General features: G+C 47.0%; 2 protein-coding genes across 2 annotated transcripts; one reads left to right on the top strand and one right to left on the bottom strand.

The window, feature by feature from the left end:
- Positions 1–28,215: 28,215 nt before the first annotated feature.
- Positions 28,216–51,388, bottom strand: GDAP2 (ganglioside induced differentiation associated protein 2). The gene is made up of 14 exons (XM_063394279.1): positions 51,246–51,388; positions 49,481–49,727; positions 47,813–47,952; positions 43,764–43,917; positions 42,183–42,271; positions 40,234–40,310; positions 39,069–39,228; positions 37,407–37,557; positions 36,431–36,507; positions 35,688–35,764; positions 34,988–35,127; positions 34,322–34,376; positions 29,412–29,555; positions 28,216–28,500 (listed from the first exon to the last, which is right to left on the bottom strand). Exons 2-14 carry the CDS (start codon positions 49,654–49,656, stop codon positions 28,453–28,455), a joined length of 1,488 nt encoding a protein of 495 aa, XP_063250349.1. The 5' UTR covers positions 49,657–49,727; positions 51,246–51,388; the 3' UTR covers positions 28,216–28,452.
- On the top strand, positions 51,361–70,176 carry WDR3 (WD repeat domain 3). Its single transcript, XM_063394278.1, has 26 exons — positions 51,361–51,649; positions 53,004–53,213; positions 53,629–53,747; positions 54,688–54,766; positions 55,079–55,174; positions 55,623–55,733; positions 56,676–56,777; positions 56,897–56,994; positions 57,897–57,992; positions 58,288–58,518; positions 59,290–59,383; positions 59,732–59,833; positions 60,511–60,596; positions 60,995–61,130; positions 61,839–61,895; positions 62,533–62,633; positions 62,769–62,880; positions 62,988–63,122; positions 64,400–64,450; positions 64,671–64,736; positions 65,537–65,629; positions 66,180–66,227; positions 67,640–67,683; positions 68,151–68,279; positions 68,762–68,855; positions 69,473–70,176. Exons 1-26 carry the CDS (start codon positions 51,479–51,481, stop codon positions 69,626–69,628), a joined length of 2,817 nt encoding a protein of 938 aa, XP_063250348.1. The 5' UTR covers positions 51,361–51,478; the 3' UTR covers positions 69,629–70,176.
- The last annotated feature ends 286 nt before the right edge of the window (positions 70,177–70,462 follow it).

Raw genomic sequence — 70,462 nt, 5'->3', positions numbered from 1 at the left:
CTAGGGAATTGATCATGTACATTACTGGTTTGCAGACAGCTGAACATTTATTCCATTGGCTTCCAGGCTCAAGCTATTCTAACCACTTAGCAAAATTTTATAGAAGCAGTGAAAATTTTTCATAAAAGCTTCCAGTTATATTATAGAGGGGGATATGGGCAACTGAACAGCAAACCCATATGATTTCACCAGAAGCCACTTACTGTTTACATTACAATGCAGGTTATAGATTCCAAAATCTACAGCCCACGTGGGCACACACTCCTGGTTGGCCAAGTCCCTGGTTCAAGAGGCAGGCACATCTCCTTCAGGACATCCAATTGGTCAAATGTCCATCACCACGTTGTGTCTGCTGTATCTAGGGTTTACATTCCTTGAGGACAGTTTCCCAGCTCTCTGTTCCTATCTTAATCCTGTTGTTTTCCCAGTAACCTTGATGAATCCCTGAGAACCCTGAAAACAAGACTGCAGGTGGCTTGATAAGATTTCTCACCAACAGTTTGGCTGGTGCATCAGAATGGCCTGTTACACAGATGCACTGCTACGATTGCCCTTTCTTTCTTTTGCACCAGACAAACTCTCTTTACTGCCCTTTTCACCAAGAGAGTCACCAACTCCACAATGCATGGAATAACACAAAGCAGCAAAACAATGACTACCAGTAACAACAAAACTCCCTTTGTTATATCCTTCAACCATCCAGGGATTCCCCATCCCTTAAACCATTCATCCAATCCCCAGTCATTTTCTCCATATTCTCCTGTAGTTGTCTGATTTTTCCTGTGGATGGATGCAGAATGGTCAGAGAGGTCCACACAGCACATTCCTTCAAAGTCCTCACACATGTGTCCATGTGATAGTAGCAAAACTCTCTAACAGCTGTGTTTTACCGTGTTGTGGGAAATATGGTTATTTAATTCATGTTTTATAAATAATTATAGATTGGGAACTGTGATATATATTGTATGAATTTCTGTAAAGCACTTCCCTGATCTTCCGGGTTCCAAAAATGGAAGGTGAGAACGACTTGCCCCTGCCTACGTGCAGCTCAACTCATTGGGACTCGCAACAGGTCAAACGCTACGTGCCAGCAAAGACGTGCCAGCGAGGACTTACACCGGTCATCACACACCTCTACGACAGTTACTCAAAGCAAGGACTAACTCTGGACATTAGCATTTGAATGTGCCCGGGGACCCTTTCGGGAATTAATGTAAATAAAGTTAATGGTCGATGATTAGAGAAACAATGGGAGGAAAGTTGCCGAGGGGGAAACTAAGTGTATTTAAGTTGGGTCTTTAGGTGGGCAAGTTTGTGAACCCAGCTAGAGACAAGGCTGCCAGGTCCTGTGTCTCTGGGGTCACCCTTGGCTCTACTTTTCCCGGGAGAACTTCGGTCAAGTAAGTTTGCTGTTCGTGGGGTTCGTATTGTTTTGTTTTTATTGTTTGAAATTGTTATAATTTGATTCTAAATTTTGTGATTTGGATGTTAATAAACCAAACTATTGAATTTGGCAATAAATTTGTCCTGGCGTTTATAACAATTTTGACGCCCAACAGCGGGGCCAGTTTTGAATATTCTACGGATCCCTGCTTCTGACCGGGGGGCGCCCCGCCGTAAAAAGCGGCCTGGCAGAGCGGGTAAGTCCGGAAGAACGAACTGGCTTTACGAACCCAGAACCCACAACAGCAAAGGGATTAGGCATTAGGACAAGCTAGCTTGGGGGGGCTCGGGAACTCAGCAGGGGTTTTCCCCTGGAACCGCGGTATTGTTTCACTCGTAAAAATCTAAGTGCACGAAGAATCCACGCAGGAAAAGGACCGTAAGTATAGCGTGGTTGAGTGGGGGTGACCAAGTGCTTGAGAACGTGTATGTGTGTGTGAGTGTGTGTGTGAATGAGACGTGATTTATCACGAAGCGAGAGCGGACCTTAAGGTCGCGTTTCCGCTGCTCCCGCGAGGGACACGGCCGACCGACGGGGAAGCGATTGGAACGTGTGATATTTCGCTTCGTGTGTGAGTGCTACCCGACGGGGTGGGGGAGGTCACCAGGGGTCCTGAAGGAAAGAGGACGTCCCTTTTTGAGTTCGGGGACGAGTAAGCCTTCTTGACCGCGACCAGGGGGGTCGCTTAATTTTTTCGGTGGCGGTTACAGAGCCCCGCCGTTAACCGAACATCCACGGAACGGTCATCCGCTGGATCATTAAGTTAACGGCATCGAGTTCGGAAACTCGGGATTTAATTTTTGGTATCCCATAACTTCTGTGCCACGGGGAGTATGGGATCAGATCTCAGCAGAGATCGGGAGGATTCTTTAAGGGAAACCTCAGCGAGGGCTGATCTTGAAATTCCTCGGAAAAGTCCATTAGGAAAGTTGTTGCAAGGTTGGCAAGAATGCCCAATTAGGAGAGGAGCATCTAAAGATCGGATGATTTATTTGTGTATGAATGTTTGGGGAGGAAAGGAGATAGGACCTAATATTATATGGCCTGTGTTTGGTACTTTTGACGAATGGGCGTGGGAAGCTCTGTGGGAACATGTAGCGAAGAAGAAAAGGAGAGAATTTGAGGAATTGGCATATGTTCTGTTATGGTATGAGGTACGAGTAAAGCTGTGTTCTGAGGAAAGGGAAACACGGAATGAACTGGACTACGGGATAAACTTCTCTCACGGCTCGGTGGCCCCCGTCCTGCCAGCCCCTACCCCTACCACTTCCTCCTCCCCGGCCTTCTCAGGGGCAGAGTTAACACTGCCATCCGAGACCCATGCGGAGCCCCGAGCTCAGCGGCCACTCCAGAAACCTCCCTCCCGTTCAAGGAGATTCCCGAGAGGGAATCCTGCCCCCGTTTCTGGTCCTGACCCCGCACCTCGGCCACCGACGCTAAAATATGGAGAAAAAGAGAAGAAGGGTAAGGAAAACGAAGGGTGGAAGAATAAACCAGACAGGTATATACCAGTTAGAGCCCTGGCTAAAACCAGGACCCCCGAAGGAGATCTTGAAGAGCCCGGGAGGGATTCGGGGTGGGACAGTTGGTGTGAGAGCAAGAATGGCCCGGGAGGAAAAATGGGGGAAAAGAAGCATTCCCGTAAGAAATTTGACAGTAGAGCAAAACAGAAATTACCAAAGGTGAATTGGAATGCATTAGAGAATAACTAGTGGTGTTGGGAAGCGTGCAAATTAGAAATGCGAAAATTCACGTGAGTCTGCAAAAGGAGAAAAAGATAGAAAAGGGATTAAAAGGAATCTTGCCTACTCTTTTCCTTGGTGGTGGTAGATCTTTTACTTCAGGCTGAATACATTTTGGAGACTCCCTAGAGTTGTGTATTTTGCTTTAAGAGTTTTTTTTTCTCCTGGACGAGATCGGCGGAGTTGTTTTTTTTTCTTTTTCTTTTCACTAACGTGGGAATGGAACGAAACCCGCCCCTTCCCGCAAGCGGCAGGGCGAGTCAGTCCATGGTTGCCGGGAGACGAAGGAAAGCGGCAGTTTTAAAGTGATTAGACGAGGCTGCCCGGGGCAGAAAACCGCCCTGTAAGGCGAAATAAGAAGCAAAAATAGATAAAAGTATTGAGAGAAGAGACCAAGAATGGGAGCTATACTTATGCGTAGGAAATACCTAGGTGTTTGTTCTTGAAAAGCTGAAAATATATCTTCCTTTTAGTTGTCTGTCTACTGTATGTGAGGATTTTGTGCAAATCAAAAGGTTGATAGTATGGTGGATGTAGCTCGTCTATGTTTGAAACAATTGCTACATTTTGAATTCGGATTGTCAGCTTGAGCAGGAATATGGCATTTGTGTTGGCAGACAGTGGACTGCAAGGGTTTTGTGTGTTTCAGTTTTTCTTTCAAAAGGTTGAAGCATGTGGCTGGTGAAGTCCAAATTAAAGCGGCTGTTGAGAGGCAGGAAACTAAATCTTTCTGTGTTGGAATGGTAATTGGAGTCAGGATTCTAGTATTAAGTTGGGAAAGTGGTATAATTCTCTGTGTTGGTAGTTACAGGATTTTTCTTTATTCTTTACAGTTCCTATTCTGTATGTATTTTATCTAGTTGGGAACCGGGATTCTTAATTTTAATTATTGACTCCTTAGAAGGAGATGGTTTGTGTTGTCCCTTTGATATTATGTCTTCTTACTTGCTCCTCAATTTGGAGGATGTGAACCTTGAGGTTGCCCTGGTGCCAGTGTTTTCAGGGGTGGAGAGTAAGTGAGGTATGAGAGGCAGCATTTTGTCACCGGTGTTAAGTTTGGTCGGTGTTTGCTTGTGTATCTAAGTTTAATAATACGCAAGAATGGATAGCAAATACAGGAGCTTTACTTTGGGAATTAGGCACAAGTTATCTCGAGTTTGTTTGTTAAGAAAGGCTAAGTTTGTGAAGTTTTTTGGACTGAAGTAAAAAGCAGTAGTGTTAATGTTCTGATAATTGTACTAGATAAAGCTGTCTGATTACCGGGGCCTGATGTTTACAGTGACTCCTGGCTTTGGAAAACTTCTGGGTTTTAAGTTCCGAATTTAAGTAATGTATGGTTTATTACAGAGTAAGTTCTGCTCTTTGTAATAGTTTCTTCTATTTGGTGTGCTTTGTTTTTTTCTGTCTTGTTAAAATACTCCCCCAGGATTATGGGTGAGGTCTTAAGTTTTTCTCTTAATTTGTACAAATTTTGCTTAAAGTTATCCTTTATTAAGTTGTACTACTCACTGACTGTTTGAATTGGCTCTCTGATGAAGGGAAGAAGTCACTTCAGCTACTGCTGCAGGATTGTATCTTGCCACGCTGAAATAGGGGTCTGCAGCTGATCCTGTCTGTGAGAAATGGTTTGTAGACGGATCTGCACGAGTAGTTGATGGGAACTGCCCCGGTATATTAACCGGGAGTTCCAGCTTTTCGTGGATGTTAGCAATCACACGGCGTATGGAGTTCTTACACAGGAGTGGGCGGGAGCCAGGAAACCGGTGGGGTATGTTTTAAATGGCTTACTGAATCCCGGCTATTGAAATATGAGGCAATTCTGGTAAATTCCCCGGAGTTAGAACTCCGTACTGCTGCTGCTTGAAACCCCGCCCAGTTTCGGTCCTGGGGAGGATCTGAGGAGTGTAGTCACAATTGCTACGAGGCAGTGGAATTACAAACCAAAATAAGAAGTGTCGCCATCAAGCTAACAGCAGAGCTGAAAGGTCCGATAGTGCTTCTGGAATTGTGTTAATTTTGCTGATCATTAGGGGTGGCTGAAGCAAGGGTGAGGAGCAGTTGTGAAGGCAGATGCTTCTTGGAGGCTGAGTGAGAATGGCCATGGCAGGGTGTACATCGAAAATAGGGACAAGGTGGTCCCATTGTCTCACTCAAGTTGCGTTCTTCTTTTGGCTGTGTGTATCTGAGAATGTGCTGAGTAGGGGCCTGGAATATAAATTTGTAGTTCAGTTAATTAGCAGCAGTGCAGACTCATTACACTGAGGCTGTAGAAACTGAGTGAGGATGTGTGTAACCTTAACAGCTGATTGTCCTGGAAACTGCTGTTGTCACCGAGCATTGTAGGATACTGGGTTTTATGAATGTTTGTTTGTATGCCAAATCACTCTGAATGTGCTGAGTTTGATTCTTGAAATAAGCCCAAATTGTTTGTGCTCATCTATGATTTTTTAAACTGAATTTTTCTTTAAAAAGCTAAAACCTGTGTTAATACTATGGGATTTGGAGTAGTCTTAGTGTTTATTGTTTGCTCGCTATATATCCAGTGGACACTGTCAGAAGTATTGGTAGGATGTAAAAAGAATTGTTTGTATGTTTAATAAGAAGTAAAATTTTCTTTCTGATTTTTCCTGTAACAGTACAAAAAAGGGGAAAAATTCTGGATGGTATGGTACATTGGGTGGATAGTGAGGTGAGAATCATAGTGATCCAGGGACAAAATTGTTTTTATGGTAAAGGTGTGAATGTACTATTAGATAACTTGTTCTACATGACAGGGATTCTCTTTATACAATATTCTTGTAGTATTGGGCTGGTTTGGAATTTTGTATTAGGTAAATTCAATCTGAGGAAGTTGCAGGATTTCGATGTATATTCATGAGATACAACCAGGAGGTAAAGTACTGATCAGAGCTTGGAAAGCGGTGTCATTAACCCCTCATTAGGAGGGACCCTTTCTTGTCCTTTTAACTACAGATACAACCATCCGAACAGCTGAAAGAGGCTGGACACACGCCTCCAGGGTTAAGAAACTAACAGCCCCGAGGGAAAACCCCGAATGGAAGGTCATCTCTTCCCCCGGAGATCTGAGGGTCCGGCTGCACCGAGGATGCCAACACCCTGGAAACATTAAGCTGCAGCCTAGAGGAGCCTCAAAGGAAACTTAATAACCACCCGACAAGAAGGACTGAGAGAGGGAAGGGTAACCAGAAAGAAGGTGTTAGAACATCAGGAAGGGTGAATCCGGAGCTCCAGAAATTTAAAGAGAAAGAACTCCAACCCCAGGATATCAGAAACAAATGGCAGAAGAAATATCCATGCGCTGCTCTGAACCTGGATGCCCCCCTGCAATCCATATATCCATTTCAAATACAATTATTGTCTTGAAATTTGGGTGGTGCACTGCAAGTGGGGGTGGGGGGGCCGCTGGGGTTATGCCCCAGGTGTTCTGAGGAAAAACAGACTCTGACTATGCGATTCTTAAACTGTGCCACACGTTTGGGATTGATAGAACCAAAGTATCCCGGGTGGTATTCAATATACGAAAAGGGGTTAAAGGGAAAATTGGATCTAAAGGCCCAAGTGTTAGCCACGGAGTGCCGTCGAACTAATGTAGTGCCGTGGGTGGCAGAGCAAGTAAAGTAATCTCGGTGGGGAATTTTTAAAAAAGGAGGTGTGCCGTCCGAACCACCCCGAGGGTCCGAGCAGAAAGCCCCTGCTGTCGCGAAGAAACTTCCCCGTTGTTCGGTTGCAACCCGACAGACGCTGGGCCAGACAGAGGGAAGCCTCTGCGGATCACTCTAGGGAGTGTGACATAAGGCTCCTCCAAAAAGTTACCCCTGTTAAGACACAAGTAACTAGCTGGCACTCAAAGGCAGTCAGGGACATGGGAATTGGAAAGATAGAAGAAAAGCAGAAAAGGCAAACATGGTTCAGGAATCGCTGGTCAGGTGTTTCTCCAAGGAACGGGAAACTCGAGAGAGGAAAACAATTAAGTTAAATACAAAACATGAATTAAAATTATTGACAAAAGAAAAGAAATGGGGGAGTTGTGGGAAATATGGTTATTTAATTCATGTTTTATAAATAATTATAGATTGGGAACTGTGATATATATTGTATGAATTTCTGTAAAGCACTTCCCTGATCTTCCGGGTTCCAAAAATGGAAGGTGAGAACGACTTGCCCCTGCCTACGTGCAGCTCAACTCATTGGGACTCGCAACAGGTCAAACGCTACGTGCCAGCAAAGACGTGCCAGCGAGGACTTACACCGGTCATCACACACCTCTACGACAGTTACTCAAAGCAAGGACTAACTCTGGACATTAGCATTTGAATGTGCCCGGGGACCCTTTCGGGAATTAATGTAAATAAAGTTAATGGTCGATGATTAGAGAAACAATGGGAGGAAAGTTGCCGAGGGGGAAACTAAGTGTATTTAAGTTGGGTCTTTAGGTGGGCAAGTTTGTGAACCCAGCTAGAGACAAGGCTGCCAGGTCCTGTGTCTCTGGGGTCACCCTTGGCTCTACTTTTCCCGGGAGAACTTCGGTCAAGTAAGTTTGCTGTTCGTGGGGTTCGTATTGTTTTGTTTTTATTGTTTGAAATTGTTATAATTTGATTCTAAATTTTGTGATTTGGATGTTAATAAACCAAACTATTGAATTTGGCAATAAATTTGTCCTGGCGTTTATAACAGTGTGTTGTATCTAATATTATCTACAGCAGCGAGCATCTGATTTGAAATAGAGAAAGCTATATTGAACTACCTTGTATCAAGACCTTTTCAAGGCACACAGACACAATAGGTAAAGCCTCATCAAACGGAGGCAGTCAGAACCCACTCCGTGCCGCGGCGGGGGAGGCTCTGCTGCCCGCAGGAAAAAAAGACAAGGGGGGGGAGGGAGCGGGGGGAAGAGAGAAAAAAAGGACAAACTCCGGCCGCGCGATCTTTCAGGCGCTGCGGGGAAAGGAAAAACAAAGGAACGCCGCCGTGCTGTGCTCGCATCCGCAGGGATCGAACGCTGAGCTCCGGGATGCCCGAGCAGCGGTGGCGCTGGCAGCCGTGCGGAGCCAGCGGGACCCGCGCCAGCCCCGGGGCTGCTGCATCCCCGCGCCCTCCGCAAACAGCCGAGAGAAAGGGGAGGGGAAAACAACACAAGGAAAACCTGTAAAGGCCGCGGGGAGCAGAAAGGGAAAAACACCCAAACCAAATACGGAAAAGGTTAAAAAGGCACAAAGCGCTCGTGTCCCCCACCTCCCGCCCCGCAGCCCGCGGAGCTCCGCGGAGAGGGGCCGCCGATCCGGGAGCCGCCCCGGCAGAGCCGCGGAGCAGGGGAAAAGCCCGCGCAGAGCCCGGGAGGGAACGGCACTGGAGCCTGGAGCTCCGGGAAGGAACTGTGAGCAGGGAATGGGCTCCGCTCCTGCCGTCTGCAGAGCTCGCACGTTCCGCACGGAGCTGCGAACTGACCCGTGCCCGCGGCTCGGGGGGTTCTGGAGGATAAAACTCAGCCGCTCGGAGCTGCCTTTTTCTAACAGAGGAAAACCTCTGTACTTTGAACTTTAGACAAGCATCCTTTCACAGAACTCAGAACAATCGGTTGTAGGAGAATTCTTCGAAGGGCGCCGCCGTTTCGCTGCAAGGTCGGCTGTGCTGCACATGCGCAGTGCTGCTCAAGGATACGGCCCGGTTCCCGCCGTGTTCAAACGCCGCTCGCTCGGCGGGGCTGCCCCGGGCCGGGGGCGCTGCCCGTACGGCCGAGGGAGACATCCGCAAGGCCGGGACAGGCCGGGCCCGCTGCCTTCTTCCCCGCAGAGCCGCTCGCCCCGAGCAGAGCCGCGCAGAGCGCGGAGCGGACGGAAACGGCGCGGGGCACACGAGCGGCGCCACTTACGCAGTTGCCGTAAATTTGGTATTCACGAACGTTACGCAATCTACGGAGCGTTCGTGAATAGCGCGGGTTACGCAATTTGCGTACGCGGCGGGAACTCCGCCCATTGCGTTCCGTGGGGATGGAGCTGCTGGGGAGAAGGCAACGGGTTCTTTCTTAAGATTAAAAGCAAGAAGATATAGGTGAAAGTAATGATAAAAAATACAAAGCTAAATGGAGCTTGCAGAGAGAGACCAAAACCATGAAAACCTGCAAATATGCTTGGTGTTACAAGTTGCATAGTTAAGATTTTCAAGCAGAGACAAGGAAGGACAAAAAGTATTCTGAGGACTCTGAGAAAAACCTTCCCTAGCATCTACAGATAGTGGAAGGCTGAAAATCTCAAGATGGCTTTATCATTCCTCTTTTCAAGGGCTTAACAATGATCATTTTCTTTGACACCACCTCATACAAGCTTAGTAATAAGAGAATAGTAGGTATAAGAGATTCAAATTGTTAACTAAAATTTGAGTTTATAAATGGAATGACAGAATCTATTTAACTGGCACAGGGAGAGGGGCCAGTGGATGGCAGTGGTTCTTTGCTTCCCTGGTAGCATCCCCTGTGTTTCACGCTGCCTGCCGTGGCACTGGCAGCCTCAGTGTCACAGATGGACCCACAGAGGAGGTTTGGGTGTTGGTTGCTTGTCAAGAGATGAAGAGTGGAAATGCTGAACTGCAGAACTTGAAATGATGGTTTGTGTAAACTGGTATAAATTGGTGCTGTTTTCAACAGCTGACAATTTGGAACATGACTAAGTGAGTTTTATTTTGATCCTGAAAGCAGACTTGGTGAAGCTGCTGAGCTCGGCTGGTTGGCCTGGGGTAGAGTTCCTTTTTTCCCAGTAGCTGGTCCTGGCATTCTTCTGGATTTGAGCTGAGACGGTGTTGCTAACACAGGGATGTTTTCACTGGTGCTGAGCAGTGTTCACACAGCATCCAGGGCTTTTGTGCATCTCAGCCCACTCACCAGGGAGTGCGCTGGGTGAGCACAAGGAGCTGGGAGGGAACACTGCTTCCCCCAAGTGAGCCAAGGAATATCCCAGGCCATGTGGCCTCATGTTCAGCACACAAAGCTGGAGGAAGAAGGAAGTGGGGGATGTCAGGAGTGGAGGTAAAGTCACCATTGCATGTGATGGAGCCCTGCTTTCCTGTAGATGGCTGAACATCTGCCTGCAGGGGGCAGTGGGCAATAGATTCTTTCTTTTGCTGTGTTTGTGTGCATTGTTTTTCCTTGACCTATTAAACTGTGTTTATCTAAACCTGTGAGTTTGATCCTTCTCCCGATTCCCTCCCCCATGCCACTGTGGGGAGTGAGCAGGCAGCTGTGTGGGGCTGAGTTGGCAGCTGGGGTTAAACCGTGCCCGTCCTTTTTGGTGCCTGCCATGGAGCCTGAAGGCTTTGAGGTAAGAGCAGCTTTGGCTGGAATGTGCTGGGTTGGACTGAGAGCTGTTGGTGCTGGTTTGAGCCGGTCGGAATCGGTTTGAACCGGTCGGAACCGGTTTGAACCGGTTTGAACAAGTCGGAACCGGTTTGAACTGGTCGGAACCAGTTTGAGCCAGTCGGAACCGGTTTGAGCCGGTCGGAACCGGTTTGAGCCAATCGGAACCGGTCGGAACCAATCGGAACCGGTTGGAACCGGTTTGAGCCGGTCTGAACCGGTCGGACCGATTTGAACCGGTCGGAACCGGTCGGAACCGGTTTGAACTGGTCGGAACAGGTTTGAACCGGTCGGAACCGGTTGGAACCGGTTCGAGCCGGTCAGAACCGATTCGAGCCTGTCAGAACCGGTTCGAGCCGGTCGGAACCTGTTTGAACTGGTCGGAACCAGTCGGAACAGGTTTGAGCCGGTCGGAAACGGTTAGAGCCGGTGGGAACCGGTTTGAACCGGTCGGAACCGGTCAGAAACAGTTTGAACCGATTGGAACCGGTTTGAACCAGTAGGAACCGGTTGGAACCGGTCGGAACCGGTCGGAACAGGTTTGAACAGGTTGGAACCTGTCGGAACCGGTTTGAACCGGTCGGAACCCGTTTGAACCGGTTGGAACCGGTTGGAAGAGGTTTGAACCGGTCAGAACCTGTTGAAACCGGTTTGAACCGGTTGGAACTGCTCGGAACCGGTCGGAACTGCTCGGAACCGGTTTGAACCGGTCGGAACCGGTTTTAACCGGTCGGAACCGGTCGGAACCAGTTGGAACCGGTCGGCGCCGTTTTGAACCTGTTTGAGCTGGTCGGAAACGGTCAGAACCGGTTGGAAGTGGTCAGAACCGGTTGGAAGCAGTCGGAACCGGTTTGAACCGGTCGGAACCGGTTTGAGCCGGTGAGAATCGGTTGGAGCCGGTGGGAACCGGTTTGAGCCGGTCGGAACCAGTCGGAACGGGTCGGAACCGGTTTGAGCCAGTCGGAACCGGTTTGAAACTGTTTGAGCAGGTGGGAACCGGTTGGAGCCGGTGGGAACCGGTTTGAGCCGGTCGGAACCGGTTTGAGCTGGTCGGAACCGGTTTGAACTGTTCGGAACCGGTTTGAGCCGGTCGGAACCGGTCAGAACCAGTTTGAACCGGTCGTAACCGGTTCAAACCGGTCTGAACTGGTTTGAACCGGTTGGAACCGGTTTGAGCCGGTCGGAAACGGTCGGAACTGGTTTAAACCAGTTTGACCTGGTCGGAACCGGTTTGAACCGGTTTGAACCGTTCGGAACCGGTTTGAGCCGTTCGGAACCGGTTGAAACCGGTTTGAACCGGTCGGAACCGGTTTGAGCCGGTCGGTACCGGTTTGAGCCGGTCGGAACAGGTTTGAACCTGTCGGAGCCGGTCAGAACCGGTTTGTGTCGGTCGGAACCGGTCGGAACCAGTTTGAGCCGGTCGGAACAGGTTTGAACCTGTCGGAACCGGTTGGAGCCGGTCGGAACCGGTTGGAGCCGGTCGGAACCGGTTGGAGCCGGTCGGAACCGGTTTTAACCGGTTGGAAACGGTTTGAGCCAGTCGGAACCGGTTTGAACCGGTCGGAACCGGTTTGAGCCGGTCGGAACAGATTTGAACCGGTCGGAACCGGTCAGAACCCGGAACGTACCCGGAACGTACCCGGAACGTGCCTAGAACCGAACCCGGAACGTACCCGGAACGTACCTAGAACCTGCCTAGAACCAAACCCGGAACGTACCCGGAACGTACCTAGAACCTGCCTAGAACCGAACCTGGAACGTACTCGGAACGTGCCTAGAACCGAACCCGGAACGTACCCGGAACGTGCCTAGAACCTGCCTAGAACCAAACCTGGAACCTACCCAGAACGTACCTGGAACAGGTTTGATCCGATCAGAACCGGTCGGAACTGGTTTGAGCCAGTCGGAACCGGTTTGAGCCAGTCGCAAACAGTCGGAACCAGTCGGAACCGGTTTGAGCCAGTCGCAAACGGTTTGAACCAGTCGGAACCGGTCGGAACCGGTTTGAACCGGTCAGAACCGGTTTGAACCTGTCGGAACCGGTTTGAGTCGGTTTGAGCCGGTTTGAACCGGTCGGAACCGGTTGAAACCGGGTCGAACTGGTCGGAACCGGTCGGTACCGGTTCGAACCGGTCGGTACCGGTTTGAACCGGTCGGAACCGCTAGGAGCTGTTTGGAACTGGTCGGAACTGGTTTGAACCGTTCGGAACCGGTTTGAGCCGGTCAGAACGGGTTTGAGCCGGTCGGAACCGGTCTGAACTGGTCTCAACCGGTCGGAACCAGTTTGAACGGGTCGGAACCGGTCGGAACCGGTCGGAACCGGTTTGAACAGGTCAAAACCGGTTTGAACCGGTCAAAACCGGTTTGAACCGGTTGGAACCTGTCAGAACCGGTCGGAACCGGTTGGAACCGGTTGGAACCGGTCGGAACCGGTCGGAACCGGTCAGAACCCGGAACGTACCCGGAACGTACCTAGAACCTGCCTAGAACCGAACCCGGAACGTACCCGGAACGTACCTAGAACCTGCCTAGAACCGAACCTGGAACGTACCCGGAACGTGCCTAGAACCGAACCCGGAACGTACCCGGAACGTGCCTAGAACCTGCCTAGAACCAAACCTGGAACCTACCCAGAACGTACCTGGAACAGGTTTGATCCGGTCAGAAGCGGTCGGAACTGGTTTGAGCCAGTCGGAACCGGTTTGAGCCAGTCGCAAACAGTCGGAACCAGTCGGAACCGGTTTGAGCCAGTCGCAAACGGTTTGAACCAGTCGGAACCGGTCGGAACCGGTTTGAACCGGTCGGTACCGGTTTGAACTGGTCGGAACCGGTTTGAACCGGTCTGAACTGGTCGGAACCGGTTTGAACCGGTCGGAACCGGTTTGAACCGGTTTGAACCGGTCGGAACCAGTCGGAATCGGTTTGAACCGGTCGGAACCGGTCTGAACTGGTCTCAACCGGTCGAAACCAGTTTGAACCGGTCGGAACCAATTTGAACCGGTCGGAACCGGTCAAAACTGATTTGAACCGGTCAAAACCGCTCGGAACCAGTCGGAACCTGTTTGAACGGGTCGGAACCGGTTTGAACCGGTCGGAACCGGTCGGAACCGGTCGGAACCGGTCGGAACCGGTTTGAACCGGTCGGAACAGGTTTGAACCTGTCGGAACCGGTTGGAGCCGGTCGGAACCGGTTGGAGCCGTTCGGAATCGGTTTGAGCCGGTCGGAACCGGTTTTAACCGGTTGGAACCGGTTGGAGCCGGTCGGAACCGGTTGGAGCCGGTCGGAACCGGTTTGAGCCGGTCGGAACCGGTTTTAACCGGTTGGAACCGGTTTGAGCCGGTCGGAACAGATTTGAACCGGTCGGAACCGGTCAGAACCCGGAACGTACCCGGAACGTACCCGGAACGTGCCTAGAACCGAACCCGGAACGTACCCGGAACGTACCTAGAACCTGCCTAGAACCGAACCCGGAACGTACCCGGAACGTACCTAGAACCTGCCTAGAACCGAACCTGGAACGTACCCGGAACGTGCCTAGAACCGAACCCGGAACGTACCCGGAACGTGCCTAGAACCTGCCTAGAACCAAACCTGGAACCTACCCAGAACGTACCTGGAACAGGTTTGATCCGGTCAGAAGCGGTCGGAACTGGTTTGAGCCAGTCGGAACCGGTTTGAGCCAGTCGCAAACAGTCGGAACCAGTCGGAACCGGTTTGAGCCAGTCGCAAACGGTTTGAACCAGTCGGAACCGGTCGGAACCGGTTTGAACCGGTCGGTACCGGTTTGAACTGGTCGGAACCGGTTTGAACCGGTCTGAACTGGTCGGAACCGGTTTGAACCGGTCGGAACCGGTTTGAACCGGTTTGAACCGGTCGGAACCAGTCGGAATCGGTTTGAACCGGTCGGAACCGGTCTGAACTGGTCTCAACCGGTCGAAACCAGTTTGAACCGGTCGGAACCGGTTTGAACCGGTCGGAACCGGTCAAAACTGATTTCAACCGGTCAAAACCGCTCGGAACCAGTCGGAACCTGTTTGAACGGGTCGGAACCGGTTTGAACCGGTCGGAACCGGTCGGAACCGGTCGGAACCGGTCGGAACCGGTTTGAACCGGTCAAAACCGGTTTGAACCGGTCAGAAACGGTCAGAACCGGTCGGAACCGGTCAGAACCGGTCGGAACTGTTTTGAACCGGTCAGAACCGGTTTGAACCGGTCGGAACCGGTCGGAACCGGTCGGAACCGGTCGGAACCGGTTTGAGCCGGTCGCTACCGGTTTGAGCCGGTCGGAACAGGTTTGAACCTGTCGGAGCCGGTCAGAACCGGTTTGTGTCGGTCGGAACCGGTTTGAACCTGTCGGAACCGGTTGGAGCCGGTCGGAACCGGTTGGAGCCGTTCGGAATCGGTTTGAGCCGGTCGGAACCGGTTTTAACCGGTTGGAACCGGTTGGAGCCGGTCGGAACCGGTTGGAGCCGGTCGGAATCGGTTTGAGCCGGTCGGAACCGGTTTTAACCGGTTGGAACCGGTTGGAGCCGGTCGGAACCGGTTTGAACCGGTGGGAACCTGTTTGAGCCGGTCGGAACAGATTTGAACCGGTCGGAACCGGTCAGAACCCGGAACGTACCCGGAACGTACCCGGAACGTGCCTAGAACCGAACCCGGAACGTACCCGGAACGTACCTAGAACCTGCCTAGAACCGAACCCGGAACGTACCCGGAACGTACCTAGAACCTGCCTAGAACCGAACCTGGAACGTACCCGGAACGTGCCTAGAACCGAACCCGGAACGTACCCGGAACGTGCCTAGAACCTGCCTAGAACCAAACCTGGAACCTACCCAGAACGTACCTGGAACAGGTTTGATCCGGTCAGAAGCGGTCGGAACTGGTTTGAGCCAGTCGGAACCGGTTTGAGCCAGTCGCAAACGGTTTGAACCAGTCGGAACCGGTCGGAACCGGTTTGAACCGGTCAGAACCGGTTTGAACCTGTCGGAACCGGTTTGAGTCGGTTTGAGCCGGTTTGAACCGGTCGGAACCGGTTGAAACCGGGTCGAACTGGTCGGAACCGGTCGGTACCGGTTCGAACCGGTCGGTACCGGTTTGAACCGGTCGGAACCGCTAGGAGCTGTTTGGAACTGGTCGGAACTGGTTTGAACCGTTCGGAACCGGTTTGAGCCGGTCAGAACTGGTTTGAGCCGGTCGGAACCGGTCTGAACTGGTCTCAACCGGTCGGAACCGGTCGGAACCGGTTTGAACCGGTCAAAACTGGTTTGAACCGGTCAGAAACGGTCAGAACCGGTCGGAACCGGTCAGAACCGGTCGGAACCGTTTTGAACCGGTCAGAACCGGTTTGAACCGGTCGGATCCGGTTTGAACCGGTCGGAACCAGTCGGAACCGGTCGGAACCGGTCGGAACCGGTCGGAACCGGTTTGAACCGGTCGGTACCGGTTTGAACAGGTAAAAACCGGTTTGAACTGGTCAAAACCGGTTTGAACCGGTCGGAACCTGTCGGAACCGGTCGGAACCGGTTGGAACCGGTTGGAACCGGTTTGAACCGGTCGGAACCGGTCAGAACCCGGAACGTACCTAGAACCTGCCTAGAACTGAACCCGGAACGTACCCGGAACGTACCCAGAACCTGCCTAGAACCGAACCTGGAACGTACCCGGAACGTGCCTAGAACCGAACCCGGAACGTACCCGGAACGTGCCTAGAACCTGCCTAGAACCAAACCTGGAACCTACCCAGAACGTACCTGGAACAGGTTTGATCCGGTCAGAAGCGGTCGGAACTGGTTTGAGCCAGTCGGAACCGGTTTGAGCCAGTCGCAAACAGTCGGAACCAGTCGGAACCGGTTTGAGCCAGTCGCAAACGGTTTGAACCAGTCGGAACCGGTCGGAACCGGTTTGAACCGGTCGGATCCGGTTTGAACTGGTCGGAACCGGTTTGAACCGGTCTGAACTGGTCGGAACCGGTTTGAACCGGTCGGAACCGGTTTGAACCGGTTTGAACCGGTCGGAACCAGTCAGAATCGGTTTGAACCGGTCGGAACCGGTCTGAACTGGTCTCAACCGGTCGGAACCAGTTTGAACCGGTCGGAACCGGTTTGAACCGGTCGGAACCGGTCAAAACTGATTTGAACCGGTCAAAACCGCTCGGAACCAGTCGGAACCTGTTTGAACCGGTCGGAACCGGTTTGAACTGGTCGGAACCGGTCGGAACCGGTCGGAACCGGTCGGAACCGGTTTGAACCGGTCAAAACCGGTTTGAACCGGTCAGAAAGGGTCAGAACCGGTCGGAACCGGTCAGAACCGGTCGGAACTGTTTTGAACCGGTCAGAACCGGTTTGAACCGGTCGGATCCGGTTTGAACCGGTCGGAACCGGTCGGAACCGGTTGGAACCGGTCGGAACCGGTCGGAACCGGTTTGAACCGGTCGGGTACCGGTTTGAACAGGTCCAAACCGGTTTGAACCGGTCAAAACCGGTTTGAACCGGTCGGAACCAGTCGGAACCGATCGGAACCGGTCGGAACCGGTCAAAACCGGTCGGAACCGGTCAAAACCGGTTTGAACTGGTCGGAACCGGTCAGAACCAGTCGGAACCGGTTTGAACCGGTTTGAACCGGTTGGAACTGGTCTGAACCGGTCAGAACCGGTCAGAACCGGTTTGAACCGGTCAGAACCGGTCGGAACCGGTTTGAACCGGTCCGAACCGGTTTGAACCAGTCAGAACCGGTCTGAACCGGTCGGAACCGGTTTGAGCCGGTCGGAACCGGTTTTAACCGGTTGGAACCGGTTTGAGCCGGTCGGAACAGATTTGAACCGGTCGGAACCGGTCAGAACCCGGAACGTACCCGGAACGTACCCGGAACGTGCCTAGAACCGAACCCGGAACGTACCCGGAACGTACCTAGAACCTGCCTAGAACCGAACCCGGAACGTACCCGGAACGTACCTAGAACCTGCCTAGAACCGAACCTGGAACGTACCCGGAACGTGCCTAGAACCGAACCCGGAACGTACCCGGAACGTGCCTAGAACCTGCCTAGAACCAAACCTGGAACCTACCCAGAACGTACCTGGAACAGGTTTGATCCGGTCAGAAGCGGTCGGAACTGGTTTGAGCCAGTCGGAACCGGTTTGAGCCAGTCGCAAACAGTCGGAACCAGTCGGAACCGGTTTGAGCCAGTCGCAAACGGTTTGAACCAGTCGGAACCGGTCGGAACCGGTTTGAACCGGTCGGTACCGGTTTGAACTGGTCGGAACCGGTTTGAACCGGTCTGAACTGGTCGGAACCGGTTTGAACCGGTCGGAACCGGTTTGAACCGGTTTGAACCGGTCGGAACCAGTCGGAATCGGTTTGAACCGGTCGGAACCGGTCTGAACTGGTCTCAACCGGTCGAAACCAGTTTGAACCGGTCGGAACCGGTTTGAACCGGTCGGAACCGGTCAAAACTGATTTCAACCGGTCAAAACCGCTCGGAACCAGTCGGAACCTGTTTGAACGGGTCGGAACCGGTTTGAACCGGTCGGAACCGGTCGGAACCGGTCGGAACCGGTCGGAACCGGTTTGAACCGGTCAAAACCGGTTTGAACCGGTCAGAAACGGTCAGAACCGGTCGGAACCGGTCAGAACCGGTCGGAACTGTTTTGAACCGGTCAGAACCGGTTTGAACCGGTCGGAACCGGTCGGAACCGGTCGGAACCGGTCGGAACCGGTTTGAGCCGGTCGCTACCGGTTTGAGCCGGTCGGAACAGGTTTGAACCTGTCGGAGCCGGTCAGAACCGGTTTGTGTCGGTCGGAACCGGTTTGAACCTGTCGGAACCGGTTGGAGCCGGTCGGAACCGGTTGGAGCCGTTCGGAATCGGTTTGAGCCGGTCGGAACCGGTTTTAACCGGTTGGAACCGGTTGGAGCCGGTCGGAACCGGTTGGAGCCGGTCGGAATCGGTTTGAGCCGGTCGGAACCGGTTTTAACCGGTTGGAACCGGTTGGAGCCGGTCGGAACCGGTTTGAACCGGTGGGAACCTGTTTGAGCCGGTCGGAACAGATTTGAACCGGTCGGAACCGGTCAGAACCCGGAACGTACCCGGAACGTACCCGGAACGTGCCTAGAACCGAACCCGGAACGTACCCGGAACGTACCTAGAACCTGCCTAGAACCGAACCCGGAACGTACCCGGAACGTACCTAGAACCTGCCTAGAACCGAACCTGGAACGTACCCGGAACGTGCCTAGAACCGAACCCGGAACGTACCCGGAACGTGCCTAGAACCTGCCTAGAACCAAACCTGGAACCTACCCAGAACGTACCTGGAACAGGTTTGATCCGGTCAGAAGCGGTCGGAACTGGTTTGAGCCAGTCGGAACCGGTTTGAGCCAGTCGCAAACGGTTTGAACCAGTCGGAACCGGTCGGAACCGGTTTGAACCGGTCAGAACCGGTTTGAACCTGTCGGAACCGGTTTGAGTCGGTTTGAGCCGGTTTGAACCGGTCGGAACCGGTTGAAACCGGGTCGAACTGGTCGGAACCGGTCGGTACCGGTTCGAACCGGTCGGTACCGGTTTGAACCGGTCGGAACCGCTAGGAGCTGTTTGGAACTGGTCGGAACTGGTTTGAACCGTTCGGAACCGGTTTGAGCCGGTCAGAACTGGTTTGAGCCGGTCGGAACCGGTCTGAACTGGTCTCAACCGGTCGGAACCGGTCGGAACCGGTTTGAACCGGTCAAAACTGGTTTGAACCGGTCAGAAACGGTCAGAACCGGTCGGAACCGGTCAGAACCGGTCGGAACCGTTTTGAACCGGTCAGAACCGGTTTGAACCGGTCGGATCCGGTTTGAACCGGTCGGAACCAGTCGGAACCGGTCGGAACCGGTCGGAACCGGTCGGAACCGGTTTGAACCGGTCGGTACCGGTTTGAACAGGTAAAAACCGGTTTGAACTGGTCAAAACCGGTTTGAACCGGTCGGAACCTGTCGGAACCGGTCGGAACCGGTTGGAACCGGTTGGAACCGGTCGGAACCGGTCGGAACCGGTCAGAACCCGGAACGTACCTAGAACCTGCCTAGAACTGAACCCGGAACGTACCCGGAACGTACCCAGAACCTGCCTAGAACCGAACCTGGAACGTACCCGGAACGTGCCTAGAACCGAACCCGGAACGTACCCGGAACGTGCCTAGAACCTGCCTAGAACCAAACCTGGAACCTACCCAGAACGTACCTGGAACAGGTTTGATCCGGTCAGAAGCGGTCGGAACTGGTTTGAGCCAGTCGGAACCGGTTTGAGCCAGTCGCAAACAGTCGGAACCAGTCGGAACCGGTTTGAGCCAGTCGCAAACGGTTTGAACCAGTCGGAACCGGTCGGAACCGGTTTGAACCGGTCGGATCCGGTTTGAACTGGTCGGAACCGGTTTGAACCGGTCTGAACTGGTCGGAACCGGTTTGAACCGGTCGGAACCGGTTTGAACCGGTTTGAACCGGTCGGAACCAGTCAGAATCGGTTTGAACCGGTCGGAACCGGTCTGAACTGGTCTCAACCGGTCGGAACCAGTTTGAACCGGTCGGAACCGGTTTGAACCGGTCGGAACCGGTCAAAACTGATTTGAACCGGTCAAAACCGCTCGGAACCAGTCGGAACCTGTTTGAACCGGTCGGAACCGGTTTGAACTGGTCGGAACCGGTCGGAACCGGTCGGAACCGGTCGGAACCGGTTTGAACCGGTCAAAACCGGTTTGAACCGGTCAGAAAGGGTCAGAACCGGTCGGAACCGGTCAGAACCGGTCGGAACTGTTTTGAACCGGTCAGAACCGGTTTGAACCGGTCGGATCCGGTTTGAACCGGTCGGAACCGGTCGGAACCGGTTGGAACCGGTCGGAACCGGTCGGAACCGGTTTGAACCGGTCGGTACCGGTTTGAACAGGTCCAAACCGGTTTGAACCGGTCAAAACCGGTTTGAACCGGTCGGAACCAGTCGGAACCGATCGGAACCGGTCGGAACCGGTCAAAACCGGTCGGAACCGGTCAAAACCGGTTTGAACTGGTCGGAACCGGTCAGAACCAGTCGGAACCGGTTTGAACCGGTTTGAACCGGTTGGAACTGGTCTGAACCGGTCAGAACCGGTCAGAACCGGTTTGAACCGGTCAGAACCGGTCGGAACCGGTTTGAACCGGTCCGAACCGGTTTGAACCAGTCAGAACCGGTCTGAACCGGTCGGAACCGTTTTGAACCGGTTTGAGCCGGTTTGAACCGGTCGGAACCGGTTTGAGCCGGTCGGAACCGGTCAGAACCTGTTTGAACCGGTCGGAACCAGTTTGAACCGGTTTGAACCGGTCGGAACCGGTCGGAACCAGTTTGAACCGGTCAGAACCGGTTTGAACCGGTCAAAACCTGTTTGAACCAGTCGGAACCGGTTTGAACCGGTCAAAACCGGTCGGAACCGGTCAGAACCAGTCGGAACCGGTCGGAACCTGGTCGGAACTGGTTTGAACCGGTTTGAGCCGGTTTGAACCGGTCGGAACCGGTTTGTACCTGTCGGAACTGGTCTGAACCGGTTGGAACCGGTCGGAACCGGTCGGAACCGGTTGGAACCGGTCGGAACCGGTTTGAACTGGTCTCAACCGGTCCGAACCGGTCAGAACCGGTCGGAACCGGTCCGAACCGGTAGGAACCGGTTTGAACCGGTCAGAACCGGTCGGAAAGGGTTTTAACCGATCGGAACCGGTCGGAACCGGTCGGAACCAGTTTGAACCGGTTGGAACCAGTTTGAACCGGTTTGAACCGGTCAGAACCGGTTTCAACCGTTCTGAACCGGTCGGAACCGGTCAGAACCGGTTTGAGTCAGTCGGAGCCGGTCGGAACCGGTTTGAACCGGTCGGAACCCCGCCCCGTCATTATTCCATACTTATTGTGGTCTGTTTTAAATGTCAGTATTCCAGGATGTACATCCATGATATGTATCCCAGGTAGTGGGGTCCAGCTTCTCTTTTCCAGGTCTATCAATCTTTGGTAGTGATGTTCAGTTTTCCTTTTTCAGGAACCATAAATCAGTGAGCTGAAATCTTTTCTTCCATATCCAGGATGGTTTTTTTACCAGTCTGTGAGAAAGCCTTTTTACATTCTAAAACTAGAGTTCAAAATTCTTTAATACAAAACAAGCTTCTAAAGTTATAATTCAAAGACACTTACTACGGAATAGCTTGAGATTTATAATAGGTAATTGCAAGCAAAGTTTGTTCAAAAACTGTAATAAACGCCAATCACTCGCTTTTGAAATTTTTGAAAATTTCATAAAAACAAAAATGGTTATAAAAAAATAGTAATACAAATATAATAATAAAGGTTAAACAATTTAGAGTTAGGACAATTACCGAGACAATAATAGCAAAGAGTACAGCCCGGGCTGGGTCCCCTGTCCCCAGACAAAAGTCAGCAGGAGAAGGACACCCTTATAGTAGAATTCTCCTCTTAAGAGGAGTCACTTCATGATTATGCCTATTTTATTTAAAACAAAACAAGTTATCTGGTCCTTGTCCAAAACCCTCTGCTAATCTCCCCAGGCGCCTTTGAGTCTGGGTCCGACTAGAAGTGGTGGTCTCTGTTGATCAGGAAGGCATAAATCTCTCTCTCTCTGGAAAATTTAGGGGTTTCTGTAATTGCTATCTATGTACAAAGAATTTCCTGGTTATCTTCTCTTTCTCTTGAGCTAAAAAGAATATCTCACACACATAGTTTTTATTTTTGATTACTACAGCTTAATGTTAATTACAAAACTACATTCACTATATTATTCAAAAGTTAATACAGCATAACTTTTCAACCTAGCATAATTCATATAGTAAATATCTGCATAGAGCCATATAATATGCATTTTTCACAAAAATCTTCTTCCACGCTTTCCTTGGTTGTTGAGTAGAACTCATTTTTGTAACTGTCCCATTGGCCGTGTTCTAGAATTACAATTACACAGATTCTCTTTATTTACCTGAACCGAAACACAACTTTGTATTTCACAAAGTGAAAAGCAGAAGCCACGCTGTTTTGGAAAGCTCACACACCAGAGCAAGTGCAGCACACACCCAGACTGAGCCGCTGACACTTCTACCAAGAGACAAGAGAAATAATGACACGGGGTACATCTAATATGGAACTGCATATGAGGGCAATACATACATACATAATATCAAATACGTGATATAATTTATACTAAATGCATATCTATCCATATATACACACTCTATTATTATATATTGCATTATGTATTCCATATATTCCCTAATCTCGGTTACGAAGGGACCGTCGGTTGGCCGCCTTACGCAGATGACGCAGGTGACGCAATTTCCGTACGTTACGCGGGTTACGCAAATGACGTAACTTACGCAATCTGCGCACGCGTCCCTAGCGTAGGCAGCCCGGGGTGGCGCGGGGTCATGGCGGGCGGCAGGGGCGGCAGGGCCGTGGTTGTCAGCGTGGCTGCCGGGACGGACGGGGCGGGAGGCGGCGGAGGCGCGGTTGTGGGGAGGAGCGACGGGGCGTTCGCGGTTACAGGAGGCGGTGGAGCCGCGGCAACGATGGACGCAGACGGGACCGCGGCCACCATGGGCGCCGTGGCGGGGCTGGGGAGGGTGAAGGAGGAGGCCGGAACAAGGGCAGGCGGCAGGCGCTGCGCGGCGGCCATAGCGGCGGGACGGACCGCGGGCACGGTGGGGCGGGGCCGCGGTGATGGCGGGGGGTTTGACCGCAGGGGCGGCAGCGGGGGGCGGCGCCGAGGGGCCGTGCCCTGTGTCAGCCCCGCGGGGGAAGCGGCGCTCGGCGTCACGGGCACCGCGGGCACCTCGCTCGCAGTGAATCTCTGCCAGCGCCCTGCGAGCTGGGACCGGCTGTGCCGCAGCCATATCCAGCAGGGAGATAGTATTAAAAAGTTTAACGCTGTCCCAAAATTCTCCTGAATCTGTAGGAGAGTCGGGGACGGTCACGAGAGATCTCTGGAGTCTGGGCAGCTCTTGAAACGCAGTTTATTGCATAGGGGCGTGAGTACAAGAGCTCTACTTAAGGCTGCCAGCCACAGCCAGAAGCGTGCTCAGGAGAGATGGAGTGCTAAGTTCTTGTTAGATTGTCTCTCTTTTTGTCTTGAATATGCTAATTTACAATCATCCAACCAGTAAAAGACACAAATCCTATAGAATTTACTTACTACATTGCTATATTGTGTTACATTTTAAACCCTAAAAGCTAGTTTCCAGAGCCCTTTTTTCTGCCCTGCCACATCGACAGCGTCTCCCCAACGTTTGTCACCTTGGCATCCCTTTATTTGCCAAGGGTTTTGTTCAATCAAGAGGGATTCTCCTTCAGCTGGCTACACCATTGTTCTCTGGTTGTTCAGTAACTAACGGCTTGGCATCTTACATCTCAAAGTTCGCCTTCATTTCTACTTCACTTATTCTCAAAATCTTTTCCCAAGCAACCATATTTATAAGGCTTTCCTATTTCATCCTTCCCAACAGAGGATGCTTGATGGTTAGTCTCGGAATCTAGCTTTTCTCTTAAAAACAAGTTTAGAAACAGTATTGGCTTGATTCTTTGTTGGCTTTGTGATGGTGGGCTTTGGTGGGTTTTTCGGTTTTTTTTTTTTCTTTTTTTTCTTTCTTTTTTTTTTTTTTTTTTTGTTTTGCTTTTGCTTGTGCTTTTGGTTTTTTTTTTTTTTGTAGAGGAAATAGGTTATAATGATTATGAGTAATTTCCTTCATTGCCCACTAACACAGAAAGGGACAAATGGTAAAACTTCTGCTAGACCTCAAAGGTTGTATGAGGTGGTGTCAAAGAAAATGATCATTGTTAAGCCCTTGAAAAAAAGGATGTTTAAGCCATCTTGAGACTTTCAGCCTTCCACTATCTGTAGGTGGTAGGGAAGGTTTTCTCAGAGCCTTAAAAATATTTTTTGTCCTTCCTTGTCTCTGCTTGAAAATCTTAACTATGCAACTTGTAACACCAAGCATATTTGCAGGTTTTTATGGTTTTGGTCTCTCTCTGCAAGCTCCATTTAGCTTTGTATTTTTTATCATGACTTCCACCTATATCTTCTTGCTTTTAATCTTAAGAAAGAACCCGTTGCCTTCTCCCCAGCAGCTCCATCCCCACGGAATGCAATGGGCGGAGTTCCCGCCGCGTACGCAAATTGCGTAACCCGCGCTATTCACGAACGCTCCGTAGATTGCGTAACGTTCGTGAATACCAAACTTACGGCAACTGCGTAAGTGGCGCCGCTCGTGTGCCCCGCGCCGTTTCCGTCCGCTCTGCGCTCTGCGCGGCTCTGCTCGGGGCGAGCGGCTCTGCGGGGAAGAAGGCAGCGGGCCCGGCCTGTCCCGGCTTTGCGGATGTCTCCCTCAGCCATATGGGCAGCGCCCCCGGCCTGGGGCAGCCCCGCCGAGCGAGCAAACTGGAATCCAAAGGACCATCAGCTTGCTCATCTTCATGCCTAGGTCACTTTATCGTATGCATGGCAGTGCTGTCAAATTTTTTAATTCCAGAATTAAAAAAAAAAATTGGGACTGTATTTTGGATTAACTTTTGTCCTGATATTTTCTATTTATTGATACTCGGTGGTCAATATCACCTATGAAGTTTGAAGATCAACTATCCAATCTGTGTAATAAAACATCATGGGAAAACCCAGCAAAATCTCCTGGTTAATTACTTGGAGCAGTGAACAAAGTAGTTTGGGTTCTTGTACGGAGGAGAAGCTACAAAGGCTCACTTGAAGATGGCACAAGAGGCTGAGCAACTTCCAGAGTGCTTTAGATCTGCGTGAGGAACAAAAACAGCTCCAGAACAGATGGTGTATTCAAACCTGAAAGAGGGAATCAAGGTATGAAGTCTCCTTCTTTGAAGCAAAATGTTACAAAGTAGGCATCAAAAAAAGCACTCCCAGAAGGCAAAGAAAGAGCAAACCAGTAGTTTACATGATCAATGTAAATGATCTTGCTTCCTTAGGAGCATGATCAACTTTTTTTTTTATTCCTCAGAGAATTGCTTGTAGAACAATTTCTTCTCCAAACGCCCTACTTGTGCTACCTATTACCTGTTCCAATCTTTGCTCCATCTCTACTGCCTTGAGTGAATTGCTGTCTGTGTTCTCTTATTCCAACTTCTCTTTGTTTCCTTTCCCCACAGGTTATCAGCAGAACCTGCTCATCCCTGAGCATGCAGATGGCCAGGCAAATGCAGAGAGCCCAGCTGGAGTCCAAGGCCATTGCAGAAGGTGTTTCCTACAGGCAGACAAAGAGCAGCAAGTTCCAGGAGCCGTCACTTCCTAGTCCCCATCTTTAATGATGCCGTGGTCATCTGTCACTGAGCACTCTTTCTGGATCTCCCTCCTCTTCCTCTCTCTTCAGAGCTTCTTTCTCTCACTGCCTCTATTTTTCCTCTGTGGCGTCAGCCCCTTTCTGCAATGGCACAGTCCCCCAGAGGAGTGAGTGCCCAGCTGAGGCTGTGCACAGCCAGACTCACAGAAGGGATTGTTTCCACAGGGGGAGAAGGCACCTGGGAGCTCCTGGGAGAGCCCAGGCTGGGTTGTCCTTCGAGACACCAGGGATGGGAGCAGGGGCTTGTGCTCAGCGTGATGCAGAGAGGTGCACCAGGGCAAGCACAGAGGGACAGCACCCTTCAGCCCCAGTGTTTACAGACAAACCACTGAAGGGAACAGCAGGGCACGCTCTGCCTGGACTTCCATTCCCCCTGGTTCTAGGAAAAAGGTCATTGTGCCAGCCTGGGCGCTGCCCACTTGCCCATCTGTAGCTCTGCTCTTGTCCTCAGCCCCATGTCCTGGTTGGAGGCTGCCACTGCACCATGCCCAGGATCCATCCCAGCCCTCTTTCCCCCAACTCCTTGGACAGATTGTCTTGGTTTGGAAAGACAGGTGTCTGCCAGGGAAATATGGAGCTCCCCTTGGAATGGGGAATGTAAACCCCGTCCCTCCAAATTATTATAATTTTGCAATTAGGAGTTTTTAGGCAAAAATAGAGGAATAACAGTTCTTCACTAGGGCTATTAAAAATACAATTGTATTTGTACTACAATTGTAGTAGCACAAAAAAAGCAAGCAAGCAAACAAAAAAAAAATCCTAGAAAGCCCTAACAGAGTCAGAGATATGACCTGAGACCCTGCTGGTCACGATGTTGGAAGCAGTCACTGTGAGGGAATTGGGAGGGTGCTGGGATGGAACTGGGAGTTACTCGGAGTTACTGGGGGGAAACTGGGAGGTACTGGAAGAGAACTGGAGATGAACTGGGAACAGTGGGAGGGTGTGGGAATGAATGGGCAGCAAACTGGGATGGACTGGGAATCAACTGGGAGCACTGGGACTGAACTGGGAGGGAGTGGGAGCTCTGGGAATGTGGTGGCAATTTCCTGTCCAATGCTATTCCTGTCCAGTTCCTCAATGGCAGTGTCCCCACCTGCACTCTGATGTCTCTCAGTTCCAGCACTAATCCTGCCATGCCAGTCAATGCCCAAGAGGGAACTGCTCCCTGCTTATCCCAGCAGTTTCTGGTATCTTCAAACAAGGAGGGGCGTCATTCCCAAGCAGCTCAACAGGCAGGAACAGGCACCTTCTAGGACATCTCACAAGGACTTCTGATAATGCTTAAAGAAGGCAGGTACTGCACAAGTGGAAAAGGAGGAAAACTGAGTTTCAGTAAAGAGAGCGCAGCAGATTCAAGTCTGGGCAAGAGAGCAGGTGGAATCAAATCATGAAAATCATACTGTCATTTTCATATGCAGTAATGTTATGACATGGTCCCCATGAAGGATTTAATAATTTTAATTCACTTGGGTCTGCCATCCCTGATTGTTTTACAAGGGAGCCTTCTCCCTCCTCTTTTAGCTTTCCATGGGTAGCCCAGAAACACTTTTCACCTCCAGTTCAAGTACCCTGTGGCTATGTTCTCTTGCATATATCTGTCAGAAGTCTGTCAGAAGTCAGTGAGTGTCAGTGTAACAGGAAATCAGAGGGACACTGGTATCTCCAAGAAACAGTCTCTGCCACCAGAGGTTGGGGTTGGAGCCACCATTCCCCGCTCCCCTCCATGCACAGCTTAGGCAGATGGCACCCACTTGTACAAACACATCTGGCCACAGCAAAGGAGAACAGAAATGAGTATAGTTAGAGAAAAGAAACCACAAATACTTCTCAGTTTTATTCTTACTGGGAGGGTAGTGGCATCCTGACATGGTTCTTCACATCATCCAATGAAAACTGACAGGGACTTTTTCAAGGCTCCTAACTCACCTAGCAGGCTATGGGACTAAATCCTGGAGTAATGTTGGCTTGGCTGTAGTGCTCTGTCAGCCTGCAGACGTAGCATTCCCAATTCCAGATAGTTTTGCTGGGTCAAGACTAAAGTAATCAGTACTAACAGAAAGGGAAAGTAATCAGATGTGAAACACAGACCATATGATGAGAGATGTGTCAGGCTGGTACTGCACAGTATTTGTACAGACCAGTCAGAAATGGATATTACAAACAGAGCTGGAAAACAGTAATAGTTAAAAACATGATCAAGTGCTTTTGATGGATTTCCCAGAAAAGAGGAAATCTCTTCAGAAAAATAATGTAACAGCTTCAAAAAACAACAGCAGCAACAACAAAACAAACAAACAAATGCATCTAGTGATCTTTAAATCAGCTTTTCTGTTGGATAAATATATTTGAAATAGTTGTACAGTTCACAGTGGCATAAAGTTCTCTGATTGCTTGAGTGCTTGAAAATATCTCATCAGTAAAAAAATACCAGAGCTGGGGGAGGAAAACCCTCTCTCTGAATTCTGTACATGGGTAAATGCACAGGTTTTGGCAGGCATCAGGTCATTGGATCCATGGGAAACTGGCAGCATCACAGGACTGCAGATCACAAGTCAGGGGATGGAGGATAAGAAGAATAGTAAGGCCCATTTTCCTGCAATGAGAACAGAATAAGCAGTTGAACAGAAGACTTCTCTAACACACCTTGGTGCAACGATAGTGCCACAGAGGCAGAAATAATTAGGTATTCTGGCTTTGTCTTCCATGAGTGCAGTGAGTGCCACAACTCACCCAGGAGAGGACCGTGCTGGTAAACAGGCAAACACAGTTCTTGGTTTTGCCTGTGTTTTAAGCAGAAAGTGCAGGTTAAACTTTTGCCACTCAGCCAAAGCTGTGACACCAGGAAGCCACAGACGTTGGCATAGCCAGTGACTTGGATAGCTACTAATGCAGACACACAGCTCTGGCTACTACTTTGGAGTTACATCACATAGCCTTGGAATGATTTTGCCAATGCAAGCCGTATTCATGTCGTCACTTGGTAAGAGATGTGAGGTGCAGAAAGGAAGAGGAAAAGAGTTCTATACAAAGGCAGGGCACCTTTCTACTGTTACATTTTCCCTGCTGTTTTGCTGGTTTTTTCCTTTTCCTGCATGCTTGTTAGTATGTGGGCCAGGGAAGATTAAACAGCTACTATTTCTTTTTTCCAGTCAATGTAAGGTGTACTGCAGCTTACACAGATTTTATCTTGTCCACAGGCTGTTAGTGTGTTACAGTTCTTGGCTGAAGAAGGGTGGGCTGCCTTTTATGCACATAAGAGACTGCTCTAAAGGGAAAGCAGCCTCCTTCCTAGCCAAGCTCTCTGCTTGGGCTGATGTAGACAAAAATATCAGAGAATCATTACTCAGAGAACAACACAAACTCTCCAGGAACTTTCCCTCTTCCTTCTCCCCATTCTTAGGATGTGGAAGTCAGTCCCCTTAAAGCTCTTGCAGAGCAGAGAGGGAGCAGCACAAGAACTGCTCTTAGGGCAGAGACTCATGGTGGCCACAGGCCATCACTTACCCTGGCGTCATACTCGAGGACGAAAGGGGGAAGATCAATCTGTTCTGGGGGTATGGCTGTGAACAACTGCTGAAGGCTTTCCACATAGTGGATTTTGTCCTTTAGCCCTGAGACTGTAAAGGTTGTGAAAAACCATGCTGAGACCTGAAAATAAAACCCCACAAAAACCAGTTAACAAGGTGATGCTTCAAAACCTTCCAGTTCAATGTAATACTCCACAGCAAAACAGGCTCAAGTTTCATTGAAAATGAAAAAAAAATCATTGCCATAACACAACAACGTCAGAAGTATGCCCCACCAGCTGCTAGCAAGCAGTGTCATGAGAGCTTCAGGCTCCTGTTTGCTGACTCTAGACTCACTTCTCCCCAAATGCCAGCTTAAGGTCCCTTTCTACAGTCCAAGAGTGACAGCTATTCTGCTATTTGTCCTCAAAACCCCATCTGCATGCTTTCATTCCAAGTTTAGCCAGTTCAGAAAATACCTATTTGACTCTGTCAGAAGCATTTTGAACCCTTTACATTCAAGTTTTCACTTGAAAGAAAGGCCAGTTAGAGTGAGAGAAAGGGAGACTTGGTTTTTCAAAGATTGTACTGAAATCTCCCTTCTGCTTTGGGTTGTCTGAGTGAGCTTTTGTTTTACCACCTTTTTTATCAAAGCCTTATTAATTTAACTCTACAAGAACAAGTCTATCAACTTCTTCTAGAGATTTTACTTTAAATATTCACACCTCTGTCTGGTTTGGGTACAAACAGGATACGAAACTTTTGGTTTCGAAGACCAGTAAGACAGCAATCTAATCCTGCTAGGATTGACTGCACAAGCTTTACCTTTTCAATCCACCTTCTCCAAAATTAAGTACTGTATTACTCATTGTTTATTTCTTTTCTATTTTTTTCCTGGCAGACTGAAGGAAAAAAGAAAACCTATTCTATAGGTCACAAATGCTCATAATAGGGGTCAATCACATAGTCCTGAGCAACCAGCTCTTGCTGACTCTTCTTCAGCCAGAGGTCAGAGCAGGTGACCTCCAGAGTCCTTTACAACCTTGATCATTCTGTCATTCTATTTGATAATTTTGCTTTGACTGCAGGGAGTTAACAGAAAAGAAGCAACACTGCAAGAAAAGCCTTGAGGAAAGCATGAGTTTCAAATAAACTCTACGATTAAGTCAAGAGAAATGATCTGCCTGAATATAACATTAAAGAAAAAGTCAATTCCTAAAAACTGTCCTGGAAGAACTGTGCTGCCTCCTCAAGACAGCTTACTTTAATGAAAAACGAACAATAAAAAAGAGAAAAGGACGTAAAGAACATGACAGAACATTTGAAATTAGTTCATTACTTTGAGGGCAGAATTAGAGATTTATGTTAGCAGAAAGCAGGGAGACAGATTTTACTGGTAACCATTATATTGTTCTAACAAGACCTGTTATGAGTGACGATTTAACGGGTAAAAAATACCTTCTCAATCTTGCACCAAAGTAGCATGGATTTCAAGGTGTGTTATGAATGATAATCATTAAACATAATTCTTATGGATGTTTAATGCGTGAAAGCCTAATAGGTGATATTTTTGCAGCCATCACAAAAACTGCTGTTGAGAAAAAGGTTTTTATTTTTTCCCCTTGTTCCTTTCAGTATACAAGCTACTGCAGCTTGGCATACCAAGGTTATCCAGGAACACAGAGAGAAGGGAAGGGGACAGAAATGTTTCTGGAGAATTTTTCTATTACTTCTGTTCTTGATAACCATAGGTTATAGAAACAGTAATACAAGAGCAACTATTTTCTTATTGGTAACAGGACATGAAACTTTAAATTAAACCAAATTTCTGTTAATGCACTGAAAGTAGAGTAATTTATACCAGAGCAGCCAAAGAAAGTTACAAATCTAGACATCTGCTGAAGTTTCCCTTCATTTTTCTTGTCCTGATATTCTGAATCTAAATAAAAGGCTATCAAAGTCACTCTGCCAAGCTATAAACCCACAGTTAAATGTATGGGACATCTCCCACAAAAAACAGCAACACATATGAGGTGTGTCACTAATCTCTTAATCTGGGCATATCTCAAAGAGAAATTTACTAAAATGTAGGAAGATTTGTTCCAATTGGAATGATCTTGTGTAGATAAAAACCTAAGGGATTTGCAACAACCTTTCCATTGGCATCTGATCTCAAGAAACTGCTTTTAGACCGTTATGGAAAAACAAACCCAAAATTGCTCACGATAAATACAAAGAGTATGATGATTATAAATATCTAATTTGAGTCTTCAGGTATGTTTCAGCTTTGAAACAATCTCGATTCATAGCCAATTAATGAAAACAGATTATTCTGGGTGAGACTGTTTCAGATCCAGCTATTTATAGCTCAGTTCAGAATACCAGCTCTGAAAAAGTTTGTTTGGAGAGCTCTCAGAATAGGGAAGCTGAGATAATCCACATTAAAATGCCTCCAAAAGCCCTTCATTTGTCAGCAGCTTTATCAAAAACAAGCAGGAGGAACTTTGCATGCAAGAGTACAAAGGAACTTGTGATGGCACTTCATGGGTACCTTGATCTGAGGCCTGGCAGCGAAGTGCTCATGCAGCAAGAGCACTCCAACCTACAGAACTGTTGACACCTCTACTACGATTTCATGACAAGCACAGCTCCATTTCACAGATCTCAAGAACACTCAAAGCATGAGGAAAGGCAGGAGCACTGTACAAAAATGTGTGCACAGTGGCTCACCCTGCTTCAGTTACTCTGTGCTTTAGGATAACTGCTGAACCTTCCCGCCTGCACATCAAACTTCATGTATTCTAGACAGGCAATTACCTTCAGAAAACACATAATTTACAACAGTTTCATACCTAGAAACCGAACAAAGACTCATTGTTGGCACCATAAAGCACATGGAGGACTAGGCTGGTTTTCTAGGGATGTATGATTTTCCAAAAGACATGATGAAAAGCCTCTCGATCCCTTTTAGCTCATAAATAAGCAAAAGCCACTCTTAGAGATGACAGCCATCCACTGTGCCAGGATTCAATCCTGCTGTGAAAGGGAAAATTTATACCAGACATTTAAGATCTGTGTATGAGGGTGATGTGTTTGGGAAGTCACATGAATGCACAGGCCCTCCTCCTGAATTGGAGGCATGGGATATTTCCTACTACTTCTAGGGAAGGAAGTAAATGATCCAAATAGGAAGATGAATGTGCCAAACATTTTTGAAGAAATTTGAAGCTTTTGAGCTAGCAATCTTCCATGGGGTCAAGAGCCCTGAAAGAGCCAAAAAGAGGAGGGGAGAGAAGAATCATTCCCTCTTAGCAGCCATCTTCTTCACCTTGCTTTCTGCTGCATATTCACCATCATGTTTCATGAGCTAATAGTCCATGCAACAGCCAGAAGCAATCCTGCTTGCCTTCCAGTTATAGAAAAGATTGGCAGAAAGACATGGATAGAAATTCTCTTTTGCCTCCAGCTGTGCTGCCAGAATAGGATACAAACCAATACTATTTCCAGCAAGTTAAGAGAACTCTGTGTCTCTCACCCTCCCTGCTGCCCACCAACCATCTGCTTCGCCTACAGATCTGTTGAGTCCCACTGCAGTTTCCAAAGGGACAGAAAGATGGCAAGAGACACCACTGAGGATGAGTTGTCATCCTCCACCACCAAAAAAAAATATTTCTCAACTAAATAGAAAGTAATGGGAAGAGAGGAGGGGGGGTGAAGCGTTGCTGAGAATCTAAAACACTAGTACTTCCTAGCTTCAGCTTTTCCACCCGATTTTGTGACCTTGGTAATGTTCTATACCAGCTCCTGCATCAGGGCTGGAAGCTCTAATTCTAGGACACAGACCTCTGATCTGTATCCTGTGGGAGTAACTAATAACCTAAGAGAAACTGGAAGCTATGCTGTTGGGAAGCCTCAGTCCTATCTCCATAAAAATAAGGAAGCTCCAAGTCTCATAGTGTCCCAGCTTTGCACAGGCAAAGAAAGAACTCTGAAAATTTAGCAGTCAAAGAAATTCTTGCTGAACATGTGCAAACAGATGTGTTTTTCCTGGTGTATAATTTTCTCAAATTTGATTAATGACAGCAAAAAGCAGAATAAACACAGAGGTTAATCTGTTCTGAACATGGAGAATCAGATTTCTGTTTTAATTGGACAAAAAAAAAATTCTAGGAAGGGCTGCTGCTGCCACATAGTTCATCTGAAGTACTCATACTGCTGCAATAGGAGTAGTGGATGTGAAGTCCAGAAGGGAACCAGCTCAATCTTCTGTTGCCCCACAAAGATCCCAGCCAAGGGTAACAACTTAGCCCATGACAAGTTCAAGTTTTTTGCCTCCTGATGGATTAAGAGGATTTTTTCTGTACTCCATCGAAGGCATTCTTCCCATCTTTCTTTGCTGGTCCACTCTAACCCTGAGTAATCTCACTGCTGCCTGAGACTGCTCTCTGCCCTTCCCAGGGCAGCTCTGAAGTGACACACGGGACACATATGACACCTCTTGTGGCAAAAGAAAAGCTGAAACATCCAGGAGATGAACTACACAAAAAAGAATTCCCTGAGTCTTTGGTCATGGTGGTTCGTCACCCTGCCAGCCAGACAGCAGGAAAAATGACAAGATGTTTCCCTTTGAAGGAAACAGGATTCAAAGCTTCCACCTCTCTCTGGTACAAACACACAAAAACCAAGGCACAGACAGCGTGCACTGCTGTCAGCAGTTGGGGTTCAGCTTATCACAGAGGTTGGAAGATTGCAGCTAGATCAAAGATGGGATGAATTTCAAGTACTGACTGTAGATCCAGAAGATAATACCTAATTTTGGGAATCTTCTCCATGTTCTTCATGCTACAGGCTTATGTGCTACTCCACCAACATGCAAGATACACTTTTCTTTTTTAAGATTTACCTTACCTTTGAACGAAATGTTGGGTGGACAAAATATAATGCCTTCAAGTTCCTCTTGTACCTGGTTTAGAGAAAGAAAAATATATTTAAAAGTGAATTATAGCTAAGGTCACCTACACAAGCCAACTCTCAAAAGAGACCATTTTTCTTAAGTGCCTGTGATGTAATTTTATACAGTTAGATCTGATGTAAGGACAGACATCAAAAAGTAAATGTAAAGGGAAAAGAAAAATAATAATAAAAAAAAGCAGAATGGTGATTTTTCAGTTAAAGACATCAGAGCTTTCAGTCTTTCAAGTAGGAAGTGAAAGTAAGCTAAGGACAAATTATGGCTGCTACTGTTACCAATACCTCTCCTCTCACAACCAGCAACACACTTCTACAAAACCAGGCTCCAAAAGCTCCAGCTCTGGATTGTGACAGACAAGACAACCAAAGTGCCTCCCTAACAGCTCCAGAGGGAGACTGCAGAGGACAGAACTTCTGTTTAAAAAGATGGACTTGAGAAGGAAAGAAAACACCTTTTCCTTCTCCTTGCCTTTGTTAGTTATTTAGGTCTTTGTTCCAGGCAAACTCTCTCAGAAATAAATGGGAAATCAGATACAGGGAATAACAAATATTTGCATAGCACAGAGGAAGACCAGAACAAGTTCTTTTCCTATTGACACTCACTTGGCATCAACAACATCATAGAGTTTCTTCAGGAAGTTAGAGTCTAGCTGATTGTAATCATTTGTGAGCGTATGGAAGTACACCAGGACATACTCCTTCACTGCAATATGATCCATGACGTGGATGAAATACAGAAGAGCCTGAGGCAGAAAGAAACAGGATTTATATTTGCAAAGAACTCTTTCACAGCTGCAGTACATGTTAATACACTTTCCTTATTTCATCTGAAAGTTGGGAATCATGAGGCTGGATGGCATTATATTTCAGCTACAAAAGCAAGGCCAACATTCCAAGTCTTCAACCTGACTGTAATAACTTGGAAGTCTTTTGTCTATCTGACCTCACAGATGGAGATACATTCTTGCCGTTTCCCTGAAAAACTACATTTAACTCATTACATTTCACTCTTCACATCTTGGCAGTTATAGAAGCATGGTAACTCTCCTTCAGGAGAAAAAGGAGTCCATACTAGCCCTGTTTTTTCTAAAAGCAGACTAATTGAAAAGTGTCAGCCCAATGCACACATAGCTCTGTAACGGTATACATTTTCATCTGCCTATAAAAATACTTCCTAGTTACCATCTTAAGTCTTCTACAAATGATGTTTTCAGTATTAACACTGAATTATCCTTATAATCAAACCTTTCCATCCAAAACATTCATATGTAACCCACACAGCTCTAGTTTTACGAAGCCTTACTTTTTCCATGTCTATCAATGTTACAGGAATATTCCTTCCAACCACCACCATCACAGTGCGCCCACAGTTATCCACACCTACAAAAGAAAGAAAGAAAGATGTCTCAACTTCTCTCAGTCATGCCAGGTTTTGTAGCTGAGTCCTTTCAAACTGGGGAGAAAGAGCCTCAGCTCAGAACTTTTGCAATGCATCTGGTTTCCAACAGAGGAAATACACTCAGATTTTGCTCTCACTGTACCAGTACCTATTCTGAGAAAAAACCCCCATGTATCACATCTGAGAAACTTAAGGACTGCAGTTTTATGTTGCCATAGCATGTGTACGCCATATTTACCTAAATATCAAATAATAACATGGGTTTTATTTAAAAAAACCCTTAACTTGCAATTCTACCACCAAAGAAAAATTCTTCCAAGAAACCAGGCTCTGAACTCCAATGCACATATTCCCAGAGCACGCCTGATGGACCTCCTGCAGCCCACAGAGCCTGGTCTAAGGCAAACAAAAGAATTGAAATTTCTGCAGCTACTGAGCAGAAGGTATCATACAATCTTGGTATTTACACAAAGATTGAGATAAACTCTGGATTTTCATGAGGCCTAAGAGATCAGCTGAAGTGCTGAACAGATTTTCTCTCCAGAAACACAGCTATGCTTTCAGCATGACCTATTGTACATGCAAGTCCAAAGAAAATATTTTTACTTTAAGACAACATAGATAAGTCATCAGTACCCCAAACTTACCTGTCTGGTACAAAGCTTTAAGAGAAGCAATGTCAGAGAGGTCTTCAGCTCTTGCCTGACACAGCCAGCGATTATAACTAGAAAGTCAAAAACATCTGGTCAGTTCTAATGCCCCTTTGGATTAGCAGTATAAGCCTGAAGAGGTATATGAGAAGGGAAGGACAAAACAAGCTTTTTCTGACTGAGCCCTCTCTGCTTTTGCTGTTTTCTGACCTATGGAGAAACTACCAAGTTTTTAAGGAAAGAAGTGTTTAAAAATAAAATTTCGTGTCTTAGTTACACACCTAATGATTTTCACTCTGGCAATTAATACATATTAATACATATCAACTTGTAACTATAGTGGCATTGCAGTTGGGCTGAAAAGATCTCAGAGGTTTTTCCATTTAAATATGTCAGTATTCAGAAGACAGAAAAAAAAGAAAATTTCCTTTAAAAGTCTAGATGTCAAACACAACTATGCAGCAAACTGGTGAACAACTTAGTGCCTCATCTGACAAAACAAGCCAACACCAAACCTCAAGAGGTGTCCAGCATGGAATTACCTTCTAAACAAATCATCATGCGTGTTATGGTTACCAGGGCAAGGAGGGGGAGAAAGCCTGAGCCTTCTTTTATTTATCAAATGGAAAAAAAAAAAGTTTTGCTATCTGCGCAGAGCCTCAGGAACAAGCGGGCAGTATCCAAAGCCGGGGATCCCACGATAAAAGGTGGCGACAAAACAGTGCCATCTTGTGGCAAACAGGCAAGGCAGCTGGCTGGGTGCACAGTGTGCTCATCACAAGCCTCCCTTTTTGTCCTCTGTCCCGTCCCTTCTCCCTTCAGGCCTAACAGGCTACTACATCAATCCAGGGTGACACCAGGCTTTACCTGTATTTGCTTGCTGGAAGATGAGGCTTTACAGATAACAAAACCATCATTCATAAGGGTTGGTCCTATCTAACACAAATATTCACATGAACAAGCAAATTCTCACTTCCTCTGGTGCTGTTTCTGCAGTGCTGCCTCTGACAACTGTCCCTGCAGGATGAGGCGCCTCTGCTTATCAACGTCGCCCTCCATGCGGGCAAACGCATGGGACCCAATGAAAGACAAATCTGCCTCCAGACCCTCTTCATCTGAAGCATCTGCAGTAGAAACAAAGATGGTATAAAATGTTTGGGCTGTGTGCAGGACAGCAATGCTGCTGATGAACTGGTACATTTCCCAGTGAAACAACACAATCATTATGCTACGGACTAACACAAAACCCCCGAGGTACAGCTCTGATACCTCACCAGTGCCACTGGCAGATCAGAGCATGTGGTTGAGAACCACTCCCTTAAAATGCTGATTTGTCTGCAAACTTAACTGGGAAGTCCTTGTCATCAGCTCATAACAAAGGGTTTACTCTCCCAAAAAACAAGTTCTGGAGAGAGTGACTTCGGCTTTTCAGTCCTCCTACTTGAGCTTTACAGTCATCATACTTGTCAAAAGGGGATAAAATTAGCACACAGAGGCACAGATGCTGCAGCTTTATTCAATGTAGAACCTGTACTGTAGAAAGGGCTCACTTCTTGTATCACTGACTTCTTGTATCACTGACACTTCCTGAACAAATGCTGATCTGAGTGTTGCTATTTTTAAAGCACTGTTTACAACAAGACTGGGTGATGAAATAGAAGAGCACAGGGTCACTTGTTGGTGACAATACCAGAACGCTCCACTGAATTGATGTCATCCAGGCATGGTTCTAGCACTGTCTCTCTGGGCAATCTGGACAGGAACTGAGTTTCCCCTTTTAGCATGACATGCTTTAGTAGCAGTGGAACAAGAGTGCACGATTCCACTATACAAATTCACTCTTACATATGCAAATCCAGTCATTTCACAAATTATTAGCTAGTGGTTGAACACCTCACACTGGTCAGCCACAGCAGCAAATATTAAATATTCAGCCTTATCCCAACTGGCTATGCCAAAACAGAAAATTGAAATTAATTTCAAATTATATGCTTTGGATGGTTTAAGGCTGTCAAAGTGCGCATTACTGCTTAACAAGCAAGGCAGAATGTGTCTGCTGTGTCCCTTAATATATTATATTGTTTGCTACATATATCTCACCTCCACCCTGACATCTATCACTGAACTTTGATAGCCACCTCCAGACACTGATCTCTGGGTTCCTCTAGTTATTTTATATCTTTTACAGAGTTTCTGCTAGTTTTTATTGCCCATCTACTAATCAGATGCACAGTATCCCTGCTGTATCAATAGAATCTTATAATTGGAGACAATATTTACTAATACATAAACAACACTTAGCTAATACACTAGACCATTAACCATAATACCTTTTTCAATTGGGGGCTGCACAAGATTCTGCAAAAACACCTTCAAAGATCCTAATCACTCTGGCAAAAAAAATACAAAGGGAATGAACTACCAACCTCTTCCACCAAGAAAGGAAAAGACAGAACAGCTCTACTGCAGTTACAGCAGGGGAACACAAGAAGCCAATGAGGCAGCTTGGAAACTGAATCATTATAACCTGACTTAGGTGAATTGATGTAGGAAAACATCTCTCCTTCCTTTTCTGTTCTTCCCACTGACTTTGTCACAGAGAGGTACTTATTCCAAAGCCCAGTTCCAAACTCACCATCCGGAACGCCCGGCTTTTCAGTAATCCTGATCTGCCGCTCTGGTACTACCGGCTCCCCTTCCGCATTGCCAATATCTGCAGGGAGGTAAGGCAAGGAGTGCACCTCTTCTTCCAACGACCTCGGAAAATACAGAGGCAGCAACTTCTGGTAGGTGGCCTACAAATAAGAAAAATGTGTGAAGGGTCTAGCACATGTCCGTGCTCTTCGCTAAACAGCGTCTGCCTTTGTAGCAGGGAACTTCTCAGCAGTTTGGAGGCAGAGTACTGCCTCCCTCAATGGTTACTTTGGGCTGTGAGCTGGGAATATTTTATCAAGTAACCTTTTTGTGTTTTTCTGCCACACTGGCAAATGACATTGAGAGGACTTTGCTAAAACCTGCATGAACTTGGGTAGATTGCAGATACTTGAGCTCTGTAATGAAGTGGAAATACGCATGGACAACAGATTTCAGCAAATATTGCTTATGTTAAAATGCACCACTGCACAGATCACCTTCAGTGATCTGCTTGGGGAAAAAAAGAAAAAGCACCAACCCAACAAGAAAATCCCTCCCCACATGAAGGAATATTGTGAAAATCTCTACAGAATATATTCCTTCATGGATTCTCTCCAACTGATTAGCAGTTTTATGACCCCAAAGGTATTTTCCTTATTCATATGCCATAGAAACTGTGGGTATTCTGCATAGGTACAAATTTGATGTACAAGGAAAGTCCATATTCAAACTGCCTGCATCCTTCAGAACACAGATCACTAAATGTCAAGTTTGCTATTCCAACAAGCCAGCAATGTTTCAGATCTCTGTAGGTGATCTGTAGGGATGCTGAACTGGCCCTCTTCCTCCTTTGTGTAAAGAGGAAACTTCGTGTGAGGAATTTCCTTTCTGGCTGACAGCATCCAGCACAACTGCATGCTATCACCTCCCCTACTGCTCCCCATCCACAGCTCAGCAACACAGAAGCCAGAAGCAGAAAGATTCTAAAAGTGTCCATAGTGACTGCTAAGAGCACGAATCGTTCTGGAAAAGAGGCTATGCTAAGGAGGATGCTGCAAGACCAAAAGTCTGTGTGATCTGAAGAGGAAATACAAATCCAGCTTTACTGCTGCAGAGATGATCAATCATGCCCAGGAATTTGGGTGGAATGAATGCCAAGAAGATACCTCTTCAAGCTCAGAGACAGCAAATACCACCTTCTCCAGAGTCTCTCCATGAACCTCCAGAAACCTCCTAACTGTGCCTGCAAGGAAGCAGATTAAATGTAGTTAGCAAAACAGAAGGAGGAATCTACACACACAGCTACATGTGAAGAACTCAGAGTGCAGAAGAATGAGACATCTCTCCTCCACAGGCTGTAGGCAAGTGTGGATTAAGTGGTGGTTTAATACACCAAATGGGTTGCTGGGCATATTGGAAGTTCTATCTCCACTGTCTCTTGATGCTGACTTTAGAGAGAGAGACAAATAGAGAATAAATCTCTCTGATTTTAGCTTACTAGGCATTTCTTAGACTGTGAAATGTGATTCAGTGGCCCGGAAAAATCAAGCCAAATCCTTCCTTTAGAGAGTCCTGTGCAAACTGCTAAAACCAGACATTCTTATAACAAGTCATTGTGCCCTAAGTTATTGGCAAAGCAATATAAGAAAGGTACAACAGAAGCTGATTCAAGGCAGGCTCAGCAACACAAAATCTCTGGGGTCAGCTGTACCAAAGAGGCATACAAAAATAAATCATGAGAGAACGTGTCCAAACAAATTGGTTGGTATGGGAGTATTTTATCAAGTAGCACATAGACTTACAGAGACAACAGCAGACAGCAATGAAAGAAGTTATCTACAGAGAATACTTTTGTGGGAGTTCAAGAAACAATAGAGGGGAAAAAAGGAGCTATTTTCAAATACTGCCTGTGTACTGCTGTATTAAATTCCTGTGTAATCGTGTTGACCTGTGCAATTACTTTACACAACAAGTGCAGTTGTGCAGTTCCACAGCAAATGGTTCTGAGTGTATGTGAATGTGTGAAAAAGCCAAAAGATATGGAGAAAATAGGAACCAGTATATAAGTATATATACAAGAGTATATAATATTCTTGTTTGAGCATTTTTCTATACTTTATTTTCAGCCTAGGATGTTTTCTGATTTGTTTTCAGAGGTCTTAATTTTTCTTTATTATAGTTTCCTCTTGAGCACAAGGAAATTTGAAAACTTTTAGCAATGCTTTTTAGTAAGAATTTCCATAAAACAACAAGCATAAGAACCATTTCCCTTTGTTTGTTCTGCACTGGCATGGCTTGATGGTTCTTATTTTGGGAGACAGTGAAGAGCTGATTCCTTTTTACCATTTCCATGCCACTCATGAGTTTACAGACATCTATCACACTCCCCTCAAGACTGGTATAGTCAGTCTGAAAACATCTTGAGCTCATTTTGCTATTTCTTGCCTTTTTCTATTCTTGTTGACCACCTCAACTCCTCTGTCTACTATATTTTTTTGAATATGCAGCTTTAAAGGAGGAACAAAGCACTGATTTATTGAATAACATTCTCAATTTTGTTGTGTCTTACTCAGCTTGCTGTTTTGAGCTCCTCCAAGCTGCTGTTTTCATGGAACTATTATCATCTTGATGTTTTGCTGCCTATAATCAGCCCATCCTTTTGCATGTGAAGGCAGAAGCCTGTAGGAGTGGGTCAGTGGGGGAAGGATATCACTTTACATTTGGATGTGCTGATGACATTGAAACAGCAGATGAAATTCACTGTTGCTAGAGTCTGCTTACAAGTATTCAACAGTAAGACCTCAGCTTGGCTACGCTGAACAAATTTCTATTATCAGCAAACTCTCTCTCTTTTAGCATCTTTTCCAGGCTATAAATTAATACAATGAAGAATGCAAATTCCAGCACAGATTCTCATGGATCTTTACTGAGAGAAAGGATAATATGTTTTTATCTTCCATTTTCTGATCAACCATGGCATGCCTTGCCTTTTTACAGGCTCTAATGAACCACAGCCCCCTAAACAAAGGTTTCCCCCCTTCAAAAGTAATCTGGCAGAGGTAAGTGACCTGCTGAGTGCTGCCATCCAGTTTATGCTGTTTTCCAACACACTTACGCAGGGCTATGTGGGTTGCATCCTCCAAGGGGTAGCATCTTTTCAGAGTGTTAATGACACAGAATCCTACGGAGCACATCGCCTGCTCCCTGGAATCCAGAAAAAGAGAAACAAATGAAGAGACAGCCAGGTGAAAACAGATGTCTGTCAGGACAGTAGAGAGCACCATTAATTTCTTCCCTGGCTCTAAGCAGCAGTAATCTTCTTTCAGGTTTTTGCAGGAGGATTCTTCCCTGGCAAGATGCACACACCCTCATTAAGTAGAGAACCATTAATTATTCCCCACTGCTTCCTCTGGTGCTTGTTTTCAGATTTCTCTTCCTGCCTCAGCTATGTTGTTCTTACAGTTCCTCATATCCTGAATTAAGCTCTTCCCTCAAACTCCCTGCAATCCTTGCTCAGAATACTTTTGTTCCTGTTTAGGACTGACAGTAAGGAGAAGGAGGGAAAAAGAAGGTGCTCTTCAATGCATACACACTCTTGTTTCTTCACCTGACCAATGATTTTGTTTTGTTAGAGGTCTGGGCACAGGCCAAGGTGGCTTACCCCATCTTAAGTATGACTAGACAACCATCAGAATGGAGTGACAATTAATTTAAGACCAGTAAGATGTTTCCAGCACTGAGCCACATTTTCAGAAGAGTAAAGCAGAGCTGTTGCCAAATCAAAGGACTTTGAGCAAGCTTAGAGATAGTAGACAATTTCACAAACATCAAAAGTTACTCTAGAAACAGATTGACTGAAAAACATTTAGTACACAGAAGTATAAGAATTTTAAAATGGTTTTTAACATGTTTCAGTCCAGGCCTGAATTTGCTTGTGACTTCTGAGGCAGAAAAAAATTGGCACGTGCCAAAAACCATAGCTGCAATCTTGAGTATGAAACAGTTGCTGTTGCACTGTAACACTAAGTCCAACCTTGGAAAAATTGATCTTCCCAACCCTAAAGGTATGCTTTCTGATATTGCTCTTACTCAGGTGTATTTTGTGACTGCTACCACTACAACAGGTGTCACAGGAGAAGAACAGAACACAGAAAAATAGGGAGAAAAACTGTTAAGAGGAAGTAGAAAATACACAGACGAAAGTGGAAAAAACGACAAACCTAGCTGCTGCAGCTGTAGATTTAGAAGCAGCCCTATACCTTGACCCAGAATTTTAGCTGTCTGTTGTACAAGGGCAGAGAAGCCAAACACATGAACTGACACAGCAGTCAGATCTGCCTGTAGGTGTGTCCATGTGGCTGCACACACACATGAAGTTGCTGCTGGAGCAAGCTCATGTAACACTTATTGCAGCACAGAACCCAAAGCAATTATTCATGTTTCTCCTTTGAGGAACTGAACGCTGCACACCTGCAGCTACCCCATTTCACTGCTCGAACAAGCCCAATCTCTGTGCGCATTTCATCTACGCCCGGCAGAGATGACCAAAGGCAGGAAGCACGCCATGAAGCCACTCCTGCTCTCATGTCCCTAGCCAGACCCAGCACACACGAGAAGGCATTCCCGGAGGTGAGACCTTTGTGCAGAGCCGAGTTCCCAGGACGGCTGTGCCCGGTGTGAGCCGTGCTGTGCTTACTTGGCGAGCTGCAGGACGTTGCGGTAGCAGCTGTACAGGGAGCTCTCGGCCGCCGTGCGGTACCGGCTCTTGTACTTGGGGCCCACCGTGTGGATGATGAAACGCGCCGCCAGGTTAAATCCTTTCGTCAGCTTCGCCTCGCCTGTCCTGCAGCCTGGGGAAATAAAACGGGAGGGTAACTGTACCTGCTAGGGTAAGAAAGGCAGAAGTATTCAAGCCCTTGTCTTCTTCCAGTCAGACAACTCCACTTCATACACAGAAGTCATGTTTTAGGCATCAAATACTAAGGAGAGCATCCGATCTCGTACCAGCTGCTTAGCACCTAGTCAGGCTGAGGAGGTGAGAACCGTCCTCATTCTGCTCAATTTCAAAACTATACGTGTAAGGACTAACCAGATATTGCTAGAATTCCTGTCTTAATCGCAGTGCTTACTATGCTGCTTAGAGCAAAGGAAGAGATGATTAAATAACGGGCAGACAACAGATGCACAGGTATACCATACAGCCAGCAATAATTCTGAATTTAACAACCAGGTTTGGGGAGACTGCTTTTTGGATAAAATGGCTACAAGTCTCCTTAATCAAACAAATCAGTTGTTGGCAAAACTATTAAAACTGAATAGATAATACACTTGTTTCATTTATGCTCTCCTTGTTTATAGATAGTACACTTGTTTAATTTATGCTATTAAGAGTGAGGTAGCTTGCTTTGTTTTGGAAGTTTCTTCATGTCCACAAGGCAGACATATGATCTTCATGCAGCTCATACTCTCTGGACAGACTAGTTGTCTGGACTCAAGGAAAGCAAGTTCAAGCAATACATTTAATTGCTCCATTCACAGCAGCCTCCAGTTACATACTCTAGAAACAGAATTCTGTGTTTGAAGTCTGTTTTTCCTTCAGCACACGGAAGAAAAGTCTACTAAACTTCCCCTTCTTCACCTAAATCTAGCCCACTCCAGGTGTGGACAGCTAAAGAAGTACTTAGAGTCTTTTTCCCTACCCTCAAAGACAAGTATTTTCCAACCTTCTTCCTTCTGCTTGCACAGCTGCACTTCAGCTTTCTGATCTGACAGAAAACCAGTATTTTCACTGGATTAGCTTTCAACCTGATCTTCTTATAGGTTGCTGGTGCCCACAACAGGGAATGAGAGAGGGAGAAGCAGCTGCAGCCACCCTTCAGGCAGCAGTGCTGCAGGAGCTTGGCTTAAGCTGCCCATGGAACAGGGATGTTCATCTCTCCCACTCCACTCTTTCCTTATAGTGCTCAGGCAAGCTAGCAACATGCACAAAAGCATATTTTATGGGAAGAGACACTCCAGGTTGAGAATTTTCCTTACCCAAAACTTCAAGCATATCTTTTTAATGGCAACATCAAGATGCCTTGAAGCCAGCATCTTCTAAAGTTTTTGATCCAACAAATCACATCATTAGCTTCTATAGACCTTCACTGTGCTTCTTCTGGATTAATCAGAAGGAAGAAACACCTTACTAAAACTAAGCACTCTTCCGAATTCCTGCACAGCCTCTAAGACAGCTCAAGAGAGTGATTAAATAAGCACAATATGGAAAAAGTAAAGCCAAACTCAAAACAACATATCAGATATCAAGTTACTTTCCTTCCTCTGCAGTCCTCTCCTCACAAACAGCAAAGAGCAAGCAGAGGCCTGTAGGAAAAACTTGCGAAAAAAAGAATGAAGCCAGTTTGATTGAGGTATAGTTGTGAATTCAGTAAGGGGAACCAATAAATTCAGGGATGCAGATGTAGCATTGCTAATCTTTAATGATACTCAGATCACACTTCATACTTCCCAATGCATTCTGCCTGGAGATGTTTATACAACTTAAAAAACTAAAATGAGAAGTAGGTATTACTCTTATTTTAAGAGACAAGGTGAGGGGAGCTGCACAAGTCAAGGTCTGTGGCAAAACTGGGAACAAAGTCAAGATCCTATTTTTTATCTGATAAGATTTCAGCTATTAGAATAGCTTTTCTCCAAATTTAAAACGGAAAGTCTGAATCCTCTACATCATGTGTGTGGCAGAGAAAAAGCATCACTGGAGCTGGAAGACTTCTGCCACAGAAGGTCTTTATTAGACTGCAACAAGTATTTGTTGATAAACAAGCTTCATTCCATAGCACTTCAACTGCAAGCCTGCCCCTGTGGCTGTAGTATTTCTGCAGGAATCAAAACTGATGCTGCTCCCAGGAACAAACAAGTTGGCTGTGCCTTAAAAAAGGCACAGGCCTTCAAAGAGTCAGCATGTCACATGCTTTCAGATCAAAATTTTCCTTGGAACCTATGAAATATAAATATATACCAAGCAGCAGGAATGAAGCAGGAAGGACCTAACTGAAAATGCATTTTACAGCTTTAGAACATAGGCTACGCATTTTCACTTTTTCAGCACAAACATTCTCCAATGAAAAAATGTCAAGACTAAATGGGAAAGAGGGCAAAAAGGAAGCAGAGGTGACAAACGAATCCTGAACTGATTTCTTAACTAAACTCTCCATCCACTTCTGTTACTGTGACAAATATACTACATGTGCTCAAATGCCAGATCTGTAACCCAGCCTCTCTTTCCTCCCCCACACAACATGTCAGTAGGGTGTCACAGAGGAACTGATTTCCATAAAGCTCTGCGCACAAGATTAGAAGAGAAGTGTCTTCACAGGGAGTTGTGAACCTGCAGAATGCATTACAAGCAGAAGACATAAGTGTTTTCACTGTGGTAGAAGATGCAAAACTATGCATAACTCAGCAGGATAAAAGGGAATTTAAGAAGCTGAGCACAACAACGCCCTGCAGAGCTGATAGATCTTGGACTTTAGGACTCCTTGAAATGCAGTCCCTCTTTTCCCACCTCTCAGTGCACACAAGAAACCCAAGAGTATTTTAGAAGAGTTCTGGCATATATAGCAGGGTCCTAACTATTCCAGAGCACCCATGGTATTTTAATTTCCACCCACAGCACACAGTAAATTTTTGCTCTGTTATAAAATGGTTTCTCTTCCTCCTGTTTTATTTCTAGGTTACTCAAAAAAAGCAAGCTGAATCAGCAAAGGATAATTTTATAAAAACAGGATTTCTATTCAATTGTAATTTAAGCTACTAAGAGTTTATATTAGAAATATGGCTCTTCTATATCCATTTTGTTACGATGTAAGGAGAGTAAGCTGTTATCCAGAGTGAGCAGTACCACAGAGACCTCAAAATTCAGTTCAGTGCCATAGTTCCTAGAGATGTGAATTTTTATCTGTAAACTACATTAGACTTCTGTATGACCTTGGATAACTATAAACTATTGTTCGTCACACACAAAATAAGGAAACTCTTTTCCCAGTGCCTGTTAGATAAAAAATAAAAGGCAGAGTATTCATCTCCCATTATCAGCAATAAACTTCGTTAATAAAGACTCTAGGCAAAACTCATCCATTTCTAGAATAGCCTTGCATTAGGGCTGCTCTTCTAGCTTTCCAATAAAGTAATTTGTCGTACACAAGAGACAAATGAACCAACTTAAGAAATCACAAAGACTTTATTTAGACATACAGTGTTTTATCAATCCACCTATTATTATCATAGCCTTCTGAAAGACTGTGTGTATATTAATATCCTGAAAGAGGATACACAAAGTGCATGACAGAATCCACTTAATTTCTTCAACGGCGAACTTCAGTTTCTGTGTTTCATAATGTATACACACTGAATAGGATAAAATCTCTAGATGTACAACAGTGGTCCCTTGAGCAAAAGCTCTGATAAGCTAACTGCTCGAAGTGGCTTCAGATAGCAATGGCAATTATTGTATCACAAAGTAAGGGCTCATCAACTCAGGTATCTGCTACAGACTTTCAATTATCTGTAATGTGAACAGCAAAAAGAGACTAAACTTGTAGATGCTTCCCCCATTTTTTTCATGTTAATACCAGCTGTTGGGGTTGAGGGAAGCTCTGCCTTTTTCATTTGCACCCCAATCCTCATGCTTCGTACTATGCAAGGACAGGAGATTTCAATAAGATAGAAATGTTTCTGGCTACTTACCTTTGAGCTTCTGGAGCTCATCCTTCAGGTCAGGCCCGGCATGCATGAATATACTTTCAGATACTGGGTTCTTATCCGTGAGAGTCTCATTGCTGGTGTTCACGATGGCCGTGCAGTTCAGCAGCGCCACATCTCCTTTCCTGAGGAAACAGTTTGTTGCAGCCTGAATGTACAACTGAGCAGGATATTCTAAAATCAGTGCTGACAAGCAAGGAAATGCCAAGTTACAGGAAAAGCATTAACAGGACTTCAGGGCCCATACAGCGTAGCATGCCCTGATGTGCTCACCAAGCCGAATCACCTTTCACCTCTACCCGATGGAGACAGACTGCATTCAAAACCTCAGCTCCTGAAAGAGTCCCAGCCTCGGCAGTAACTTAGGGATGTTTGCAGAAAAGGCAGTGTTGTAGTTGTACGTAGGGCAGCTCAGGAAGCAAACATGCAAAGCGGCTTGTTAAACTGATGGAGTGTAACATTTCCAAAACCCCACATATTTTCTCTTGGGGAGAAGACGACAGTCCTTGTGTTATATTACTTTCAAAACTTGAACAATTTTTTCAATGTACATATTTATTTTTGCATACAGACTATCCAGGGCACCTAACAGCTGCTGTTCCTCAGACCACTGTGGGTCTAGAGTGACGCTGCAGCTGGACAAGTTTTCTTTTTTGTTTCCAAATTGAGAACCCTCAGGTTGATCATGTTCATTCTGCTGTCCAAAGATCAGACACGCAGAAGATAAACAAGGCACAGATGCAGAAGAGACAATGGAGCAGCAGAACTTTGACCTGCTTTTTGTCACAGCAGCAGCCATCGGGGATTTTGGGATCAAAGAGCATAGGAAGGGAAATAAAGATTCCCAGGCACAGGGAGAAACTAAACTAACAGTTGAAATTGCACATATTTGCCCAAGCCATAAGAGATGTTTAACCTTTTACTCCTCTTTTTCTTTACTTTCTGTTTTACTCCATTCTTTCTTTAATTGATTTCAGAAAATCCATGAACAATCCCATTTCCAACATATATTAACCAGAAAGAGGTTCAGGCTGATGCCTGAATCTGCATCCCTGGGAAATCCTTCTCCCTTCACACTGATTGAGTTGAGTTATTCATCTAAAGAGCAAGCTCAAGTATCTGAGTTACACTGGTAGCATAAGTACACTGTACTTTATCAATAGATTTTGGAGGAAAGTCACGGAGACAAAACACAGAATGGAGGAAGGAGAGGCAGGAAGAGCCAAAAGCAAGCCAGAAGAACCACAGGAAAGAAAGAAATACTGATTTAAAACAGAAAAGTGAAAGCAGAATAACACCAGCAAGTACAGAAAAAAGCTAGTAGATAGCAAACATTTTTTTAAAATAAAATCCTCATGTCCAAGTGCCCAACTAGGTCTTGATACTAAGCATGCAGTATCACAGTATGAAGTACAGCTCCAGTCTGCTGCACCAAGGACTGCCTATGAGCACAACCTACGGTGGAGCAAAATCCCATACTTTCAAAGTTACAGTGAACAAAAAGATTATTTTCTTCCCAGATCTGTAATGTTTGATTCAAAAAAAGAGGATTTAGAAGCTTTATTCTACAGCAGTGATCATTACATGAAGGTATGGATCCTGCAGCAAATAGGAGAAGTGATGACTGACACACAAGAGCCACATTGAACTTACCATAAGATTATTTTTTCATTGATGTCTTTCCTGTATGGAAAAGGTGATCTAACATCAGCTTGAGCTTTTTCAACAGGACTTTGGTGACAATCCGGTTGCTTAGCCTCATAGGCATCACTCCAGCCTGGCAGACTGTCAACATCCACAAACTGGGAAGGAGCACCCAAGGGATCCATGGAACGGAAACAACAACTCCAGTCCTTTGCTAACTTGTCACACTCCAATTTTCACTGGAGTCTTCCAGGTGCTTTAAAGGGAAAAAAAAATCAAACCATGTCACCAGCTGTTCACTAAAAGTTATTGTCCTGTGAAGCCAGATCTTTCACAGGACTGCAATGCAATAACAGCCAGCAGACAACAGAAAAATAGATTTCCCACTCAAACACTCTTGTTACTCATGTGCAATAAGGCAATGCAGATAGTTGCAGTGAGACAAACCTCTTCCAACAATTCAAGGTGAAAACACCTTCTCTTCTAAATTGATCCAACTGACTTGTGAACTTGAATTTTGGAAATAGCAAGAACAAATTCCCAAGTGCAGAAAGGAACTCAGTCTTTCTGAAAAGTGTTATTTCTTTATCTAGACAAAAACCAAATTTGTAGCAGGGAATGTATAATCTGTTCTTTCAGAGATTTCAGAAGTGGTAAACACTTATATAAAAAAGAAAAAAGAGCTTCCCCAACCACAATGCTCCTAACCCTCCAAACCCCCAAACCTTACAAACCAACAAAACCCCTCCCTCTCCCCAAATAACACAGCCCTTGCAGTTCAGTGAATTCTGAACTGCTGCAAACAAGACTTACTGTCACACAGTTCTTACAGCCACGCACTCAAGACACAAAATCAGTTTTGCAAGAAAGAATAAAGCTGTAAATTGGAACTCTGGCCCCGTGAATTTTAAGACTGCACTCTGCCATCTGATTGATTCTGAGATGACACTGGTTGCTAGAGGAAGGCTCAATCGTGCCAGTACTCACTTTCCAGCTGCCAGCAGGTAACGCTTTGGCTCTCACATTTGCATAGTGACTACTGAACTGTACTAGTGCGTCAAACCAGCACAAACAACACAAAACCACGTAGGTAACTTCAATTTACCACATACACACCCACTACTTAACTCCTTTCGCAGGTTCATAATTGATAGTAATTCAAAAACGATCGCACCCACAAGGGGTAATTGTGAAACGCGACTTACTAAGTACATTCATTAGCCAGGGGAAAACAACACAACAAAACAAAACAATCAGGCATCCAAGTTCACACTAAGAGGTAATAAAGGCTGACACTAGGGCAAAGATAGCCGTAAGAGCATTTGAGTAAGATTTTCGCTGGGCGAAAAGGCAGCGAGAGAGAAAGGCAAGGTAAGCGCGGCTACACTGGCCCCAGCCAGAGGCTCGTCCACAGCAGCATCCTCCCCTGGTGAGGAGCCCAGCGCAGGGCTCTGGCAGCAGGAGGCAGGCGAAGCGCGGCGCGCACATCCCCGGGCATCTCCCCACGGTGCCTGCCGGGCCCTCCCGCGGCGGAGGCGGCCCCGAGGGCTTGTCAGGCTGGGACCGGAGCGCTGCGAGCGGGGCCGAGCCCCAGTGCCCAGACGCAGTGCCGTGCCCGTACCGGGAGGAGAGCCTGCGTCTGCCGCCTCTCCCGCCCCACGGCTCGCAGCCGGGAATCCGGCACCGCGCTCCAGCACCCAGCGGTCCCCGCCCGGCCCCCCCGCCCCCGCCCAGCGCAGGCCGGGCTGTGCCCCCGGCACCGCACCGCACTCACGGGCACAGCCGCAGAGCCGCCGCCAGCCCCGCCCGGACAGAAGGTCCCGGTCGGCGCCGGTCTGGCGACATCACCCAGCGAAGCTCCGCGTCCGCCGCGCTTCCGCTTCCCTTCCCGGGCGGGGCCTGGGGGCTGCCCTGCCGGCCGGGCCCTCTGACGCACTTCCAGCGCGGCGGGCCCGCAGCGCCGCACGTGTGGGGCCGCGGCTGCCCCGCGCCCTCCCCGCCGCCGCCATGGGCCTGACGCGGCAGTACCTGCGCTACGAGCCCGCCGCGCTCTTCGGGCTGGTGGCCAGCGCCAGGGCCGGCGTGGCCTTCGTGGCCCTGCGAGGGGAGCGGGGCCGCTACGTGGCCGTGCCGGCTTGCGAGCACGTGTTCGTGTGGGACACAAGGAAAGGAGAGAAGGTGGGAGCCGGGATGCGGTGCCGGTGGCGGGGCAGGGCTGGGGTGCAGCGTGCGGGGCTTTTAGGCCGCTCGAAACGAAGCGATCTGTGCTGCTGAGCGGCGTTTGGAGGGCAGCGACACCTCCACAGCCTCTCCGGAAGGATGAGCACAGCGTGAGGTTGGGTTATGGAGCGAGTCTGCAGCTCTGGCTGCGGCCTGGCCCTTCGTGCTGGTGTCTTCCAGTTCTCCAGGCTGGTCGCTGGATTAAAAGGATACTGCGTCATGTTGCCTTTTGAGCAGTCCAAAATATACTGCAATGTTGGATGCTTACAAGAAAGTCTTACTAGGTGCAAGAAAGTAATTGGTTATTTCTGTTTAAGGGATTTTTAAGGGTTCCATTTGTTGAAATCCAACAGGTAGCACCAGCACACACAGAACAGAGGAGGCTGTGGAGGATTTGCATAATGGATGTCTGGAATGCGGCAACTTTGTTTTCTTTTGGTAGTAACTTGTAGCCATCAGTTGTTAGGAGGAGGGAGTGGTGGTCCTGCTGGTCTTCTCTTACCGTGAGAATAATTTATTTAACCTCGAGGTGGTCTTAAAATGGCTGAATCTCACTGTGGATCCCTTGAGATTTGCCTCAGGAGCTCAGTTGCGGAAGAGTAATTGCTGTCACAGTAACTGGAAAGCTGCTTCTGGTTTAGCTGGCTGTGTGAATGTTCTTTGACAAATCACGAGTGTCATAGAGTTTGTGATTTGGCTGTGGAGCTGCATATCCCCTACAAAAGTTGCATCCCATAGGGAGCTTGTGAGCTGTAACTTTAAGAACTTTAGCACACATTATGTCCTGTGAGAGTCAGAAATCACTGTAAGTACTACTGTCCACTACAAACTGAAACCTGGTTTTGTTTCACAGTCTCTGGAGTGCTGGCTGCTGGTATGTTGTTTTGGAGATGTTTTTATCATTCTCAAGTTCTTGTGCAGCCTGTGGCAAAGCCATTGTGTCCTATACCCGAGAAAGGCCAGGCAAGAGAGGATGGAGTCAGGAAGAAACTTTTCAGCTTTACTCCCAAACAGTATTTCTTGGTCTCTGGCACTTAATATGTGGGGTCAGAAATTTCAGGTTCTGAGTTCCAGGGCTTGTTCTGCACCATTTTCCTGTTTGATTGTGAGTAATTGCTTTCCTTCTAGCTGCTGTTTGCCTTGGAAAATGAGGTTAATGATACTTATTTGGTGCAGGAAGTTCAAAAATGAACTTAAAAAGTGGCAGAAGTGCTCAGTTGGAAGTTCAGGAGAAGAGTAGACTATATTTTCTCTGCTATGTGTCTGACTCTGACATGTCATTTATACGTGTTTTGTCTCCTAAAAATTGCAGGTTCTTATCCTTAAGGGTCTCAAGCAGCAGGTCAGTTGCCTCTGCCCCTCTCCAGATGGGTTGCACCTGGCTGTTGGGTATGAAGATGGAGCAATCCGTGTCTTCAACCTCCTCAGTGGAGAGTCGACTGTCACTTTCAATGGGCACAGGGCTGCGGTTACAGCCCTGCAGTACGACCACCTGGGTGGCAGGCTGGTGTCTGGCTCAAAGGTGAGGCTTTGACATCTGCAGCACCACCCTTTCACAGAGATGCCCCATGGGGAAGGCTGACCTGCACTGAAATGTTCAGTATTTTAAGTGTGGCCTCTGTCCATAGCCAGGGGATGGCAGTGAGAGGAGCTGGGGGAGCAGCAGGGGCTGCAGGCAGGAGTAGGGCAATGGTAGAGCTGTTAAAAGTGAAGAATTTGTGAGATCAGGAATAGCAAAAGTGTCTCAAATAGCAAAAGGCTGGGATGATGGCACATTTATCAGTCTGACTGCACCTTTGGGGAAGCAATGTCACTTGCATGAATCATCCCTTTGATTCAGAGTGAGAAAGTGTGCTCTCAGGTAATCTTTTCAGCCTCCTGGCAGAAGTTTTGCAGACACAAGAACCAGTCCCATGGAGATGCTCTCTCTGTTCCAGGATACAGAAGTCATCGTGTGGGATGTGATCAATGAGAGTGGCCTGTACCGGCTGAGGGGACACAAGGATGTCATCACTCAAGTCCTTTTCTTGAAGGAGAAGAACTTGTTGGTCACTTGGTGAGCCAGACTAAGAGTAATTGTTGATCAGGAAAACAGGCATGGTTGTACTTGCAATTTAGACACCCTGTATATTGTGGCCATTTGTATTTTCCTTTTTGTGTTGTGATGTCTCACACCCTCCAGCATCTTTGAACACGATTTTGTCATATCAACATATTTTTAAGTCTGGTGCCTCAATCCAAGCCGTAGAGCAGCTGAAGTGGCCATACTGAAAAAGGTGTTTGAAAAAGGGTTTAACTTGTTGGTAAATCCGTCAACTTAAAATTATTGTAACAAAGAATAGTGATAACACGTTCATTATGTATGTAACAATTTTTGGGTTTTTTTTGTTTATCTTGAAGAATTAAGCAGACTTACCTTCTGTATATGTAATTCACACAACAGTGTGACAGAAAAAATCCTTCCTTGTAAGCTGTAAATACACAAATTAATTAAAAGATGATTGGGGGTTTTTTCAGTTGATTTTTAGTTATTTGACTAAAGTTAAATGAGCTGCAAGTTGACTAAATCCCTTTAATAATAGATGGTTGACAAGAGATACTCTTGCTGAAATGTCAGTCGCTAAGTTTTTACTTCTTTAGCATGCCATTTACTAGCTTAATAGAAAAGTGCCTGCAATCAGTTCAGTTTAAAAGTATTACAACTTTCTTTTGCTTTTGTTTTCAGATGGAAAAAGTAGTATTTTTTGTTGGCTTGGTAGATGATACCCATTTGTTAATGCACTTTCAAATATTTGCAGGTCAGCTTCCGTGACTTGACAGATATCTTTTTGCAGCATTGCTGTGCCTTTTTTGTTCGGCTTGCAAAATTCAATGCTTGAGCAGCTTCTCTGTGATATGTTCTGACATGTTTTAGATTTTTTGGTATTTCTACCACTTAGAAAAATGGTGAGCTCTGGAGTCTTTCCTCATATCTGAGTTTTTCTACTTTGTTGCAGTGCCAAAGACACACTGGTGAAATGGTGGGATCTGGACACCCAGCACTGCTTCAAAACTCTGGTTGGACACCGAGCCGAGGTAAAAAGGGGATGTGTGGGAGCTGTTGGGCTGGAGGGACTTGGGATGTCATGGCTCACTCTGGGCTTTCCTTGCTCTCAGGAGTTGTGAGCTGGCATTGTCACACATTTTACTTTCATTAGGCTTTAGGAGTGAGCAAATTCCAAGAGCTGTCATCAGATGTGGGTGACAATTCCCATACATATGTCCCTGGAGGAGGTCCCAGCTACATCCATTTTCTATTTGGTTGCTGTTTAAATGAGTCAATTAAAGATGCTGTGCTTTTTTATGATAGTTAAGGGAGTCAGCTCCTCATGTTGTGCCTCTGAACAGGTCTGGGGGATGGCTTTGCTGTCCAGAGAGAAGCGTCTGATCACTGGGAGCGGTGACAGTGAGCTGAGAGTGTGGGATCTCACGTACATCCAGGAGGTAAGACATTCCCTCTGTAACCCGTCAGCCCCCCTGCCCAGCTGCTTGGCTTTCAACTGAGATGGAACTGCAATGTGTTCAGATCTAATGGACGTTATGGGAAACAGCCAAAGCAATGTCGTTGCCATCTAGGGGTCCCGAAGCTGCTCATGGCATGGGCTTTGCTGTTTCCTGTGTTTTGAGCTTTAGGAATGAGATTGCTACAGTGTGTCAGATCTTCCTGCCTCCTGACTTACAGATGAGGGAAGACAGTCTTGTGGGTGGATGATAATCATAGGAGCACATGGAGTGCTTGGTGCCTACAGGAATGCTGTAGGACACTCTGATGTATGCTAACCAGTTGTATCTACAGGGAAATGAAATGTGAGCCAGAAACCACAATACTGTAGCTCTTGAGGTTTAAGGTACTCCTTTTTTTGTTGTTTTTTTTTTTTTTTTCTGTGAGCAGGTAAAAGATCCTGATGAACCAGAATCCAAGAAAAGCAAAGCGTCTTCACCTGCAGCAGAAGAAAACACTGAAGAGGATGAGACCTTAGAGTTGGATGAGCATCCTGAGGAAGTAAGATCAGTTTTCAGTGCTGTCTCTGAGCTGGTGTGTTTAACCCCATTTGCATGGTTTGTGTCCTGAGTGTCATATTTAGCTTGTTTGGGAAAATGTGATAATTCTTGTCTTGCTCTATAACAACTTCCTCAGCAACGTTTGCTGCCTCATCTACCTGGAAAACATCAGCAGAAGTGTATGTGCCAAAACACTCACAGATTTATTCTCCACTGACTGTTTTTCTTTGCTTTCTATTTTAGAAGGACTAGCAAATGTATAAATTTAAACAGTGCTAATAGAGCTCTTTCATCAAACAGCATAGAAATAAAACAGTTCCTAGTTGGTTGGCAGCTGCTGAGTTCAGTACTGATGCTCAGCCTTGTGGAAACTGAGAGGTCAGAGTTGCACTGTAATGAAATACGGTGTGAGATTGGATTGCAGAAAGCCATTCCCATTTGTGCTGCTGCTGGAGACTTAACTGAATCTGTCTTGCTGGTAGAACTTTGTGGGGTACTGCTCAGGTCTCAGAGTGCCTGTAGTTACCTGACTTTGTTAATTAATTTTGCAGCTTCCTCTCCAGAGAATTTCTTTCCCTTTAATGCCCTGTTTAAGAGTCTCTGTTCCCATCTTCTCTGCCTCTTTTGACTGAGCTCTGCTGCCTGTGTAGCATAAAAAATCAGCTCTGTCTCTTAAATGGCTATGATTTGCCAATAAAGTTATTCTTCCACTGAGACTGCCAATGATTATTTTCAGCTTAAATGCAACAAAACACCAGGAGATCAGCTGGTGGCTCACATAGATGCTTGTTTTGTCCCTTTATTATCCTTACTTGCTGTTCTGCCAGGACCCTGTAGGTTAATTTCCCCCTCTCCTTGACTTCCCTTGTCAGCAGCTTTCTTGAGTTTGCTCAAGAAGATCCTTTGGCCTTTCAGACCTCAGTTTGTTCCTCTTTCCCTGCAGCGCATCGTTAAGTGCAGCAAAGTTGGATCCATCATGCGGGAAGGGAGAGACCGAGTGGTGACCCTTGGCACAGACCGCACGGGCAAGGTTTTGGCCTGCCATGTGAGTAATGGGGGGCTCTGCTACTGAGCTGTAGAGCAGGCTGGTACAGACCTTGGGTACTTTCTGTGAGGGCCAGCCAGGGCTTTGCATACCTTTGAATTTGTGTGCTCTGACTCTAGGGAACAGATGCTGTTCTGGAAGTGTTCTCTGTCCTTTCTGAAGAGGAAATCCAAAAGAAATTGGAAAAGAAAATGAAGAAAGCAAGGAAGAAAGCCAAGTAAGTAATTTTTTGGATGCTGTCTGTGTCCAGAAGGCTCTAGAAAAGCTCTTCAGTAGCATTACACAGTGGTTGAACTCCAAGCTTCTGGCCTCTTTGTGCTAGCAGTTTATTTGGGGTTGATTTTTCTGTGCATCCTTGGTACTTGTCTGAGCAGCACTGCTCCCAGAGACTAAGGAAGTACCTTTCTTTCTCAGTCTTCCCACTGAAAAAAAAAAAGCTAAAGTGTGCAAAGAAAGGGACATAGAATGGGTTTTTCAGAGCTGCTCAGCTCTACCTGACATTGGCATTCATAGTGCTTGGTGCATCAAAGTAAGTTCTTGGTAGGCAATGCAGGAATGAGAGTTTCATCTGAGAAGTCACAGAGAGTCTGATACTTCATCTCCTGTTTTACAGCAGGTAGAGATACAGGTGAGAGTATTCTTAATGTTTACTCTGTGTTGAGTGTCTCTGTGTATCCTGGCACTTAACAGGTGCCTCAGAACATCCCTTAGGGAGGGGTCTGGCTCCAGGGTAGAAACTAAAGCACAGGGCAGGTAAATCTGGAAATGCATTTTGTCAATGGCTGAGGGCTTTCAGTCAGTGATAGGAGATGAGCAGAAGCTGATCTTGCTCTCAAACACAGCTTCTGTTGCCTGTTTTCTATTGATCTTTGTAATGTGCTTTGTGTTCTGGCTCCAGAGGAGGTTGACATTTTTAGGACAGTTTGTGTCTTTAGTAGTCTGCATACTGGCATAAACTTCACCGTCCACCTTTCACTGTCCTTATTCTTAAATGTGGTTAGGACTGCTGGGTGTTGTGTTCAGCAGGCAAAGTGGTTTCCTTATGTTTTCTGTCACTGTGTTAGTTTTTGTTGGCTGTGCTGGGTCATTTGACTCTCACCCTTTATCTGACATTTCCAGACAGAACTCTGAAGAGGAGCCTGAAAGAACTGTGGAGCTGAGCCTGCAGGAGGAGATTCAGCGGGTCACTAATGTCAAAGCTTCTTCTAAAATCAAGTGAGTGGAAAGCCTGCTGTAGAGTCTGATGAGTGGTTATGCAGCTACCTGGGGAGACCTCTGCATGGCTCGGTGGAGGTGGAAGAAGTTTCCCCCTCCACATATGTTTAGCTTGGAGCTGGGGAGAGCCTCCCATGGTCTGCAGTCCATTCACACCTCTGTGGCTCAGTGTGCACTTGCTTGTTGCATGTGCTCTGTCTATATTCCTCTGTCTCAGTTGTTCTCGATAATCAATCCCTCCAACACTTTGTCTTATTGCCCCTGTGTACAGCTCTGATTTTATCTAATCAAACAGGTCATTTGACTTGATTCTCTCTCCAAAAGGAGAGCTGAAGATGGTGCTGCTGCTCCAGAACAATGTCATTGAATTGTACAACGTGGACCTATCAGCACAAGTGCCCCAGGCTGTCCGTGTGTCCAGGATAACCATTGGAGGCCACCGCAGCGATGTCAGGACATTGGCTTTTAGCTCTGACAACATTGCCATTCTCTCAGCAGCTGCAGAGTCTGTGAAGATTTGGAACAGGTATGCAGTCTGGTTGTGTCAGCCTCCCAGAACTGAGGGATGCTGTGTTAAGCAAAGCAGTGATAAGAAACAGGGGACAATGGAAAGAGATAAAACAGTGATTGAAGTAAAGGAACTAAGATAAATAAATAAAGTAAACAAATAGAAAATTATTTTTCTTTTTTCCTTTTTAGAGAAACTGAGAAACTGTAGATCTAAAATTTCAACTAAGAAGGTCTAAACACAAAGATCATACATAGCAGTTGGATATAGACTGTATTTTGCTATGGGTTTTTTTCTGTTTTTTCATTTTTATTAAGAGGTATTAACTGTTTCCCTAAACAAGCTACTGCCTGTTCTTTAGGGAACATGTGGGTTTCTTGGCATCTTATCTGAAGGGTGTAGCATTAGACTGAGTAGACTATTGTGTTGATCTAGAGTGTTGTGTGTTGATGTAGCATGCTGTTGATGTTACATGCTGATGTAGTGTTTCTTGAGTGGTGCTGATTTCAAGCTCAGTTTCCTGAGTACGCTATCTCACACTCTGTCCCTTCCTGAAATGCTGTTTAAAATCAGGAGCTCTGTTCTTGTTCACAACAGCAATAGGTCATGATGGTGGACAGCACAGTGACGTGTTTTTGTGGGAAATGTTAGCAGTAGTGCTGGGTAGTGTTTGGATCAATAGGATGGTGGTGGCCCCATCTGAAGGACAGGTAGAGGCCACCCTGGAGCATGTCTTGCTGAGCAGGCCAGATTCTGTGTGTGCTGAGAGGATTTGGGCTCTGTCCACAGGTCGACCTTGCAGTGCATCCGCACAATGGAGTGTGAGTACGCGCTCTGCTCGCTCTTCGTCCCCGGAGATCGGCAGGTCATCATCGGGACCAAGGTAAGGAGTGGCCCTCTGCCTCCAGGCTGCCCAGGTCTGGGAATGCGTGAGGAAAATGCCATTAAGGCAGCCTCACAGAAAATGCATTGCCTCTCCTGATCTGGAGCACTGCTGTGTTCCAGAGTCGTTAGAGGGCTCTTGTGGCTTGAGGTGGAAAGAGATGAGAGCTTTGGGAAGGCCCTGATGGCGATCAGGAGTTTGGCCATCTGTGTGTAACAGCCTCCTAATGGAGCTGGCTGCTGGGGACATGGGTGGCAGGGGGCTCTTCTGCCGGGAGCTCTTCTGCCGGGAGCTCTCATGAGTGGTGAGCAGAGGCTGATTCTTCCTCTGTGATGTCTTTCCCCCCAGACAGGGAAGCTGCAGCTGTATGACCTGGCTTCTGGCAGTCTGATAGAGACACTTGATGCTCACGATGGGGCAGTGTGGTCCATTGCCCTTTCACCAGACCAGGTAACTCAGCCACCCTTACAAGTGTTATCTGCACATCTTTTCTTGTAATTCCTTCCTTCAGTCCTGTGCTTGCTGTGGAATGTGTTTCGCACCACATGCTTTGTTCCATGGAAGCATGGAACTCCTCATCCTCAGGTGGAGGATGCAGCTGGTATTGTCTAATAACTCCCTAGTGGAATCACAACCATAGTGAGAAATAATCTGCCTGATATTCATCCACCCTGCAGATGAAAACATATGGGATAGATTTTACCCTCCTTTTTAATGTAAAACATTGGACTTCTGTTCCTTTAGAGGGCTCTGTTGTAGGGTGGTGGTAAGTTGTGTGTTAGCCAGTAACAGTGAGAGTTTCAAGCTGCCCACAGATCAAAAGCATATTGTGATCTGCAGCTGAGATGGCTGCTTTCAATCCCAAAGTTTCAGTCCAGGTTTTGTTTTACATTTGGGGTCTTTGTCTTAGATCTCCAAAATAAGCTAGAGCTTTTGAAATTGTTGTTACTCAGCCAATGTGTGCTTTAGCCAGAGTAAGTGCTCCTGGTGGTGTCCATTTAATCATTAATAGTGTGGGAGTGTGGGAAATTTCAAAAACCTCCTTCGTGTTGACAATTCCTTGCTTGTAGATTTTCTCTGGGTGATAGGAACTAGTTTCACAGCAACTTTCATGTTTTCCCCTACAGCATGGCTTTGTGACAGGAGGTGCTGATAAATGTGTCAAATTCTGGGAATTTGAGCTTGTGAAGGATGAGAGCAGTGTTCAGAAAAGGTGAGAAGATAATCCTTGTGACATTGTCATTGACGGGTGCTTTGGCCTTTGCTGTGCACTGCAAGAACTGCCCATGACATCTGTGTGGAACACATGGGCTCAGTGCAGTTTTGTGAAGATCTGAGTTTAGCTGGAGAGGGGCACTTGCTTCATTCTGATCCCTTTTTGTGTGTGGGTTTAGTGTCTGATCAGGCTGGGCCTGCAGATCGTTGCTGTAAATACAGCAGTGAAGTTCATCAGCCATCAGAGCCTGCTTATTTCCAGTGCTGTCATAGTGAGGAGTGAGGTGCTGCATGCTGGAATTCACTCGCTTTCCCAGGGTGCAATGTGGGATTTGTATCCATTTCCCTTCCTAGTTTGTCTGTTTGGGATAACAGTTGTTTTCCTCTTGTTGCCAGGCTTTCCATGAAACACCTGCGCATTTTGCAGCTGGATGAAGATGTGCTCTGTGTGCGGTACAGCCCCAACCAGAAGCTGCTGGCTGTCTCCTTACTGGATTGCACTGTCAAGGTGTTCTACGTTGACACACTCAAGGTGTGTGACCAAATGGGCTGTGAGGCTATGCAGGAAGGGATGTAGCCTGCAAGATCAGGAATACAAAGGGAAAGTGTCTGGTTTATGTGGAACGTGCATCCTCCTTCAGGGGCCTGTTTGCTGGCAAACCTGACAGAACCGTGGTTGTTCCACACTGGGAACTGGAAGATCCATTTTTCATTTGAAAAGTGTTCTGAGGCTGCAGGTGGCAAGGTTCATTCTAAACCCTGCAGATGTGGTGGTACTCCAGATCTGTCAGGCGCTGTAAAGGTGGGGAGGAATATGTCTCACGTGGTGTTAAACAGAGCATGGCAGAGGCAAAGCCTATGGGAGGAGAACCTTCCTCGGTAGCAGTGTGTGGTGGATTTGTGAGCTGTGTATTAGCATGGGAATGTTAGGGAGTGACACAAGACAGACTGGTGCTGGCAGTTATATGGAGAGAAACAGAAATGAACTCCACTGACACTGGTGATTGGCACCAGAGTTAGCTAGAGAGCAAACAGAGCTAGTTCAGCTTGCTTGGCCACTTCCACCTTCTTCTCAGTTCTGCCCTCATGACCCTGCTGCTAGCAGTGTTCAGGGCAAGAATAAAAGTGGGGCACTGCTAGAAAAACAGCTCCTGAGGCAGAGCAGAAGTAGCCTGGAGCTTGATATTTGCACACCTCTCTACCCAGCATGTCTAACTGAGTCACCTTTCTTCTGCTTCAGTTTTTCCTTTCTCTGTATGGACACAAGCTGCCGGTGCTGTGTATGGACATCTGCTATGTAAGTATTGTTAGGGCTGTGTAATGTGGGACTGTGGTGATATGGATGAGTGTGAGAACCTCTGCTGGCATCCGGGCCTCTAGGATAATGCTTTCATGTCACCTCTTTGCTCCTGACTCAGCGGTTTCTGGGTGGGACACAGAAAGCCCCTTTTTATACTGCAGTCCTGTGCTCACTGCGAGGGGTGTCAGAGTTGGGGTCTTGACAGAACTGACCCTGGGGCATTTTGTGAGTGAGTGGAAATCAAAATGCTGTAGTGGCCCCTTACAGGACCTTACAGATACAGCCTGCTTTCTGCTAAAGTTACTGTGTGAGAGGAGCCTGAATTGTTAGTGGGAGCAGAGGGCAGGTGCTGAGAGGGAGCCACCTCTTGTGCCAGTTCATTCTTGAGCTGCATCTTGCTCTGAGGTATTTTTGGAATGAGGCTCATTGAAAGCCAAGAAAAATGTCAGGATATAAACAAATACCTGCAGAGGGTCAGAGGAGGGCCAGAGTGCTCTCAGTGGGCTGTGCCAGCACCAGAGCATGGGCCACTGGGGAGGAGGTGGAGGGGTCAGGAGGCCACATTTCAGGAGGCAGCAACAGTTCTCGTGGGGCTGCCAGCCAGCTCCCCACACCCTCCTCTCTTGCTCTGTAGGATGGGACTCTAATTGCCACCGGCTCTGCTGACAGGAATGTGAAGATTTGGGGCTTGGATTTCGGGGACTGTCACCGTTCTCTCTTTGCCCATGATGACAGGTTAGTGAAATCCTACAGCGTCTTAGGACTGTGGGCTTGTCTCCAAGGAATTGTGATCCAACAATAATCCTTTTATCCAGAATAGAACAGGGGGAGTTCCCTACGTGTATCAATTTGAGCCTTTTTTTCTTGCAGTGTGATGTATCTGCAGTTTGTGCCCAAATCCCATCTCTTCTTCACAGCTGGGAAGGACAGCAAGATTAAGCAGTGGGATGCAGATAAATTTGAACATATCCAGACACTGGAGGTAGGAAGTTTTGGAGTCTGTTGAAAGCAATCCTGCATGAGCAGGATTTTCCTCAGGGGTGGAAGTTGGATGATGTTAATGTCATACCTCTTTTGTCATCTGTGCAGGGGCATCACCAGGAGGTTTGGTGTTTGGCACTCAGTCCCAATGGAGACTATGTGGTGTCAGCATCCCATGACAAGTCCCTGCGCCTCTGGGAGAGGACAAGGGAGCCACTGATTCTAGAAGAGGAGAGGGAGATGGTGAGAGTTGCATCTTTCCTATCAAAAACAACTTCCAGGCTTCTTTTTGGTCTTTAGTGGCCTTCTACAGCTCTGTTGCTTACAGTCTTTGACATTCTCTTGGTGCACCTTTCAGTACAAGTGTGTTTGGGAGGTGGTCCAGCAGACAGCTGATATGGAGGGATGGAGAGCACTGCTCCTGTTAAATACACTGTGTCCCTTTTCCAACTGTGAGAGGTCCATTCTGCCTCAGTAGCAGGCCCCAGAGCTCATGGATACTGGAAGAAGCCACTTCCATTCCATTTGAGAATGTATTGTGAGGAATCATAGACTCAGAAGGACTTCAGTAGGAAAGAAAGTCTGGAGGTCTCCAGTCCAACCCCTTGCTCACTGCTGGATGTCCTTAAAGCTGCTTAGAGACTTGCCTTGGTACATTGACATCTCCAAGGAAGGAGATTTCCCAGACTGTCTGAGCACCTGTTCCAGTATTGAGCCACCAAGGGGGCTTGGCTGATGTGTTTGTTTCAGATATCCAATCAGAAATTCCCTCAGAACAATTTGTAACTCTTCATCTTTTTGCTGGGTCCCTCAGAGAAGCCTGTTTCTGTCACCCCTTAGTAAGGCAGTTCTCAAACCACAGGGTGGGGTGGGAAAGGAGGCAGAAATGCAGAAGCGGAGTGGATGAGAAACCTGCAGCAGATGTTTGGGGTTTTTTTATCCCAGCCTGTTTGCAAGAGCTGACCCACATGCTGTACCTTTATGCCCTGTGTTTGGTAAAAGGAGAGACAGAGAGAGCTCTTTTCCAGATTCCAGAAAAGTTTGTTTTGGGTCAAGTTTGAATAGCAAGGTGGGCATGAACTAAATAGTGAACTATGGATAACATAATTGGTGCCCTTTCAGGTGAGAGATGGCAGACCATGGACTCTTCCCTTTTGCAGCCCAGGACAACTCTGAGATTTTTCTGCATTTGTTCCCTCTGTGTTGTGTGACTGGTGAAAGGTGTGGTGGTGAACTGTGGTGTTTGGCTTGACTTGGTGGGATCCTGAAGGGCTGTTCCTGCATCCAGAGCAGAGACCTGGATTTCTTTCTCTGTGGGAGATTCTAGAGTTCACTGTGGGATTGGGTTCAGGGACAAATGGATGTTTTGCCACTGGCATTGCTGGTCTCTGCTGATTGGTCCTGGTTTTGCAATGGGCTGCATGAAGCCCTCCAGGTTGTCTTGCTCAACCCATCTGGAAGGGACTTGCATCCTTGCCTTCCTCACCTCTGTTAATATGTTGTGTTCTCATCCTCTTTAGCAACGAGAAGCTGAATATGAAGAGAGTGTGGCAAAAGAAGAACAGCCTGTGGTGAGTTGCACCATCTGAATGTGTGTCAGTCTGACTGTACAAACTGTGGAAAAACTGTTTCTGTAAGAGGCATGGAAGAGCTACCAGGGAGAAAAGATAATTTCTTGCTTTGAGGCAGCACAGGGGGGAGGTGGTGCTGAAGCTGTGGCTGCTCCGTGATGCAGTTGGCTGTGGTACTGTGGAAGGATGGAAGTGCAGCTCTGTATTTTGTATTTTGTAGGTGCCTGGAGAGAGGCAAGGAGAGACAGGGCTGGCAGGAAAGAAGACCATTGAAACCATCAAAGCGGTAAGGTGCTGTGGCTCTGCCAGCGTGGCTTTGTGCTTTACCATTCTCTCAAGGGGAGCTGTCACAGGGTCATAGCATCAGATTGAAGACGAACCTGTGCTGTCACTTAAGGGCAGATTGCTCTTGCATGCAGAGGCAGTCTGTCCTGCTCACAAAGCAGCAGGGAGGGCTTTGACTTGGGAGGGTCACACACCAGGAATTTTTTCCTCCTGAGAGGAATGAGGTGGGTGGTTCCTGTAGCTGCAGCTGCCTGTCACATGTGGGACAGACAGGGCTGCTCTTGCCCTGTGGGGTTTGCATCCCAAAGGAGCACAAGGCAGCTGGGATGTTCTCAAGGCATCAAGCCTCTCCCTGGAGGGCTGTGCAGTCCAGTGGGCATCTGTGGAAGGTGGGAATCTGTTGTGGGGCTTGACGTGGGAGATATACTAGGAAGGTGTGGGGGTGGGTAATCCCGTGCTTGTAGATTTCAGCAGTTTGGTGATTTTCAGAAGAAATCCTTAATCCAAATAGTCAAAGTGGTCTGACCCTGGCTTGTGCCTCAAAGGGGCATGACTTGCTGGGGATGGTGGTCAAAGCAACAACAGAGAGCACCCAGGGCAGTGGGGGATGTGGATGGTGTGTGACATCTTCAGGACATGACCTGTGTGTTCAGGGTAGTGGTGCAGTCTGGAGTAGAGGTTGTCAGGGGAGATGCCACATGGTGCTTTGTGTCAGCACCTCTGCTTCCAACTGTGTTTGTCCAGCTGAGCCTTGCCCTGGCTTGTCTGGTGTCACTGATGTGCTGTTCTTGTGCTGCACAGGCTGAGAGGATTATGGAAGCCATCGAGCTGTACAGAGAAGAGATGGCAAAACTAAAGGAACACAATGCCATATGCAAAGCTGCAGGAAAAGAGGTAAAAGACTGAGGACTGTAAAAATCCCAAGGTCTGTTGGGTGTATCCTTCCAGCTCAAGCAGAAAGGCTTAGCATGCAGATAAAGTCATGACAGCTGGAAGCAGCAGACATTTGCTCAGATCTTTTGGAGAAGTAAATGGCACCATGCTCTGGGACATAATTAGGAGTCTGTTCTTTACAATGATCCTTATGCCTAAAGCATGTAAGTGTTAACCCTGAAGAGTGTGCTGCTGCAGGTTCATCCTAAAGCCTCATCTTTGCCTTCATCTCAACACTCTCTGCTGAATAAGAGGCTTTAATAGAAGTGGGAAAGGTGACAAGAAACACAAGAAAATTCTTCCGTGTTTGAGTTAGTCATATATATCTGAAAATGAGATTGTCTGGTGGCTTCAAACGAGGCCTTAAGCAACATTCTGGGGAGGGCAGAGGTGTGGGAATTGCAGGAAGACACTCAATAAAAGCTCACTTCTCCTGTGGGTAAGTTTGTTCTGAATATGCATTTATACACACACACACACCTCCCTCATTCTGACCCTTCTGTGTCTGCAGGTTCCCTTCCCTGTCAATCCCATCCTCCGTGCCTATGGAAATATTACAGTAAGTGGAATGCCCAGGCCACAGCCTGGAGTCCATTCTCAGCTGGAGGGGGGCTGGTTGATTTGCTGGCTGAGCCAACATGCTGGGTTGCTGTGGGGAAGGACTGCTTAGTTCAAGTTTATTTGCTTGTGCAATAAGCTTGTGCAAAGTGAACATAATTTGGGGCTTTCATGCTGATGTGTTTTTTTTGTTTGTTTGTTTTGTTATTATTTTTTAGTATCATGCATGTGTGTTACAAAAGTTTAACCCTGTCAGGGTTAAACAACCCTGATGGTAGCCATGACCTTGTTATCTTCCTTATCGTGAGCCAGGGTTTTACACTCTTCTCCAAGATACAGGAAAGCTAGTTCAAACCCTTTCCAGGTTTATTTATGTGGTGTTGCTACACCAGTCACTGATTCTGTTTTCATTCTTGCAGAGTTTACAGTGAGAAAATTCTGTATGGTAGTTCAATGTCCAGGTATTGCAGGCTAGAGCTGGTGCCCTTATTCACTCATGTCATATGCACAGCAGTTTTCACTAAATTCTGTGGATTTTTGACATATTACAAAATACACAGACATGGATGCATGGATTTCATTGATAAATGAAAATCCACTATTCTGAGTAGATTAGTTTTCCCAGTTTATTCCAGTGTGCACTCTCAGACTGTGCTTTTTAAGTAACCTTAGGAAGATCCTTGTTTTTTCACTCTCCCCTTTTCATGCAATGGTACAATGGCTTGGGTTGGATGGGACCTTAAAGATCACCTGGTTCCAACCCCTCTGCCCTGGGCAGAAGGAAACTCCCACTAGTCCAGGTTGCTCAAAGCTGAATGTCAGTGCCAGATGAAACAGCTTTTGTCTTCCTTCTAATTACCTGTGAATGCCTTGCAAGAGCCCTTCTGTCCCTTCCTCCATGATTATAGGTCTATTTAATTATAAGTTGGGTAGACTGAACAGAAGTGAATGCAATCCCATGATTTAGTAGTTACAGGCACTTTTCTTTCCCAATTCCCAGGTCTGCTCTGTATCTGCCAAAAGCCTTCAGCAGATAGAGAGGAGCAGTAAGACTTAAGTCTGGGAGATGAATTTGTATAAGGTTTTTTATATATAATTTGTTTTATCAAGCTTTTTGTCCAATTTGTACAAGATTCATTGGCATGAATTGAGATTACTTAGCTGGTTAAATATAAATTAGGTTTTTCACAATATTCTTTACCAGTGTAGAGTACCCTGAGAAGGTTGAGGGAGAACTTCTCAGAGTGGCAGCTGATTGAAGCCGAAGGGGTTTCACCTTTGTTATATTCAGCTTGGTGTGTCTGTCTCACAAGAAGTGATGGTGTGTTTTTAACTGTGTGAAATGGAACTTAGGGCATGCTGCTCCTGGAATGTTTCTTGTTAAGCAGGACTGGTGTCTTTCCTCTGTTGCAGCCTTCTGCATACGTGCTGGAAGTTTTCAAGAAGGTCAAGTCGAGGTGAGTCCCAAGAGCATAATTGCTGAACAGGTTTGTGACTGAGTGCTGGGTTTCTAGGCCCAGGACTGGCTGGGGTCCTTAAGTGCTCTCTCATAAAAGGTATGGGCAGTGCTAGAGAGTCTGGAGTCAGCTCTTCCTGGCAGCCTCTCTTGGAATATGCATGGAGCTGGGGAATGGGAAGTGTTCCTTCCACGGGGAGTATGGACTGGAGCTTCTGGATGTGGGTTGGGCGCTTGGAGATGCGCATGTACGTGGATAGCAGTTTGGGGATGCTGAGGAGGGAAGGCTGTGTGCCTGCTCCCTGTGCCACAAGATGCCAGGGCTGTGGAGCTGTTGGCAGTCATGGACCAGCTGTGAGGAATGCTTAGCACAGTACCAGAACTCACCTGTGTGGATGTGTTTCCTGCTCATCTGTAGCAGTGCAGTGGCTGAGGCTAATGCTTGTGTCCCTTTGCTTTTTCCCTCAGTGAGCTGGAAGAGTCTCTCCTGGTGCTGCCCTTCTCCTATGTCCCTGACCTGCTCAGACTCTTCAATGAATATATTCAGCTGGGTTCAGATGTGGAGCTTCTGTGTCGAGCTCTCCTCTTCCTGCTCAAGTGAGTCCTTTACCTGCCCAGACAGTATCTGGGCTTTCTTCTGAGTCTCTGGGCCTGCACCTCTTGGGAAGCATCTTGGAGAATAAACGTGTGGTCTCTGGAGGAGATAAGGAATCTCTGCAGCCTACAGTGAATGGTGTGTGGGAATGAACTGCTTGGATGCAGTGCTGACATGCCCAGATGGGGTTGCTGGTCCTGCTGGCCCAAGTCTCCCTGGAATGAAAAGATCCCACATCAAGTCTGATGAGGCACTGGTGGAGGCACAAAGTCACTGTAGGACCCCTGTCCTCAGAAAGACCTTCCCCTTGAACAACTGTTAAATTTAAGAAAGCAGCTTTTCCAGATCAATTTGTCCATGTGTGTCCATGTCCAGTGCTGATCTGGGGAGGGCTAATTTAAAAAACCCTGTATGTCCAGAACATACAGAGGCTCAGGAGAAGGCCTCTGTGATGTTTCTAACACACTGCCTGCTTTTTTCACAGGATACATTTTGGGCAGATCACAAGCAACCAGATGCTGGTAACAGTGATAGAAAATCTGAAGAAAACCACCATCTCCAGAGTCAGTGAGGCACGGGTGAGTGTTGCATCCTCCCCTTTTCCAGGATCTAGAGTAATGGGATGAGACAATGTTTGTGAGCATGAGTTGTCTGTGGTGTCCAGTGGGGAAGCTGCTTGGGGGTCTGAGCTCATTTAAACCATCCTCTTTCGCAAATAGGCTGCCTTTTCCTTATGTTCCTCCTCATGTGAGAATACCCAGTGGTGAGCTTATGCTTGTTCTCCCTGCCTCATTTGCACTTGGTTTCCTGATACATGTGCTTGGGTCTTGGCTCACTAGTTTCTAGTATGTAGAAGCCCTGCTTCTCTTGGGCTTTTCTGTGGGCTGCTGCCTCAATGCAGACTGTGCATTTTCCCAGAGGAAGCTTCACGTGCCTGCCAGCAACTCGTCTTTCAGAAAATACGGTGGATTATAGCCGCTCTTAAGGGAGGACTGTGGGGAACTGAGCGCAGGACTGACTGTTCTCCTGGTCAGACAAAGTTTACATTTAGACAAACATTGCTTTCTTTAATCTGTGGATTGTCTTCTTTTCATCATCTCTTAGTAGAGGGTCAGCAGAGGGCCAGTGCAGGACTCTCTGCTGCCTAACTGGCTTGGGGTGTGCCTGACGGTGTGGTGCTGGTCTGTCTCTGCAGGATGTGCTGGGATTCAACATGGCAGGGCTCCAGTTCCTGAAGAGGGAGATTGAGGCAAAGGATGAGGTGACATTTTTTGCTGATGCCACTGAACGTTTTGAGGAGAAGAAGAGAAAAAGGAAGAAGAAAGAGAAGATGGTTCTTGCAGTGCTCTAGCATTTGCTGCCCAAGACCCAGAGCACCTGGATGGACTCATGTAGCCTCACTGCTGACCATGGAAGTGTTCTTGTGGCTGAACATCTGTGATGATGTCCAGTGGCTGAGACAAAGTCTGTCCTCTCCCCCAGCACGTAAACCCAGCTCAGTGGTTGTCTCTGAGAGGGACTCTTTGTAGTCTGCTGCAGATGGATGCATTTGGACTCTTTCTGAGGTGGCTGTCAAAGGCACATGCTCCTCCTCTAGTGGAATGCCTGTTAGAAAGGCAGTTTATTTATCCTGAGATCAGCTCATTCTGCAGCACTGATTCAATGGAACCCAGCACACAGACTGCTGGTGAGACCATGCCTATTCAGGGAAGGCAGCTGGCAAGACTTTTCACTGACACCTGCTGGTGGCTTGTGGCCTGTGGAAAATGCTCTGATTTCTGCTGAAGTGTGAGGACTTGATCTACAGCCACTCACTCTGTAGTGGGACAGGGAGAAACATGGCTGCACTCTTATTAAAGGCATATTTATATTTGCTTTATGAGACAGTTTTGTTCATAAGTGTTTTGTCCTGGTATTTTTGTAGATCCTCAGTTGCCTTGGCCTGTGTGTCAATCTTCAAAGGATTTTTTACAGAGAATAAAATCAGTGGGAGCAAATGAAAGGGCTGCCATCCCAGATTGTGTTTTTCTGGAGAGCTGGCAGGCCAAGCATGAGAAGCCTGGATTGTTTGCCTTGTACATGCTCCAGGATTTAGAAAATGCACCGATTTGTTGCAATGTTGTGCTGTATGACATAAAATGATTTATTTTCACATGGGGTCAGTGGGGCAGAATGAAGTGAACAA

The sequence above is a fragment of the Prinia subflava genome, chromosome 3, assembly GCF_021018805.1.
Source record: "Prinia subflava isolate CZ2003 ecotype Zambia chromosome 3, Cam_Psub_1.2, whole genome shotgun sequence".
NCBI lineage: Eukaryota > Metazoa > Chordata > Aves > Passeriformes > Cisticolidae > Prinia > Prinia subflava.
This window is presented reverse-complemented; position numbering and strand designations above follow the sequence as displayed.

Bases quoted from the DNA above. Each gene is read 5' to 3' on its own strand.
- GDAP2 (XM_063394279.1), bottom strand. From the start codon at position 49,656: ATGGATCCCTTGGGTGCTCCTTCCCAGTTTGTGGATGTTGACAGTCTG. The intron at 39,229-40,233 runs GTATCTTCTTGG...TCTTATTTGTAG, and splicing joins CTGTCTCTGAGCTTGAAGAG to GCCACCTACCAGAAGTTGCT. The intron at 37,558-39,068 runs GTGAGTTTGGAA...TTTCTACTGCAG, and splicing joins AAAGCCGGGCGTTCCGGATG to ATGCTTCAGATGAAGAGGGT.
- WDR3 (XM_063394278.1), top strand. From the start codon at position 51,479: ATGGGCCTGACGCGGCAGTACCTGCGCTACGAGCCCGCCGCGCTCTTC. The intron at 64,451-64,670 runs GTGAGTTGCACC...TGTATTTTGTAG, and splicing joins CAAAAGAAGAACAGCCTGTG to GTGCCTGGAGAGAGGCAAGG. The intron at 68,856-69,472 runs GTGAGTGTTGCA...CTGTCTCTGCAG, and splicing joins CCAGAGTCAGTGAGGCACGG to GATGTGCTGGGATTCAACAT.